The 72,089-nt window shown below is 47.3% G+C and overlaps 1 protein-coding gene and 1 long non-coding RNA gene across 5 annotated transcripts in view; both read left to right on the forward strand.

The window, feature by feature from the left end:
- LOC127333945 (uncharacterized) overlaps positions 1 to 1,250 on the forward strand; it is a 10,086-nt gene extending 8,836 nt beyond the window's left edge. For 2 of the 4 annotated variants that reach the window (XR_007871685.2, XR_011752089.1), the window contains one exon: positions 441 to 1,250. This is a non-coding gene — a long non-coding RNA (uncharacterized lncRNA). The remainder of the gene's footprint in view (positions 1 to 440) is intronic. The other 2 variants (XR_007871687.2, XR_007871686.2) reach the window with 2 other exon arrangements.
- Positions 1,251 to 36,784: 35,534 nt separating this feature from the next.
- On the forward strand, positions 36,785 to 47,458 carry LOC139835661 (uncharacterized). Its single transcript, XM_071825519.1, has 4 exons — positions 36,785 to 37,069; positions 37,137 to 39,507; positions 45,728 to 46,404; positions 46,502 to 47,458. The coding sequence occupies exons 1-4, from the start codon at positions 36,785 to 36,787 to the stop codon at positions 47,456 to 47,458; spliced, it is 4,290 nt and encodes a 1,429-aa protein (XP_071681620.1).
- Positions 47,459 to 72,089: the final 24,631 nt, after the last annotated feature.

A 72,089-nucleotide genomic window follows, 5' to 3' on the forward strand; every position in this document is an offset into this window, starting at 1 on the left:
TAAATAGATTATGTATGCAACATATTCCTCTTTTGCAAGATTTAAGATTTTCAAGGAATCCCTTGACACTGTTTTCTCTAGGCATGAATGCTATTTAATAACTATGCTCATATCTTGACCTACTCACACGGCTGAGGTAGGTAAATCCTTATAAAGATTTGGTTATGGGTGCATATAATCCCTTGGATGTCCTCAGAATGCCTTTTTTAATCTCATTTTCGAACACCCCTGAATATGGCTCACATCTTACAGATTTGGGTAAACTATCTCTAGATAGCAAGTGTAAATGTTCATTAGTTGATGTGGCTGCGCATACTGATGTAATCTTGAACGAGGTGTACTCTTCTTAGATGCGGGTGTAGTAAGTTTTTATGCATTTAACACAATAATTTCTACTGGTTCGGACAGAATAAAAATAGATTATTTGATACTAATTGCAGGACCAAGATGATGCTTACACCACTAACTTCAGATATCTGCAGTGGACAGTTGCGAATGTTTCAAGCCACCTACAAGAGCTGATGCACTTTCAGAGATGACATATTTAGTCTAGATAATACTGCACCTATGTTATTTGTTCTTCTTATTGGCAGTTCGGTTCATGCTATGACATAAGATCCTCTTCTTGCTTGAAAATTAATGGTATGTTAGTTATATCTCAGTATTATCCACCGATGAAGTCATGTTGTTGATTTTCGGATGGTATTCGAGCCTTACTTTCTTTGGGTTATGGAGCCATTGCCATCACACGGGTCCTCAATGCGACTGATCGGGCAAGAACCGAGAAGCTTACCACTGCGAAGAGTGCTGACTTCACGGATGGTGAAAATGAGTTGTCCTCCAAGTCATTCTCCCTTGGTCAAGGGAAAGGAGATCATTGTTCTTTCTTCCGACGATGAATACTACTACTGGGAAAGCTGGGGCTGATGACTAGAAGGGCACAAGAAAAATGATTGTATGTATATATTATGTACTCAGTTAACTGGTGTCTTTCCTTACACCTGCACTTTCATGATCTATTTAGTGCATTCAAAATCGAACAACTCGGTTGTATAACAGTGCCTTACATTTAAGTTATTGCGATGGCAGTCAGGGCTGCGGGCTAACCTGCCACATTTGATAGTTGCCTCCAAAGCATACATATAATGGGTAGCCTCTACAAAGGCGTTTTGTAAAATACATTCAGTCTGATGTGTTGTGTAATCAGTCTATACTTTTGACCGCCATTGTTCAGGAATAATGATGGAACGCATTGGTGATTGCATCACTAGGTATTGAGTCTTGCATCACTAGGTATTATGTATTGCTGATGACGAGGTTGGCTTAGTGACTTATGTGGCCTGCTTTTGCTCGATTGGCTGAATCCTTAAAAATGCAAGACTGCAGGAGCATCCCTTGTTTTGTATGGGATAAGCAACATCAACCGCTTAATCTACCACTGAACTATAGGTTTTAACTTATGTATGTGTGTACCAGATATATTTGGTTGTTTCATTTAGCATTTGGTTGTTTCATTTGAGTTTTATCTACTACATCATTGTTACCATCGTAATTTATCATGGAATTATCGGTTATTCTTCAACTCCTGACTATCTTCAGGGCGTGGCGTGCCGCCGCGCCTTCCTTTGCTAGTCTATACCTAATAATAAAGGAGCTAACGTTTCCGTGGTTTGGTCCGTTGGTTTCTGCCAAAAAGTTTCGTCAACGCTTTTTTTTAGACCGTTTTGCCCTCCCACCAAATCGCATGTAACGCATAACTGCCACCATACCGGTCCGTCCTTCTGTCCGCTTTCCCCTCCCAAATCCCAATCGAGACCTCCCTTGCAGCCGACGCCCCCGGTTCCTCAATCGGTCAATCCCCACCCAATAGCTCATGCCATGAGTTCTCCTTCGCGCCCGACCTGATAGCTCATGCCACCAAAAGCCAGCCTCCAACAGAAGAACGGAGGAGAAGGGCAGAAGAAGTAGGATGCGGCGAGGGATCTGTCCGGCGGCGGCAGGTTACCAGGTCATTGGCGGGAGACCCGGGCAGAGCGCCGCGGTCCACAGAGGCAGCGAGCGGCCGGCCGGACCAACATTTTTCAACCGCCCGTGTGGAGGCGGTTCCCCCTGCCGGTGCGCACGCTCGCCGGCGCCGTCCTGATTCGATCTTATGGCAGCCGGCGGCGAGTGCTCCACTCCTTTGCCTCGCTCGGACAGCGCCGGCCCGGGAGAATCTGAGATGGTTCGTATGATTTGGAACAGCGCCGGCATGAGGTGAAGATCTGCGCCGCCCGGGAAAATAAAAAAGGCTGCCGGCCGGGCTGATGTGCACTAAATTAACCACGGGACGACACAGCTGCATTGCCCACTGCTGACAGCCGCCATCTTGCAGGGGCGTGCGATGGTCGTCCTCATCTCATAGCCATCAGGGTCGTTTTGCTGCTGGAGCCTCACGAGTGACGAGGTACACGATTACTATGAGCATTGCTTACTTTCTCTTGATTACGGTTAGAGCTACCAACTCCCCCGAGTAGTTGCAACCTGATTGTTGGCTTCGTAGAAACGATCAGCAAGCTAGGCTGTTTAGGTACAAGGCAGTTTGGACGAAACCAGATCACAAATCACCTCTGCGGACGGCACCTAAGAACCAGTGGCGGAGATGGGACTATCAGCAAGTGATGTAAAAAATTAGGATTTATAAGGTCAACTAAGATGTATTTATAACTGGAGTTTCAATGCTTATCAATTTTTTGTGTGTTGTCGTTTGACCACATAGTCTACACGCAGCTTCGCCATTGAGAGTGTATGAGTATATTTTGCCCCGGTGCAGCGCACGGGTTTTGTCCTAGTATTTACTAATTGAAGGCACCATAGGAGACACCTCGTTAATCCACATCATTAGAATAATTAGAACAATTAGATCTAAAACTAATGGCTAGGATTACTGAAGAAAGTTGTTATTTATAATGTCGCACTTGGGGTTACGTAGACACGTTTAGGCAAGAGAAACCAATGGTTTTTTTTTACACGCAAGTGAAACCAATATTGATGGTGCGGCTTGAAGCGGTTTGTGTCAGGCTGAAAAACATGACGTCTCCAGATTCCACTTAAATCCACGACAGGGTTTAGAAGATATATCCGTATCTATACCTAATAATAATAAAAGCAAAAGGGTTTCTCCCTCGGTCGTTCGTCAAACTTAAAACTACCCTCAAAGTTCATACAAATTACCCACCACTGCCACCGGTAAGTGGAAAAAGCGCCCGGCCGTGTTGATCTAGCTTGTCTTTGCCTCGCCTTGATGGCGTCAAGATTTCTTCGGATACCCCGTACTCAATTCCGCGGCGGTTCAGCGACACGGAGCAGCAGTTCCTAAGGAGAGGCTACGCGCGGCGAGCCCCACCGTCGTCGTCCGCATGATGGCCATGCAAATACAAGAAGCAGAGGAGAAGTGATTTGAGGCCCAGCCGTGATCCGACTGTGGCACGCATAAACCGCTGGCTCGATGGAGACCAAACGTCGTGTCGCGCTCCGACGCTGGTTAATTCGACGGATACGCCGCGAAGTCGAAATCGAAACGACCGCCGAAATTGTGGAGACCGACTGACGAGGATGAGAAGTTCCCCGACCTAGCGGCCAAGCCACGCCCGCTCATAGCCACTGACTCTGCTTGCTTTGATGGGGGAAGCTGGAGCAGCCGGACAGCAAGGAATAGGGGGCCGAGCTGACCCGCCGACACGCCGGGACGCTGCTACCACCTACCGCTGCCGGCCGGGCGTCTCAGATGAAGAGGATCCTAGCTTACTCGGTGAACACCCAGCAAATTCCAAGAGGTACATGAGCATGGCGGCGAGCAGCTGGCGGCTGTGTCCGGCTGCGCCATGTCTGGCGGGTCGTCCTTGACAGAAGGGAAGGCTGGCGACCTGTCGATGGGGGCGGAAGCGGGGGTATGCGGCGGGAGCGGAGGCTGTCGCAGGTGCTGCCGGTTCACGGTGTGTGGCCACAGGTGACCGGCTGTTGCTTTCTGGGCTCTGGGTGCAGCGGGAGAAGAGTGCAGGGATGACGCCACGACAGCTGGGAGAGTAGAGAGAGGAGGCGATGGGAGAGACAGCGGGGTGGAGCTGGCGCCGATGGTGGCGGTTCACGGCGTGGGGGCAGACGCGGCCGGGTAGCAAAGAAAAGTGCAGATGTGGTTTACGTGTTATTTCGGTTTGATTTTGGTTTGGCTTGTGCGTGCTCTCCTGAATCCTGATCGAGTACAACATCATTCAGACATGCCCGGATGTACCACTTCATCTCGTTCTCGAAGGTGCTGACAGTTACCCGCTGGGTGAACCACTGCTGCTACTTCTGGTTTTGCCGGCAGACACCAGCGGGAAGCCACTCAGAACGTGCTCGAGGTTTATCTGCGCACCTGGCACCGGGTTGCCGGCCCGTGTCCCTGACGCCTAGCCGCATGTTTCTTCCTTCGAGAACAGCTATATTTTGGGCAACTCTCTTCACATGTGAGTCGCTGGTCATCTTGAAACTCCATTTACCGAGAGCAGATCGATCTAATGAGGTTAGCCTGGTGACGTTCACATGTGGCACTGGTCATATTGACACTCTCTATTCTGGCAGCGTGTCCGGGTGTAGTCGTTGTATCGGAGCTTTTTCACTGAAATAGTAATCATGCTTATCGAAGCCACGACCCGCAGATTCAGTTGCATTGGCATGTCTTCCTTAATCGCATTTTATCTCTTCAAATTGCATTCGTATGTCTTTCTTAATCGCTATTTATATAAACCGTAGACAGCTGGAATCTAGCATGTCATATCTGGCACACAAATAAATGTTCTCTTCCATGTGCTTTTCTTTCTTCAAAATTAAAATTAGATTTTCTATGTCAATATTCTTTAGCAATTTCACAAAATTAAATTAATTTAGTTTAGTGTCTTTCAATGTAACTAAACAAGTGAATTTGATTTCATACATTTGGATACACATGATATATACAACGAAAATTACAAGCTAAGTGTCGAGATTCTTCTTTTATTAATTTTGTGAGGATTGTTGTACACATGATGTATACATTTAAGAGAATACAAATTTGAACGAATGTCAACATACTTCAAAAACAATGATACAACCAAAATATGGGTATATTTTGAACATAAATATGTATTTGATTTGTTTTAAACCCGGTGCAACGCACGGGCAGTTTTTCTAGTGACAACATAAATTAAAACCGTCGAACACAAGTCCATGTAATCGGCTAAGATATTGCATGGCCGGACATAAGAGCCCAAGTAGTTTACTACTCCTAACAAGCAATCTCTTCCTCACAAAAAAATTTAATCTTTGAAGGAAGAGTCCATGTCACGTACAACTCATCCGTATACATTTACTTAGGAGAAACATGTCTTCGTCATAACAAGAAGATGCAACGTGATTGTATATTGTTGCCGGCGAACGATGATCACACGACGACGGTGTTATGGCAGCGATGGATCGAGGCTTTTGTTTTCTTAGAATTTGCGGACGTCGTCGCCGATACAGCCGGTTGTGCGAGGCAGCAGCTGATCCGATTGAGGATGGACTTGCTTAGAATTATTGATGACACGGATCATACGGTGGGCCATGGTAGGTGAATCGTTCTCGGCAGCCTCTTTTTCTTCGCCACCGGTCCTCCAGCGCATCGTAGCGCATCGTCGATCATGTCGACCACAGCTTGTGCTCATGCTCCGTCTCACCGTGTGTTCTCTTTCTACGCTATCATAAGTTCCAGTGTTTCATCCACATTGCAATAAATCAAGACATAGGTATGAAAAATCCTCCCCGAGTCTCCCTATTCCCCTTAATCTTCAATCTAGCTACGAGTCTCCTCAGCTTCCAATCCGGATCATGGTGACATCCAGCATTATTTCCGTCCTGAAGGTGAAACTAATCTCGGGATCAGATATGCAGAAGGAGAGAAGGTGTACTAATGGGCATTGGCAGTTGAAAGTAGATCAGGTAGCCACGGGAGTTTCGTCCGGCCGCTTGGATGTCCTTGCCACCCTCTCCTACCAAACATTACCAGACGAGAGGTCCATGCAACATGCAGAAAGGATATGGTGGTGAAGAACACAAAGGAGGGAGAAAGATTTACATGGCCAGTACGGTCTCCCCAACCAGTCTACTGCCATTCCTATTTTATTCTTTTTTTTTGGGGGTAATTCCTATTTTATTCATCCAGTCACTACGCACATTAATTTTCTGAGTTCCAATCATTATGCAATCACGCTGCTTCACCTTATCATGGGTGTTTGAAAAACTATAACTTGCAGTAGTCCTCAATTCTAATCGAGGGGGTTTCCTCTAAATATTTATTAAGTTTATTGTTCATTTTCACCCGGTAAGAAATTCATGTTATTCCGATGCTGATGTATTTACTTTCGGTAACTGTGTGTGCTGCTTCTACTTCCATACACGCATCTATGCTAATGCGACTCTGAGTCGCATGTTCCTAACAGGAACCAACTTTTAGCATTGACAAAGGAAAGACAATCTTCTGAATCACACCATTCAGGTAGCCAATATAATTGTCTTAATCATCCTTCCTTACCGCTGACCGATTCATCAATAGTGGACCTTTCCAGTAATCTCCTGCTGGAGCCCTTCTATATATTTACGTTAGGTGTGATCCTATAATATATTTACTTGCATATTATTTCTGTTCTAGAAATTATTCATGTGTTGACGTCAGATATAGTTATGAAATCATCTTTTAGAACCGGCTAATTAGCTAGCCGAAGCATGTATGGATTCACTGTAGTACTTATTTCGTAATTTTGCTGCAATCACCAGCAAAAGATATTGTCTATTGTAAATCTGGTAATTAATCTTGGTTTGACAAACCTGTATGGAAGTGTGAACATGATTTCTTTGGGAATTAAGAAAACATTCCAGCCATTCTCTCCTAACCTGAAAGTAATTGTAGGTGTTGTATCGCTTTATTACAATAGTAAAGTCATTTCATATATGTTCAGTATAGTAAACTAGAACAACGATGCATATCATATTGTAATATGAAACCAGTAATTCAATATTTGTTGCTTGGTACACAAGGTTCTCAGAAGTGACGAATTTTAGTTGCATAGGGTTTGCACGTTTAATTACATATATCTATGCATTGCTCGATAAGCATGTAGTTGATATTTGCTTCCGGTCAATGTTAGGCGAGCACTTCGTCCGTGCATTGTGAAAATTCTGGTGCAGACAAAAGAACTATCCGTTTTTATGGTACAAAAGAAGAATACTTTTTTATGGTAGAGAAGCAGCATCCTATATATCATGCATGCTTTTGCACGGGAGATAAAGAAATTGATCATTTGTACATAATTTACATTTTAAGCATCCATCAGGCTTCACCTCTACTCTGTACCTCCATATTATATTTGGCTAGAAATATACACATTGCAATAGTTGAGATTTTTTAGTGCAGAAAGAATTGGAATTTACAACAGTATTTGGTAGGTATGTTCCCTGATTTTTTATATCACTTTATTTGTGCATAAATATTTAGTTTCAAGTTTGACCGGTCCATATATTCAAACATTGTACTCTTCTGTACAAACAAAAACATATGTAGTACTTGACAAGTAATAAGATGATAATCGGCCCAGCATTGTATATATGGTTTCTTCCAACGTTTATTTATCCAAGACCCCAAAACATTTAACTTTTTAATGTATAGCTTATTACTCATAGCTTATTGGCCTTTTGACACTCTTCTGGATCAACATGGTAAGATCTACAAAGGATTTACTTAATGCATACATGTGTTGTTTTACTTCCCTTCTATAGGTAATATTCACGAGGCCTCAATATTCATATATTCACGTATTCTTTCATGCTCTGTATATTTGAAAATTATATCATATGTTTGAGTGACCTACGGTTGAGAATTGAAACTAAAGCACTAGAGAAGGCTTTGGAAACCTAGAAGAAGGGATCGTAAATATGTTCACCATGATAACTTAATTATAATTTAGTTCATTCGTGTTATTTTTCACGACACTATTTGTATACAACATTAAGTGAAAATCTATAATATGAGTGCACTATTAAATGTATGTATGTGTGAATCTCCTTTATAGATATACAATTTTTTAAGGTGCTTTAACCATTATTTCGGTCTCTTTATCATAGTTTCTCCACCCTTCTTGATGTGTATCTTTTTTCTTCCATTGCCAAGTTTCTTTTTCTGACGAATTAAGCTTCATACCACCCCCACCCCACGGTAAAGTTAATTAAGTTGCTTCGGTGATCACCGTTGTTTGTGCTTCGAATGTTGCAGGCTCACCTTATATGAATTTTGGGATGGATAATCCAAGAATGTTTTCTAAATCAGACCTATTCTGGTGGAATAGCATTTATGAAATTTTGATGTTGTTAGTTTGTTAAACCACACATAAAGTGGCTCCAATAAATAATAAGAAAATATAAACAATTTATAGCGCTGACTATTATTTTCTAAATACATGCACTAACACTGGAGAACACAATCAGGTTATATTGCTTCACTAAATGCCAATATTTGATGTGTCTGGAGGTTATAATTAGCATAAATGTTTCTTTAATATCTAGCCCGTGCGGCCGCGCGGGTTGATGACTAGTACTACCTCCGTTTCAAGGGATAAGGCGCCCTCATTTTACGAGCTTTTTGTTTGACCAAAAATTACTTCAAATAGATAAAGATTGTTTGTATGAAATTAGTATCATTCAAAAGTGTTTTTCAATACGAATCCAACGATACTATATACATATAATATAATCAAGATTTTGTTGCTCAATTTTTATGGTCAAAGTTCGTCTTGGAATACGCGTGTGACTTATTCCTTGAAACGGAGGTAGTACTCTCATAATCAAGATCAGACAGGCATGACGTAAGGGTTTTACCTCATCGAGGGCCCAGAACCTGGGTAAATTGCTTTCCCCGCTTGTCTGTGAACCGATGTGTCGTGTCATCCTACAGGATTCCATCAACCCTAAGCCCCAATCGGAGGGCATTGCCGAGGAGTACCCTCGACAATTGGCGCCGTCTGTGGGAACCCTGTCGCCACAAGATCGGTCATCGGCAGCTTCATCGACGCCATCATCGCCAAGTCTGGGAAGCCCGATTCGATTCGGCTCCTATGAATTCACCCCGCACAGCGACTCTTCTCGCTCGACCTTTTCTGATCTACAATGAAACATGGAGATGACCTTCGGCAGCGTCCACTACAATGTCAACTCGGAAGGAGTCCTTCGACTGCTAGAACCACTCGCCTCCAGATCGACAGGTCCAGGCACGTCGTCATCAGTCGACCTTTTGGCTGGTCTGACGGACTCAACGAACTCGCCCGCGCCATCGACTCCTCGTTCGACATCTTCGATGTCGGTTGGATCCGATAATCCCGCATCTTCGGAGATGACCTCGTACTACTGCTTGAACTGTGATACCAGGCACGGGCTAGGATCAAGCGACACACTGTTCATCTGCAACGCCCAGTATTCATCGGGAGAGGATAGTGTCGACAACATCGTCCAAGGTGCCACCCGGAAAATGGCACACCACCAGGTTTATGCTGCCAATAACACAGGAAACACAAGGAACAGGGGAGATGGAGATCACACCCCCCCCGCTCCAGCAGATGAGCAAGTTTCGGAAACAGCGCCAGTAGCAACAACAACGATTACACCATCGCAGAGGAAGAGTGGGCAGCAGCCAAGGCAGCCGTGCTTAACAACACACCGCTCCCCGCAGGAACCTCGGTTGGAACCCTCGCTTATCGCTCTATATTGGATAAAAACCGGGAGCGCCTATCGAAAGAGCAAGCCACCCTCGAGAGACGCCTATCCGCTGCAGACCAATCTAGTGAACGACGGAGGGGCTCGCAAGGAAGCGCCTCTCGAAGCACTCAAGGAGAAGGCAAGCACCGATCAAGGTTATCCAGACTTTCGGAAGATGATGCCAGAGAAATAACGTCGAATCTGACCAAGTCCTTCATGACCACGGACACCGCGGGCATGCCATGGCCAAAATCCGTCGCGGGAGCAACTGCCAATCTCGCAGCATACCTCATCAATCAGCGCCCTGAAGGTTCTATGGCCCAAGCCCATCGGGGTGCCCTAGAAAGTCTCGCAATATTAGGAGACAACCTGGTCCCGTGGAGGAAAAACCACGTTACAGGCCAGCGGCTCAAAGCATCGTGCGAGAGATGCTCGAGATGAGATCACCCAGAGTAGAATCGACAAAGCAAGACGGCAACGCGCCGCTAGGGAGGAATATGACAGTGATTCTTCGGATGAAAGCTAGGAGAACGACGACGAGTTAAGGGGGGCCGATTTCTTAAGCTACAAAATCCGTGAAGCGATGCCACCCAAAAATTTCAAGCCCACCCCTACTGACGCCGGCAAATACGATGGACAGCAGGAGCCGAGGTCCTGGATAGACGACTACTTGCAGACTGTGATTCTGCACAAGGGAAACCAGATAGCAGCAATGCAATGCTTGCAGCTTTACCTGAAGGATTCAGCACGAGCTTGGCTAAGAGGCCTGCCGAAGGGTTCCATCAAATCATGGGACGACCTAGTAGACGCTTTCGTTGCCAATTTCCAAGCAACATACAAAAGGCCCGTCGGGATTGAGGAATTACGGCATTGCCAGCAAAAGCAGAAGGAATCGATGCGTGCATACATCGGGAGATTCACTAAGCTCTTAAACGCTGCCGAAGATGTCTCTGTCGACAGAGCAATCGACGCTTTCAGCGATGGCATCCGACGTGAAACCTACATAGAGGAACTCGGGCGCAAAAAGCCAAAAACTATAACCAAGTTAATGTAAATCGCCAACAACTGGGCTGATGGCGAGGACAACGTCCGAAGGCCGCGACAACGCAGTGACGACGAAGACGACGACCAGCCGAAGCACGACTCGGGTGGACGATGGGATCGCCATAAGAAAAGAAAAAACCGCAGTTACGACTATAGTAACCTGGTAGCCGCATGATACTCTGATCGGCGGGACGATCGGTACGACGATAGACGAGACGATCGGCAGGACGGCAATCGGAACAACTCTGGAAGCCGCGGCAACTACAAACCACGACCACAAAGGACTCCCGAGCTACCCTTCGCCGAACAGATAAACGCTCCTTGCTACTTGCACTCGTACGTCGATTCTAAGGACAACAAAACGAAGTCAATCCACCTGCTCAGAGATTGTAGGCAGTTCATTGACATGCAGAAACTCATCCAGCAGCAGCAGCATCCGCCACTACCACTACCACCACCACCCCCACCGCAACACCAGGTCTAGCAGGCTCAGCCTCACCAACCCAATGAGGCGTTTCCACCACCACGTGGGCAGATGAGCATGATCCACAGGACATGTGTTTCAAGAAGAGAAATGAGGAAGCTCACCCGAGAAATCAATCTGGCAGAAAGTATCATGGCGAACATTCCTGAGTATGTCGAGTGGTCGTCTCAGAACATTACGTTCAGCCGAGCAGATCACCCGATGACCATACCAAAACCAGGACACGCTGCCTTAGTAGTCGAGGCGCGAATCGGGGGGTTCAAGATGAGCAAAGTCTTCATGGATGGTGGAAGTGGACTAAACCTGATATTCATCGACACAATCAAAAGTATGGGGATCACCATGAGAATGCTAGAAGATACTGACACCTGTTTTTATGGGATTCTCCCCACTTCACCGGCGTACTCTCTTGGCAAAGTTTACCTGAACGTCGTCTTTGGCAAACCCGACAACTTCAGGAAGGAAAAGATCGAGTTTGAAGTCGTGAACTGGGAATCACAGTACCACGCTATACTCGGAAGACCAGCTTATGCCAAGTTCATGGCTGTACCGCACTACGCATACCTCAAGCTGAAAATGCCTTGGAGCAACAGGACAAACATCAGAGTCTATGGAAGTTTCTCACGCTCAGACAATTGTGATCGCGACTTTCAGAGGATTGCTGCAAAGTTTGGGTTAAAATAGGAAATCACCGATCTCCCTTCCAAGTCATCACCACGCGATAATAAGGAAGAAAAACACGTCAGGGAAATGAAGAAGAAGCCAGCCGACCTTGCCCCAGAAGTTTCGGCAGTAAAAGCTTCGGCAGTTGATGGCACATTAGTCATAGGAGAAAGCAAGACACTGGCAATCGCCGTCGATACCCCTAGTGAAATCAACGACGCTTCGATAACCACTAACGTGGTGGACAAGCCGGAAGATAAGAAGAACCCTTTCCTTGCTTAAGTGAATGAATAGTGTTTAGTTTTTCCTTTCTTTTCAACAGGGCCCTCCTTTTTTCGCCCCTTATTCCCGTGCTTACTTTATTAATGAGAACTTAAGTTTTGATTCCTTGAAAAGCATTGCAGTAATTCGGAGCACCCAAACCGCATCATCATAAACCTTCTTACGCCCCTCGGCGAACGATGGTACAACGAAGTACGCGGTAAAAGATCGTGCTCCGAAAAAGCCTCTGAAATTACGAGTGCTAAAGGATGCAAAACAAACAAGGATGCTGACACTTCCCTCTGCTACAGATGCCTCTACGAGCGCCGTAAATAGCAAGAGTCTGGAAATAAATATAAAACAACCCACGTTCGATATTTTACTTACGAAAATATCAAAGAACAACGGGCTCATCGGTAGAGTTAGTGCTTCCGATACATTCGGGAGCTGCTGTTAGAACATACATGGGTTGAAAGCAAAGTTGCACATACAACGGGTTTAGCAAGACATGCAACATGAGCTGATCACTCAAACAATTTGCTGACCAACAAATACACATACGCTTAAATGGGCAATTAAGATTTGCTCCTTCAAAATTTGCCAACGGCATTGACACGGTAAAAGTGCATATGTATGTACCTACCGAAAAATAAGTTTCAACTACGCAATCCAAACGCTTGGATGAAGTAGCCAAATTACCTATTTACAATAAGAACTTGACCCTGAATTACTCTTGCGGAGTTTCTTTTTCTTCAGGTACCTTCGAATCCTTTTCAAGCCTGTCGACAATAATATTGGCAGGCAACATTACCTTCGGGTACAGCGTCTCCAAGTTACCAACCGCATTGGCAATAGTCAGCGGATTTGCCGAAGGATAATGCGCAAGGACGCGGGCAAGTGTAAATCTAGCCCCTGCAAAAACCTGAGCTCGCACCAAGTCTCGAATTTTCTTGGTATTCCTAAATTCAGACATCAGAGTCAATAGTCTAGGAGGGACCACGTTCAAGGGGAACATCGTCCTCCAAATTACTCTCAGGCCTTTGTAGCACTTGGCGAAGAAGTGGTGGACTTGCTGGACCCGATCTTGGAACTGTGCGACAGTCGAAGCTTTCGAGTGCTCCCTCCAGAAAATCTCATCGGCTGATGACAGCTGGGTCAATGCGTTCACGCGCTCGTGAATCAGCTTGTTCTCTTCAGCACGGTTCAGAGCTATGACTAGCAAAGGAATCAACGGAAGATCAGACAATGCATTTTTGACAAAGAGTAATGAGCACAAGGACCAGGGAACTTACAGTTCAAACTTTCAGTGGCCTTATGCAGTTCAGTAAGAGGATAGCGCTCTACGTCGGCTGCAATCTCGCCCTTTTTCTTGATAATGGCAGCCAAGGCGTAGGTAATGCGCAAATCCTTTTCCATCTACGCGATCCGATCCTTCATACACTGGATTCGATCACCTTCAGAAAGAGCACCCAAAGAATCATCGACAAACGCAGGCACTGGGAAAACCTGCAAAAACAACGTCAAAGGTATGACGGATCGCATCGCTTCAGCATCGGAAGTTACTCCCATCGGGAGAGTGCAAGTAAAAATGTCATAACAAGAGTGTACTAGCAACATTGCTAGCACTGAATTTATTACAACCACAAGTTTTGCGACAGAACATTGTTTCACATCAATTCAAAAAGAAGTTTGTTACAAGAATCAAGGGGCTTGGGTCTGGGTCGATAAACTTGGGCCAGCCGATGTTTTCTTTGATGAAACTAGCTCAAGAAGCTGGCGTGCACACTTAAGAGCTGACGTTTTGAAGATGCCTAAATCGACGAACTGCACATCTTGCTCTTTCGGAAGCTCCCTAGACATTTCTTCGATATCGGCCTTGAAGCCATGACCCATCATAAGTTGGAAGGCTAGGAGGGCACCATAGGTACGCGAAGTACGTTTGAATACCTCGATAACCTCCTTGGTGTTGACTGCGAAAGCATCGATCAGCTGCCCCAGAGTCCTGTCTTGACTAATCTTGGGGAAGATCATCGAGTACATCCGCACCATGGCACCTTTGCCCTTTTCAAGGAGCTTCCGTGTAAGTTGGTGTGCAGCAAGAGTCATTGACACACCGTTTGCCGGAGAGTTGTTTGGAAATTTATCCAAGGCATCGGCAGGGATGTCAGCGGCCTCTGCAAGAGGATGAAATGGGAAAGATTACTAACAAAGGATCAAATTCGCAAAGTAATAATCAATAGGGAAGCATAAACGGATTTACCAAGCAAAGCCAGGGAAGACTGGCGAAGAAGATCAACTTTTTCAGCCGCCCAAGCTTCAGCAACCAGCCTAGACGCTTCCTCCTCCTTCAGCTTTTCCTTTAGCCTACCGAGTTCCTCCTTCAGGGAGTCGACTTCTTGGCGAGCTTCGGCGGCTATCTTGATTGCACCTTCTAATTTTGAGGACGAAGATTTAACTTCCTTCTGCAGCCGAACCTTGTCTGCCTCCAGGGAAGTAAATTGGGAGGCGAAGGCCTCCAAAGAAGATATAACGGCTCGCAGATCCTTAAGGAAAGAGGAAAATAGATGTTTGACGAAGAATCATTAATCAAGGCACATTCAGGAAAGTTTGCATTACGATCGAGAAAGACTTACAGGTTTTCCTGAAGGAGGGGTCGTGGCGGCAGCAGTCGAAGGAATATCCTTCCCCCTAGAAAGGGAGGAAGCAGTCGATACTTGGGCCGCGGGGGCTGCAGTAGGAGCCGAAGCTTCGGAAGCTGCGACATCCGGCAGAACGGCGCCAGATTTGGCCTTCTTAGACGGAGGCTCGATGAAACCTTCGTCACTACGAAAGGGAATGGCTGGCAAGAGTTATGAAAGAAATACAAATGATGGAAGCAAAATACGAATTCTAGGAAAAAGGCACTTACAGGTCAAAGAGATCGTCTTCATCGGCAAAACCGCCGGTTGATCTCTTCGCAGGCGAAGCTCTGGCCTCCTCCACAGCTGCATTAACAAAGGCATCATGATCAGCGTCGTCATCGCGCACTGATCCCGTTGTGTCGCAAGTATCATTGGCTGGGGGAGGAAGATCGGTGAAGATAGCTTCAGAATCTATCAGATCATTGTGTTCATTCTTTGAGCTCATGTACTCGGCAGTATGAAAATCAACAGGGGCTGAGGAACCTCTTCCCTCGGAAGTGTCATTTGGTAGATCATGCAAGTTTTCAGAAACTATGGGGATCTGCTAAAAAAAACAAATAAGAACAATAATAGTCGTGTCGATCAAGTGGAATAGGGTAATAAGAGTATGAGAAGGAAAATTTACCTCTGTCAACGAATGATCGGCATCAAGAGGTGGATAAGAAGATATCAACGGGATCGAGTCCTCCTGGCTAAGGAGAGTGAGGCGTCAAACTTTGTCAAGTAGCTCCTTTTCTGATAGTTCAGCAATATTTATCCTGGTCTCATCCTTCGGACCCGAATACAACCACATCGGACGAACCCTGGCCATGACTGGCTGGACTCGACGTTTCAAGAACACCGCAGCCACCTCTGTGCCGATCATGGTTTGGCCATCGGTTTCTTTGATCCGGAGAAATTTGACAAATAACTCATCGGCTGCTGTCCTTTCGTCGGGAGAGAGGATGTTCTTCCAAGAATGCTTAGGTTTGGCTTCGAGGACGTCGGCAAAGCGAGGAAGCTGGGACTCGGTTGTTGAGGAATCCTTAACATAAAACCATATCAGTCTCCATCCTTGCACGGATTCTCTCATTGGGAAACTGAAATAATTGACCTCTGAACGGACAACGAACCCCACTCCCCCAATGACAAAGGGTCCATTGCTACAGCTGTATCTCTTTACGAAGAAGATTTTCTTTCACAACCCAAAGTGAGGCTCGATGCCCAAGAACGCCTCGCAAAGGGTGATGAACACAGAAACGTGAAGGATTGAGTTGGGGGTAAGTTGCCACAGTTGGATTTCGTAAGTCCTCAGAAGGCGATGAAGGAACTCGTGAGCAGGAAGCGAGAGACCCCGATACAATAACGACAAGAACATCACGGTAAAACCAGCAGGAGGATTGGGCCGAGAGATCGCACATGGGAGAATCACATTCCCCTCATCGGAGGAGATTAGACCAAGGCTTCGGGCCCTCTTTTCATCACGATTCGTGATGGAGGACGCTAGCCAATCTCCGGGTTTGGTCACGGCTACCGAGCTTGGCGGTGCTGGCGGCGCCGGAGTTGGGGGAGGAGCATCTGGAGCGCTCCTCTTCGGAAGATTCGAGGAGGCCTTGGCGGCGGCGCCACCACTCGCGGAACTGGCGGCGGTAGCGAGGTTCTTCTTCTTCACCATCGCGAAAATCTGGAGAAGATCTAAAAACGGTGGTGGCGGCGCAGCGGTTATGAAAGAGGAAGGTGGAAGAAGAACAGGAGGACGCTACGATGATATGAGAGAATGCTAAGGATTTTGTTCTGAGAGATTTTAAGTAGGGGAGAACTTGAGGATTGCGTGGGCACGTGTCGTTGCTTCCAGTTCATTAAGAGGACCCTCTCTCCATCGTTGATCACGGAAATCGATGAGGTGCCTTGGTAACCGTACGAGAAAGGCGGATATTACTTAAAAACAGAGCCAATCAGAGGTAGGATGGGCCCAACGGGTCGCGTCTTGTTAGTCAAAATCAAATTGTCAATAACGTCATCAGTGACGTCGTGAGGAACGCTCGAAGCATTCGAAGAAATATAAAAGGTATCGCATGGTGTACTTGAGTCTACGCACGGATTGCGAGCATCCGCACCTAGACTCGGGGGCTACTCCCATCGGGAGCGCTGGACGCGCACCCGATAAAATGAGAACTCGAAGATAATCCTGTGAAGAAACATTTGAAGAGAAGGACGGAATGCTTAGTTCGAGTCTCCCGTGTTCAAGACTCGGGGGCTACTCCAATCAGGAGCGCTGGACGCGCACTCAATAGAACTTTTTTGCACTCCGGCATCATGCCCGGGGACTTGATTCTGCGTAGGGTGACGTTGTTTTGCCATCGGCAGTTAACCAACAAAAGTTGGGCGCGTTACTCATTATCCCTTACGCGTTGAAAACTTATTGAAGAATACAAGCCTTGGTACAAATGTATCGGATGACCCATGAAGATTTGCAGAAAACTTCGGCAGAGTAAAAACGTTCGAGTGGTACAACTTGAGTCTACACACGGATTGCGAGCATCCGTACCTAGACTCGGGGGCTACTCCCATCGTGAGCGCTGGACGCGCACCCTATAGAAGAAGATGATGCTGATACAAGATGGACAAGAACAATCAAGGAAAAGAACATTAGGTGAAGGCATGCTTTAGTCTCTACCCGAACTATCTTCGGCTAGACACTCGGGGGCTACTGACGTGGGCATTACCCTTCGTGTAACCGACATTGCCCTATACAGTACAATCTAACTGGAGGCCCATGAAGGTACTCGATGGCAAGGCGGGCCACTTGGACGATGCAGTGGAAGATTCCTTGACGAACAAGACAAAGGAGAAGCCGAACAAGGAAAGTTTAGAGCTAGGACTACTGTAAACCTAGTCGTACCCAGTTGGATCTCTTGAGACCTGGCCTCCTATATAAAGGCCAGGAGAGGGGCTACCGAGGGACACAATCAATCTTAGAAACTTTAGCCACCAGAAGTCTAGAGCTAGGTCGCCGCAACACTTAGCTTCTCGACGAGATCTCAGCCGAAACCTTCGGCACCCCATTGTAACCCAATATTCTCATAATCAAGATCAGACAAGCAGGACGTAAGGGTTTTACCTCATCGAGGGCCCCGAACCTGGGTAAATTGCTTTCCCCGCTTGTCTGTGAACCGATGTCTCGTGTCAGCCTACATGATTCCATCAACCCTAAGCCCCAATCGGAGGGCATTGCTGAGGAGTACCCTCGACACAGGGACACAACCATGAGTACTTTAAAGTACTCGCAAACTAACACTAGTGTAAGTACTAACAATTTTAGTAAGAGGATCCTAAGCTCTAGGTTCATTTTCATAAAGCCAGTTTTATTTCATAAGCATTTAGTAATCAAAGACTCTTTATGTGCCTAACTTAACTCAAGTGGGAAGATTAGTGTCATTCCCACAACTCTTTTGTGATCAAGTCAAATTCACCTTTCAATTCACCATTCATTTTTAGAAAACATCTGACAACGGAACGGTATGGCCATCCAACCGTCCATAACCGTGGACACGGCTATTCGAATAGGTTTACACTCTGCAGAGGTTGCACACTTGTGCCACAACATTTGATTACATCCGTCAGGGATAGCCCTGAATAATCATACTCAGTATGTGGATCATCAACCATTAACCTTTCACTTACATACCCTAGTATAGGCACCTCCACCATGAGCTTGGCCTCCCAGTGATAGCAATCTGCCATCCTGGGAACTGCACAGGGCTTGGGTAAGACATTCAACTCCTTTCACGTCATTTCACTTTCAACGGAGGCAGCCTCGGCATAACCTCTATGATGCTTGTTCAGAGGGAACCCATACTAAGACACATAAATTTCCAGCTAAGGCCTTACCCATAATCAGGTATTGTGGGGGTACTCTAAAATTGGAAAGGTATCGCATCCAAACCCAATCATCAGTTTTTATCAAAATCACCATGTCATTCAAGTCACCTTCACCTTCAAAATCTTTCAATAGAATGACTCATCATTCCAAGGTTTTCAAAGTCAAAAGATTCACATGTTCCCATCTAGAGTAGTCAACTTTATTTTTAGCACTAGCAACTAGTCATGAGGGGTGCTAACTAACTTGTAGCTCTCTAGGCTAACTTTGATGTTCTTGTACTACTCCTTATCTAGACTCAAGTTAACTATAAAAGTAAACCTTGATAACCAAAGTCAAAGCTTTGTAAGATAAAAATTGGGACTTGGAAAGTAAAACACAAAGTAGTATAGTATTGGTGCCTTTCTCAAGTAGAGCTTGCATTAGGGTAGCTTGCAAGAGTATAGCTTGCCTTGATTGGTACAGTGGTCAAAGTTTTCTTCTTCTTCCTCGTAGAAGACCTCCTCCTCCTGGTAGTCTTCGGTACTAGCGTCTATAAACGAATACGAGGTATACAATCACCAAACAATGCTTAAGTACTAGACTTAACACTCAAAGGGATCACACATGCTAATCTATCATTACAACATTATTAACAAGGTGGTTGGCTTTGTTTTCTTTTAAGAAAAATCAATTCCTCTCATAGAAATATTTATTAGGGTTTCTATTTATTTCCTTTGAGAAATAATTTCCTCTCATTGAATCTTATTAAGATTTAATCTCCTCAAATAATAAGTATGAGATCATGTTGGCCCAAGTCAATACTTCATATTTACCATTTGGGAAAATGCTTTAAATGAGATTCTACATCTCATGCAATTTAAACACTACTAAAGAAATAAATTAATATCACTAAGTAATCAAATATGAGGTTCTATAGACTAAGGTCATTACCTCATATTGAACTACTTGGGACATTCATTTAAATGAGAGGACACCTCTCATACTATTTGATAAATAATTTGGGGTAATTTAAATGGACTAGAAATGGCCACATAGCCATTATTTTGCTCTAGCCCATGATCATAGTAAACAACCATGCTATATTTTTACATATTCATGTAGAGTATGTGAAATGTGAATTATGAGAGTTGGAATCAACTCAAAATAAGTTATGGTTGATTTTTAATAATTGTTTGAAATTTGAAAAGGTGCTGACTTGTTATTTTTACTACATGAGTTTTACAACAAATCCAGCATTGAGACCAGTGTAATTGGTTAGACATTTTCATAAGCTTTCCAACAATATCAAATTCATAAAATTTGGCTCAGTATATCTTTCTAATTTTAAATTTGAACTTGGCATCAGTATTGAATTCAATTTAAAAGAATTAAAACGAATTTGAATACGTGGGCTTGCGCGGGAAACGAAACTGGGCCAGGGGAGAAAAGTAAAAACGGGCCGGCCCAACTGCGCGTCTCGCATGCGTGGGCTGCCTGACAGTGGGTCCCACTGTCAGCGGCTATTTAACCAGCGAAACGGTATGCGTGACCGGGGCGTTGGATTAGAATCAGATCCAACGGTCGACGAATATTGTCGTCGACGACGAGCAAGGGAGCTAGTGGCGGCGAGCACTAGGGGTCAGCGGCTCACCGGAGGTCCGGCGATCGTCGGCGAGGATGCACAGTGAGGTTGTCGACAACGGCGGTTCTCCTGGTACAAGCGGCGGCTCCTAGTGTCGTCTTCGTCTGCGGCGGCTCCGCAGCACTCCGGCGACGAATTGGCGGGCTACGGTGTAAATTGGGACACGGGAGAGCTCGAGGAGAGGTTATGAGATGAGAGAATGAGATTGACGTGGAGAATTGGAGAGGGGGTGGCCTGCTTTTATAGCGAGCGATCGAGTCCGAGGTGCACGGGCAGGTCGCTCATGGCGTCGAGGCTACAGTGGCGGAGCGGCGTGGGCAATGATGCAGTGGCGTTGGCGACGTCATGGTGAGCACGGAGGGCTTGACGGCACTAAAAACAGTGGTCCGTGGCGAGCAGGAGCGCGACGCGAGCTCGCAGTATCGTGGCGGAAAGTCATCGACTGTGATGACGGCGGCCGTCCTCTCTGGCGGAAGCGAGCGTGTCTGGGAGGTAGAGGGTGACGTAGTGATGCATGGTGCAGAAGGAGAGGTCAAGGGGAGGTCAGCAGTGAAGAGGCGAGTGCGTGCTCTGGCACGCTCCGGGCGTGCACACGTCGGCGTCTGGCATGCTCTGGACGTCACGGGCACGTCCTGGGCTGGCTGTTCCTGGCTTCCCCTTGGTCGAGGGAGGTGTCTATCGTGCTCAGGAAAGTGAGAGGAGGGTCAAGGACATGGTGACATAGGTTAGATGGGAGTGGATAGGGAGATGGCATGTGGTGTGCCATGACCACCACGACATGGCATGGTTTGGTCAATTTCATCAAGTTACAGGGGGGTACCAAGGCCTGGCATTGTCCAAGGAGTTAACCAGGAAGATAATGATGACCTAGGTTTGATGGTTGAGGCTAAAACCTGTTGGTTAATAGCATGTCTAGGGTTGGCAGATTGGTGCCTGCCAAGTGTTTAATGAAATGGCCGCATGAACTTCAAATTTGAATTTTGCCAAACTCTTTGGTGGATGTGATTCAAATAATGTTTGGCACATTTTGATGGTCTTGGTTTGCAAAGTGGAGTTGATTTGGAAAAATCCAAATGTGACATGATCTTGAATCTGTTCCATTGTTGCATCTTTGCTTGATTATAACTAGTAAATGAGAAATAATTTGCAAGGTTGATCTTTACCAAAAGTGTTCACCTTGATGAGGTCTTGGGTGAGGTGAAATGAGTTGAGCAAGTTTGGTTTAGAAATCTCTTAATACAGGGGCTCAAAGTGGGTACCCTGATATAAAAGTCAGATTTGACCATTATCTTATGTGAGTGTGTTTTGCTATTTATTTTCATTTACTTTGCATTTCCTTGATTCAAAAGTTGTTATTTTTGGTTTAGTAAGGTTTCCAAACCATTTGCACAAGTTAAAATGGCATAGGTTAAAGTTTTGCAAAAATAGCCATAGGCTCATATGTTATGTCATTTTTATTTTCTTTTCCAAATTCTTTGTTTCTCTTTGATCAAAGTATCATGGTTTAGGGTTTTAGCAACCTTGGTAAACACTCAAGCAAACATCATGGCAAGATCACAACATATATGCATTAACTCTATGTACACAAAGCAATTAAATTTTAAGTTTTTGTTGGCTCTAAAATTTGAAGAAGGGAAATTTTCTCTTTATTGATTTGAAATTTTTGGGATATTACAACCAGATCCGGATGAAGAAGTTCGACCAAAAGGCGACCTCGTTCGTCACACCCTTTGGCACTTACTGGTATGTCACCATGCCTTTTTGTTTGAAAAATGCAGGTGCCACTTACCAACGTACGATGCAGCGGTACCTGAAGGACCAAATTGGCCGGAATGTGCACGCTTACGTCGACGACATCGCGGTCATGACCCGCAAAGGATCCGACTTGATCAGCTACCTATAGGAAACTTTCTAGAATCTCCGACGGTACAAGATGATGTTGAATCTGCTGAAGTGCGTCTTTGGCGTACCAGCCGGAAAACTCCTTGCCTTCATTGTGTCTCACAGAGGCATTGAAGTGAACCCAGAAAAAATCAAAGCTATCCTGAACATCAAAAGTCCAACTTGTCTCAAAGACGTGCAACGATTAACTGGTTGCGTCGCTGCAATCAGTAGATTTGTTAGCCGTCTTGGCGAGAAGGTGCTACCTTTATACAAGATGCTGAAGAAAACAAATAAATGTGTCTGGGATGACGCACCAGATGCAACACTTCAGGGGTTGAAGGACATACTCTCTTCCCCGCCTATCTTGGCAGCTCCAGCTGAGTCAGAGCCTATGCTCCTCTACCTGGCAGCCTCCAACAAGGTCATCGGTCTCGTTACTGGAGCGAAAGTAAGAAGGATATGAATACGGAGTACAAAGACCGGTTTACTACATAAGCGAGGTCCTGACGGAATCCAAGAAAATATACCCTCACTTTCAGAAGTTAGTCTACGGAGTATTCCTAGGCAGCCAGAAGCTCAGACACTACTTCCAGGAGCATCCTATGAAAGTTGTGAGCAAAGCTCCATTGTCAACCATCATCAACAAATCCGGCGCAACAGGGCGTGTAGCAAAGTGGGGCATAGAACTTTCCGCCTTCGACATCAACTGCAAAGCCAGAACCTCGATCAAGTCCCAAATTTTGGTGGATTTCTTCGTTGATTGGACTGAAGCGCCGGAGGGCACACCGGTGCCAGAACCTGAACCTTGGGTCAGGCACTTTCACGGATCCAAGCAGCATCAAGGCTCGGGGGCTGGAGTTACCCTGAAGTCACCAACCGGAGAAGAACTGCAGTATGTTCTGTAGATTCACTTCGATGCTACAAACAACATGGCGGAATATGAGGCTCTACTACACGGATTGCGCATCGCTAAGGAAATCGGGATCAAGCACATCATATGTTGTGGAGATTCCAACCTGGTGGCACAACAAGTAGCCAGAACCTGGAACGCTAGAAACTCTGTTATGGCGTCCTATAGAGACGAAGTTGATGATATCGCCAAGTGCTTCCTCGGATATGAAGTCAAGTACGTCAGGAGAGATGATAACACAGCGGAAGATATGCTGTCCAAGCTCGGATCCGGCCAGAAGCCCATTCCGCCTGGAATTTTCCTTGAGCACCTACGGACACCCTCTGTGAAGGGCGCTAACCCGAAAAACCCAGATATGGCGGTGTCTCCGGCTAAGGAGGTGATGGTTATGACTCCGGCTTGGACCCGACCATTCTTGGATTACCTCATCGACTAAAAGTTACCGGAGGACGAAGTCCTCACACGAAAGGTCATCAGAAGAGCAAGATCCTACACAATAGTTGATGGACAACTCTATAAACAAAGTGCAAACGGGGTATTTTTGAAATGTGTCTCAAATCAAGACGGCATCAAAATCCTCAGAGAGATCCACGCATGGGATTGCGGGCATCACGCCGCTCCCAGGTCCCCCGTTGCAAAAGCTTTCCAGCATGGTTTTTACTGGCTGATAGCTAAAGAAGACGTTGAGAAAATAGTGAAAACCTGCCGAGGTTGCCAGTACTACACTACTCAACCAAATGCTCCGGCTTAGGAGCTGAAGACCATCCCTGTCACTTGGCCGTTTGCGGTCTGGGGCTTGACATAGTCGGAAAATTAAAGAAATCATCTTCTAAAGGGTTTTGAGTACCTCTTGGTCGCTATTGGCAAGTTCAGTAAGTGGATCGAGGCAAAGCCAGTGAGAAAAGCCGATGGTGCTACGGCACTAAAATTTGTTTGCAGCCTCGTAACGAGATTCGGCATCCCACACAGCATAATCACAGATAATGGCACGAACTTCGCATAGGGAGATCTAAAGGATTATTGCAATGATGTAGGGATCCGACTTGAACTTGCTTCTGTGGCTCATCCACAATCCAATGGATAGGTCGAGCCAGCCAATGGACTCATACTAGCCGGAGTTAAACCTCGCCTCAAAGAAACGATCAGCCGGAGCTTGGGCTCAGGAGTTAGACTTTGTTCTATTGAGTTTACGAACTACCCCTATCAGGTTAACTGGATTTACACCTTTCTTCCTAGTATACGGATCCGAAGTCGTGCTACCCTCCGACATCATCCATGATTCTACAATGAAGAAACTGCTGACGAGGCTCGACAGCTATCTGTGGACCTGATCGAAGAAGCTCGGAATCTAGCTGACCAACGTTCCGCCATTTACCAGTAGAAACTCCGACGTTATCATAGCTGTCGAGTTCAGAATCGCTCGTTTAAGGAAGGTGACTTGGTCCTCCACCTTCGGCAGGTGAAGGAACATAAGCTACAATCTCCCTGGGAAGGACCTTTTGTCATCAGCAAAGTGCTACACAACGGATCTTACTACCTTGTTGATTTCCGCGAGCTAAAGGATAGACCCGACAATTGGTACCGGAAACGCAAGGGGGAGGATCCGGGTGACATATACGATGAAACAGACCGTCCCTGGAATATAGCACAGCTACGTCCTTTCCACACTTAGCAATTTTCACATTACATACTTTGTAATAGTTATGATACATGATCAATGAAATAAAGCATATGGTTCACTGTTTGAGTCTTTTACCTCCTTTAGTTGTTCATTTTTTGATCGTCTATGTTTTCCAAGTAAAACCGCAGAGCTGGATGTTTCTGCCTAGGAGTGTATGAAAGTTGTGATTTTCAAAATCGTCATTTAGGATGTAAGCTTAAGTTTTCTGGTGGATGAGTTTTTTTGTTGCGAACTTATGGATTCCTAGTAGCGACTTCCGGCACCTTGCTGGGGGCTCGTTTCCACGGTTATTGATGGATTGCCATTGGGCTTCGTCGCCGTCGGCAAGTCTTTTCCGGCTAAAGGTCTTCCGGCTCGTGGAAAGTCAAATAAGCAAGCCGGAAAACTCAGAAACTAGCACTTGCTTTCAAATAACAAAATATGCATATAATATTAAACGGATAGCAGGATAAGTTTCGTTCCGCCCATGCAGTCGTTTCGTCCTATCTACTTATAAATATTTCAGTTGTATTACAAACCCTCAATGGGGGCAAAATGATGCATCGTTTTTCCGCAGGAACAAAGTGTTTTACTTCTCCTTGGTCGGAGAAGAGCGAACTTCATCGTCAGCTTGTGCTTTGGTCTTCTCTGCTTCCTTAGCCGGAGAAGAAACCACATCATCATCACTATCTCCAGTTTCCTTCGCTGGAGAAGAAGCGCATTCGTCATTGCCCTTGGATTTGTTATTTTCAGCCTCTTTGGAGCTGGTCCAGGTAAATTGGCTTCCATTCCCGGATCCGGCTGGTCTAGCCTCCGCTTCGCGTTCCTTCTCCAGCTCCACCTCGAGAGGTTCATCAACAGGAAGCACAAATTTGTCATAGAACTCGTCGTGGCGAATACGCCGCACAATCCTAGTATCGTAACCACTGCAAGCATCCAAAAGGGCATCCGCAACCGCATCCGGAGGGATACCAGCAGTGGCCACATCGATGTCGAGGGTTGGAGCACGCGTTAGGCACATTGCCAGGGACATTTGAGCAGCGCATCGGGCTGATGAGGCTTGGAGATCGACAGGGCCTCCGCCAGCAGCTTTTCTAGCTCTGCAATCCTTTCCTTGGCATCATGAATTTTATCCGCCTGACTAAGGGTAACGCGTCGCTGCATAGCGATGTTCTTATGGAGCTCGTAGTGCAGCGCTTGTTGTTCCTATAACAGTGACATAGCAGTAATAAGTTCTGAATGCATATATATTTAAGTGTAGATCCTTTCGAAGCATCATTGCCGGAAATGTTTTTCGCCATAATGCTTGGGGGCTACCACGACACTTAAAAAAAAATCTCAGTTCAGTTTACTCAAAGTCTCAAGGTGCTAAATATTGCTAGTTTCCGCCTAGACACTTGGGGGCTACTGGGAATATCAGTTTACCTTGCGTTTGATGAGGAGTTGGTCGAAGAACTCGCTGATCTCTTTTTTGTGATTTTGAATCTCGGAAGATTCAATATCAGCTTTACCCCATGCATTTTTTAGCATGGAGTTCAGTAGGTCTTGTTCGAGCTCCCATTTCTCCATCTCCGTGAGCTTGTTAAAGAACTTGTGGGAGTACGCCTTCGGAGTGGAGAAGAGGTCAGAGGGATCACCAAAATTTGTCGGAAATCCAACGACATCCTTAGCCGTAGCTTCAGCCTTGCCAGTAGAATTGACTTCCGCCTCCTCTGGACCCTGGCCTTGGGGCTCTTCTGGAGCATTTTGCTTCATAGCGGAGCAACTTCCGCCTCCCTTCTCGCTTCTCACTGGGATAATCTCCACTTGAACGTTGGCAGCAGGATCGGGGGAGGGTTGAGCTTCAGGTGGAGGCGGTTGGGGAGCTGTGTTGGAGGTGCTTGGCGGAGCTGGGGTGGTAGGGCCAATGGCCGGAGACGTCTTCAAATAATTTGTGATAGGCTTCTGGGTGTTGACCCATGAGGTGGTGACCTTCTGTCTCCTACAACAAGTAAAGAGAAAATTTAAGTAATGAAACTTCACAATCAGGAGTATGTATTTCCGAATACTTACGTGGCTCTGAGGTGCAGCGGGCGTGATCCTTTCCCTACTGTGGCCAGCATCTTGATGCGACCACGCTCCGCCTTCTTGGAGTCGAGGCACGGAGGTGGCTTGGTCTTTGCCTTCTTGGCGGAGGCCTCCCCGCTAGCTCCGGCATTAGTGCCGGAAACCTTGGCGCGGAGACGTTTTGTCGCGCGAGGGGCTGCTTTTTTTGGAGTTTGCTCTTCCCCCACATCGTTGTCCTCCGGATCCTCCTCGACCCTTCTAGCAGGTAGACGTAAAATATTTCTGAAACCATCCTCCGCCAAAGAATTGAGCTGTAGAGGAAACATGGAAAAAGTTAGAACATTTCAAGTGTGAGAACGCACCGGAGGGCACTTGTTTTTGATGAAGATATCCTTGTTGATCTCCGGGACCTCCTGGCCCCGGCCAATCTTCACGAGTGTCAGGATCCTCTTGTTCAGAGAATCCGTTGGCAGATTGTCCCGGGTCACCCGCAGTTGGTCGTCTACCCCGGAGTATTCGCGGATCAGCCACTTATTGTACTTGAGTGGCTGGATCTGGCGGGTGAACTAGCTCAAGGTTAACTCCATTCCGGTTAAACCGTCATGGACTAGCCAAGAGATCCTCGGAATAGGCTTGTCCAGTTCCGGATACTAGGCAAGGGCGGGGATGAGACTCTAGCTGGCCAGCTCCTCCAGAGGGTTGTTGACAAATGCGGGGAGGCTGTCGTGGATGCCCGGAACGGTCATGTTCTTCACGCAGAACCATCCGACATTCCAGTACCAGACGAACACGTGGGAGGAAAGAGCCGGAAATATCCTTTGGGGGCGGAGTACGAACGTCATGCTTCCGCAATTTACCATGAACTTATCCTTGGTCTCTTTCTTGACTCGGTAGAAGATTTGCCAGAGGCGAATGTCTGGATGGATTCTGAGATGACCCTCACAGAGAGTCACGAAATTGGAGAGGAGGAGAAAGGAATTGGGGAATATGTTGTGAGGCTGAAGGCCATATGTGCTAAGTACTGATAAGAAGAACTCGGAGGGAGGAAGAGACAGGCGACGCTCCACCTAGGCTTTAGTGAAGACACGTTCATCGGGCTCCGAGTTTGGAGTGATGTAGTCCTTTTGGAAACTCCAGGTATCTGGAGCAATGAAGCCCTCCTTGGCAAAGGCTTTGAGCTCCGAGTCAGTGAATTCGCAAGGCCACCATTGACCCTTCTCACCTTCACGGTTCCGGGCTTTCAAACCCTTCTTCTATTCAACCTCCTGTACTTTGGCAGCCATCCTTGCGTGTCCTTCTATCTCCGCCTGGATCTCTTCTACTGTTGGGATCTGACCGAGAATATTGCTGGAAGAGGCGGAGAAAGGTTGAGCTAGTCTAATATCGGAAATGTTGGGCGGAAGGAATGATAATGGCTCAATGACCATTGGTTCTGTGGAGTTTGGTTGTGGGCTATTCGGAGAACTAACGGTGAACCTAGGTGAGCTAGTGGAGATGTTTTCGGCAGCATGCATATGGTAAAATGCTTATGTAGCCAGAACAAGCTAAGGTATCTTCTACAAGTCCGGTGGACTTACCGGCAATGGCGTGGTGGTTCCCCGTGACGCTAGAGAGGAAGAAGCTCCCGGACTTGATGCGCAGACCTCTGGCGAGACCATGAATCGGCGACGGAGATGATTTCTCGGTCAAATGCGAGCAGCTCGGGTCGAGGGAGACCTTGGAGTGGTGGCGTTCGAAGCTTTCCGGGGAGGAGTTCGCCGGAAGTGAGATCTGGCGGGCGGTGCTGGCGCGAGGAAGAAGACGAAGTGGTGAGGGCGGTGAAAAAGTGAAAGTGACCGTGCGCATGAGGTACTTATAGGCCTCGCGCGGAGATTCATGAGTTGGATCCAACGGTGGGAATGGAACGGTCACACCGTTGGATGATCGTCATGTGTCTTAGGTCAAAAGCGGTGAAATGGACGTAGTGGGGACCTAACTCCGCGCCTCCGAAATTTCCGGCTAAAGATTCGCAGATCCGAAAATTTAGCGCAGGAAAAGAGGAAGTTGCGTGCGATGTGGGCGTGAAATCTGTTAAGTTACCGTTATAGAAGAACATGTGATTTCCGGTTGGAATGAAGTCGGAAACAAAGAAGTTTTTAGAAGCTCTTCAAGATTCTCTTCGGATCCGGGCAGAGATAGACGGAGGAATGATGAATCTCGTAGAACTTCGGGGGCTACTATTGTGGGTATACTTTATGGGTATATCAACGACGTGGTCTAGATCCGGCAAGCCCGGGTGGCCCACAGATGGTGATGGTGGCATATGGCCCATCAGGCGACCCAGTTGATGTTGATAGAAGATAGATGAAGTCCAGCCCAGGAACAGGAGCCGGATCTCAACCGACCTATGAAGATAGTCGGATCCATGAAGGCCCATGAAGTATCCGAATCCAATACGACGCATAAGGAAAGGTTGATCCTTGACGTGCACGGCAATGTAATATTCCGTAGTTAGACATCTTGTATTCCGGCAAGGACTCTGCGTGTAAACCCTAGATCCGAGCGCCTTTATAATCTGGATCTCGGGAGCCCTAGAGGCACAACCACAACTCATTGTAACAATGCGAAAGCGCCCAGATAATTCCAGACAAGCAGCAGTAGGCCCTTTCATCGTGCAGGTGTTCCGAAGCTGGGTAAATCACGTACCATCGTCACTGAGGACTATCCGCCCGATGGCCCCTTCTTCTTCCCTCCATGAGGATCCCTCCTCTGGAGTACCGTCGAATAGGCGACGACAGCGTAGGCAAATCTCCTCACGTTGTTGGTGGAGTCGGTTTCATCGTTAGGAAAGAAGTTAAGTACTTCAACTTTCCGATGAGGGAATCTGTCCAGGGCTGGCGACAGAAATGGTTCTATCTCAGGGACCGCCCAGTGACAGGGCATCGCTCGAACCTTCCGCCATTCGAAGATGTTCTCGAGGCAGTGCCGAAGAAGTCTTGGCAAAACACTTTGACTGCCGAAGAGAGCAAGGTGGCTGACAAGCTATATGAGAAGATCTTGGAGCTGAAGAGTGCAGGAGGTCAGACAATGTGCGGAACCTAAGTTGCCGCCTTGTTTTGAAGTGTCGGGTGCAACCAGTGATGTCGAGAACTCATCAATTATGGATGTACACTAGCCCCAACGACAAGACGAGGATCAACTCGACTGACTTCACAGAGAGCGAGATTCGAGATGAAGTGAGATGCCTGACGCGCTTCGGCAAAGAAGATTCCGTAGCTATGACATCGGCTCAGCCCCCTTACGGTGTCCGTCATCTTCCTCTCGCGGTAATTTTTGTCACTTAATTATCTCGTGTTTGATTTCATACTTTGCACTCAAAAATAATAATTTCTCTTTATCTTAACAGGCTTCTACTCTCGCAAATACTATCCTCCAGCACCCGAGAGTGGAGCAGCTCCCGAAGATGATGACATGTCAGAAGAAACCAAGGATAATGCCGATGTGAGCGAAGACATCGATGCTTCGGGTGATGGAGATCATGAAGATGTCGCTTTTCTTGCTTCCAAGCGTCACAGGAGAGTCGATGATGACTTGATTGAAACAGTGGAGTCGAGCCCTAGCGAGCGCAATGACGATGATGCTAATGTAAGTCCTCCTGACGCACCTTCTCAGGAAGCCTCAGCTCCCCCAGCTCCAAAGAGATCATTGGGTTTTTTCACAGACAAAGATGATTTGATGTCAAATTCGTAAGTTCCTTTTTCCTTACATTTCTTCCTTAATACTTTCCGGTAATCTTCATCTTATCATGGTCCATGTTTTTCGAATAGTTTTGATGGAGATGGAGACCTTCCTCCGCTGAAGAAGACGAAGATTAGCTATGAAAAGCCGGGATCGACAAAGGAATCGACGACCCTATCTCCCGAAGATGAACCAATCGTTCCTCTTAATCCAAAGAAAGTCGTGGCAAAGGTCAAAGCTTCTTCGGTTGCTCCTTCGGCAAGAGCTTCCATTCCCCCATCATTGAATGATCATGTAAGTGTTTTTTTCCTTTTAATAATCCGCACCCAGCAGCTCCCGAGCCGATAGTTGGCTGGTCGAAGCCGAGCATTAGCTATGATAGTCTTGTGATACGTTTTGAAAAATTCCTTCGATTCCTCTGTTGCAGCCAATACACGTCATTTTCGATATTGTGGTAGATTTTGCTGACCAGTTCATTCGCATGGAGGCAGAGAATGCTCAACTCCGCGAAGCTGCCAAGTCTTCTACTGATCAACTGCAGGAAGCAAACAAGCTGGTAGCCGAAGCTCAAAAAGAGAATGCGATCTTGAAGGAGGAGCTGAATCTGTTGAAGAAGAAGATGAAGGAGGAAGAGCAGTCGAAGCTTAAAGCTCATGCCCAAGCCATACAAGAAGGAGGGTGCTCTTCGCAAATCCATCGAGAGCTTGCTAGGTAAACTCCATTCCCTCTTTTATTTCTTCTTCCCTTGCGATATTTTATCTTTGTAATGAATTGTTTCCCGTAATAGCTTTTAGGCATTGCCAACATGCCTGTCGACCGTACCAATAAGCTTAGAGTGGATTCCATGTCGGATGCTCTTTCTTTTGTCGTGGAGTCCAGCGAACAAATCTAGGAGCTTCTGAAGAAGACCAAGGGAGCTTTATCAAAGATATTCTTATTGATGTTCCCCAAGGTGGACCAGAACAAGACTCTTGGAGAGCTTGCAAATACTTTCTTTGTCGACTCCAGCAGCGCCATCGAGGTACTGAAGCGTCGCTCTTGCCTTTACGGAGCGGTTCTTGCTTTTCAACTTCTGATGGGGCATGGCTTTGAATCCGATTTGGAGCGCATGAACAAAGCGTTACCGGAGGACGCAGATGGCTCTCCTGTTGATCTTGGCCTCTTTAATGACTCGGCACGTGTATGCGCAAGCCAGCTCCTCAAATTAGTCGATGATGACAAGATTAAGACTGCATCTGAGACTGCCCCAAGCTCATCTGCACAAACTCAAGCGCTCTGATTATATCACTCTTTTAGTTGTAACTTGAACATATTTATCTCATCTACTTGTGTTGTAAAAAATCATGTTGGCTTTGTTGCCAGCGTTCAACTTTTATCATTGCTCTTCTTTGAATGATAAACTTTTTGATGTCTCTCGATGGGAGTTCCTTGAATTTGATAATATCCTTGTTGATTTTCTGAGGATGCATATTAAACCACTTGCTGCAGATGACTTCGACTTCTTCTCATGCCGAAGGTTCTTTGAATTCTTCAACTAATGATGAATCTGAACTCGTGCGTCGACTGCGCAATCAAATATCTCAATTGGAGAAAGACACTTGCTGTACATGACTTCGAGTTCTTCTCGTGCTGAAGGTTCTTTGAATTCTTCAACTGCTGATGAATCTGAACTTGTACGTCAACTGCGCAATCAAGTATCTCAATTGGAGAAAGACATGGTTGGACTCCATGCCATGGCAGCTATGGTGAAGAAGAAAAGTGAGCTCACCACATAGGTTGAACAACAGGCTCTGGATCGTCTGCGCGTGGCTACTAAGAGTTTAAGTTGTAAGCAATCAACGCTTCCTTGTCCCTCATACTTCCTTTAGTGTAAAAAACCTTCTCATGACTTGATTTTTCTCCATCTTCGACGATAGTTGCTTTCAACGAATTAGAAGAAAACAAGCGGGTCCACGATAAGATTGAAGCCATGACCGATATGTCGCACCCAAAGTGCTCATTATGGTCGAATAGACCGAAGGCCGTAATTGTGGAAAAGTTCGAATATCGGGTAGAGAAGGCACATTATTACTTCGACAAGTACCATGCTCATCTGACCATGGTGTGGAATACCATGTTCCCTCTTGATCTGGCTCCCAAAACTCTATCAGCTTTAATGACTCGATTCAAGAATCCTGTCAGAATTCAATCCTTGGTACGCAAGGAGCTTCTTGCTGGAGCCAAACTTGCGTTTGTCTCTGTGTTGGCTTGTCATCCAACCTTGGATTTAGAGTTTATTGCCAATGCCAATGTAAAACTCGATCAGTATTATCCCGTTGCCAGACATCCCGTTTATATTGTTATCGCTAGGATGGAACCAGGTACTAAGAGATATTTGAGGAATCAGACGGGTCAAGGGACCTCATCATCACAGAAACATTAGAATATCCTTGCACATAGTGTGCTTTGTAATTATTGTAATTAAATTACCTTTCTATTTTTGAAGAGAACCTTGTATTGCAATGAAGATGCTCTTTTTTAACACCTCATGCCGATGATATTCTTTTATAACATCGTGTAGAGTCGAATAATTTTGTTTATATTTGAAGGGACCGTAAGCCCAGCCGAAGATTTTGTTTATCGACGGAAACTGAGGGATCGAGTCAGTTTGCTCAATCGATGACCCTGTAGTAATCGCAAATATATCTGCTGGGCCGTGCGTAATTTTGTACTGGCGACAACCCCCCGAGTAAACGAGGGAATCATGTGCCTATTTGGCTTCATAACACGGTGCACCTACGTCAGCCTTTCTTATTTATATAGTTTCCACCAATTGCATCGCTCGCACGTTCCCTGGGGCTTTGTGGAAGTATACTTGCTTATTCTTGTATAAAGATTTTCGCCAATTATAACACTCGCATGTTCCCTAAGGCTCTTGACGAAAACCATAAAAACCTTGTAGCCCCCGAGTATTGCCGGGTAAGCTTGAAATTTGTCGCGATATTTTCATAAACTAGAGCTCCCGATGGGAGTAATAGTAGCCGATAACTTTGAAGTGCTCCCGAACATTTGCTCGGGTGAAATAACAATTATATAGACCGTGCTAGAAGTTTTATTCATAATATGCAACTGGTGTTGAGGGTACTCCTCGGCAATGCCCTCCGTATGTGGCTTAGGGTAGATGGAATCCTATAGGCTGACACGAGACATCGGTTATCAAACAAGGGGGGAGAGCGATTTACCCTGGTTCGGGGCCCTCAATGAGGTAAAACCCTTACATCCTGCCTGTCTGATCTTGATTATGAAAATATCAAATTACAATGTGGTGCCGAAGGTTTCGGCTGTGATCTCATCGAGAGACTAAGTTCTGTAATAACCTAGCTCTAGACTTGCGGTAGCTAGGTTTACTATGATTGCGTGTGTCCCTCGGCAGCCCCTCTCCTGGCCCTCATATTTGGAGCCAGGTCTCGAGAGATCTGTCCGGGTACAACTAGGTTACAGAGAGCCTTATATCTAAACTTTCCTTGTATTCTTCGTCTTCTTGCCTTGTACTTCAAGAATTCTTCTTAGGAACCGACGTAGCGGCCCACCTGGACATCGAGTGCCTTCATGGGCCCCTGGTTGGGCCGCAAGAGGTAGTGCAACATTAGTTACCTGAAGGGTAATGCCCACATCAGTAGCCCTTGAGTGGCTGGCCAAAGATACTTCGGGCAGGGACTAAAGCATGTCTTCTGTCGAATATTTGCCTGAACTGATATATCTTGACCTCCTCGTAACAGTAGCGTCTTCTTCTATCGGGTGTGCGGTCAGCGCTCCCGATGGGAGTAGCCCCCGAGTCTAGGTACTCTTCATCAAGAACGTTTGTTCGTAATGTAACACTTTCGATCTTCAAGGGTATGAACACCAAATCCCTCTGTTAGCCTACATCTGCATAGAATAGATCTTGGCTATGTTATTTTGTCGGTAGAAAAAAAAAGTTTTGGTACGGAACCCTACAGTGGTATCAAAGCAATCTATGTGTAAATGTATTGGTACGGCTAGAGCACACAAAGATATGCGGGCATTCATTTCCTAACTAGATGGACCTAGCGCGCGCTGCTGCGCCCGTTCGATGTATAGCAGCGATAATGTGGAGGCAATCGAAGCTTCTCCTCACATGAATATTTGTTTGGCTGTAACGGCACTACAACATTCCTCCTATTCTTTTACTCGATATTTTGAAGGACACTACAACAAAATCTAAGGTTATACGACCAATTTTCAATGGATCAATGCTGACCTTTTAACTGTTTAGCCATAACCAGCAGGTAGAGAAGAGACATTTGCCTGTGTTGTTCCATATCAACATACCCACAAAAGATTCTCAGTACAACTTCTTCTTAGGCAAAAGAAGAAACATACAAATTGTACCACTTTATGTGGAAACCACAACCAAATTCTTTTTGTTCTATAGTCTGGACAATAATCTTGCAGCGAAAAATCTCGTTGTGCAAATATAGTGCATAGTAGATCACAATCAGGGGAAACACATCCTACGAAACATTTAATGCCCATGGTTTGTGCGTTATGAGCTTATAAATAGTATAAGGCACAATAGCAGGCACTTCTGGTGCTCTCTTTCAGAGGGACAGTACACAAAATACACCACTCTGATGATTCTAAGATTTTTTTTCCATCAGCCGCAAAGCAACATTGCAATTGGGAATGAACTCCAATCTTATAAGAAAAATAAATAGCTATTTCAAGAAGACTATGTGGATTAACAAAAATTTATAGACCCATATCTAGCTGATAGAGCCCATATAGCTGCAACACAAGATATTAAAAAACAGAGATAAACCTAAATTACTCCCTTATTGAATAATTGGCAATGTATCGACTTAATGTCGTACCATTACAGAAGAGATAAAACTTAAAATCGGGTGAAAGTGCAACACAAAATGAGGGCTATTGTAGGTTCCATGCGGCTTTTCGTTTCAGATCCTGCATCGAGATGCTCTGCACTAGCTACCCACAAAGTAAGAATTGCAGTAATGCATATGATCAGGAAAAAAAATGCTGCTATAAGTGAAGGAGCGGAAAGCACGGTATTCTCCTCCCAAAAATAATGTATGGCCTTGGGTAAGTCTCCACACCAACTAAAAGAACACATCTCTAGGGAGAACTAAGACAAACAAAACTACAACTCTATCATATGAATCTACATGAGAAAAAAGGACTTTCGCCATTGCTTACCAAAACCAAAAATTCAATTAGCTGGCCCAAATCTTATGGCCTTCTCAAAAATGACGTTGCTGGAGACCAAAGGGAGGAAGTGTCAACTCCTCGCCGTATTCTGTAGTGGTACCAGTGTTACGTGAGGCCATCAACCACCAGGTCAATCTTTATCACCAGTATCTTGATGAGTTATAAGCACTGGGTAGAGAATCAGCTGACAGAAAAGCACAGAATTATTCATGCATTCCATACAACACCATCTTTACATCATCTACATGAAGAGTAGCTGGAGTTATCCTTATGTGCAACATGAGAAACAGAAAACAGTAGTTATAAGCCGAAATTATAACACGTTCATGGTATTGTCCAAAATGAGATGTTTAGCCAGAAGTGTTAGTTATTTAAGCCTTATAGTGACAGTTGATGGGTGAAAAATACTGTTGTAAGTGCTCAATATTTTAATATTTGTAAATTTTGGATCTAAATCCAGTGTCCTTATGTGTACATTGGACTGAACCAAGATGTTACTATTTGCAATACACGTCGAAGTCTTAGCAAGTACTGCACGTAGAGGTTGAAATAACGGCACACAATTTACATAGCTGTCAAAGACCTGGACCCAGAGGTGAGAAGCCCAAGGGAGGAACCAGGCCCAAGGAGGGCCCAGGAGGGAGAAGAAGGCACCAGCCTGGGTCACCACTGGCAGCTGGATTACGTGAGGACAAAGGCAGTATTTAGGGAGAGTGGGGTTTTCCTTTTTTCGTTGGCTTGTAATTGGATTATGAACGGCGTTGCCGTGTGTGACTGGCTCGGGGGTGGTTGGGTGGATCGAGCCACCAAAATATTCTCTCCTGTGATTTGAATTGGAATAGATCTAGCCGACTCTTACAATTGGTAATCAGAGCCTTCCGATCCGATCTGGAGTTCCCCACCCATCACCACGCCACCACATTTTCGTCGAGGAAGCGCGCGGAAGCCATGGAGAATCTGTCTCCGGAGTCTCGCGCTCTCTACGATCTTCTCCGGACGGATTCCAGGGAGGAGTACGAGGAGAAGTTCATGGCCTACAAGAAGGAGGTGCTGGACGCGGTCAAGGTCTTCGTCGACGACACCTCGGTCGAGCTCAAGGAGATCCACGCCTCCGTCGACGGCGTCAAGTCGAAGGTGAGCCGGGATCTGGAGGTAGTCAAGGCCTCCATCGCTGAGGATCTCGACTCCATGAAGTCCACCTTCGGCTCCCAGATCGCGGCCCTCGCTGATGCGGTGAGCCGGATTCCGCGGCCGGATCCTGGTGACAAGACGGGCCCCCCTTCTGCTTCACCAACTGCAGGCCAGGGTGGATGCGCCGTCGGCCCTGATGGGCACTGCCGCGACACGCGTTACCGGGGATCGACAAGTGCTCCGCACTGGTCTTCCCCGGTCGGAGGTATGCAAACCGACCGTATCTGCAATTCCAGTGATAGATGGAAGCCTACATGTGAATCTGACCAAGGAACTCATGGCCACCGCGTCGATCTACCGCAATTTGACGGAGCAAATCCGAAATTGTGGCAGAGGCGTTGTGTGGAATATTTCCAGCGGTGCCACACTTCAGACGCTCTGGGCTTCTTATGCGTCGGGACAATTCACTGGAGTAGCTGCTACATGGCTGGAATCATACCTGCAGCACCACCCCTCAGCAACATGGGAAGAGTTCTCGTCAGCAGTGCTCAACCGATTCAGTAGGAATCAGCATCAGATTCTGGTAAGAAGGCTGTTCCACATTTCTCAGGAAACAACAGTAGAAGATTATGTTACCCGTTTCTCAGATTTGATGGACCAAATTGCTGCATATGAGACACATCCTGATCCAATCCATTACACCACTCGTTTCCTGGATGGGCTGAACGCCGGAGTCCGTGTGCTAGTGGCCATACAGCAGCCGAAGGATCTCGACACAGCCTACACACTTGCTCTATTGTATGAGGAACTTGGGGGCAGCGGCAGTTCAGTTGGACATGCACCGATATCGACCGTTCCTCACAGGCGATCACAGCACCCACATCAGTCGCAGGCGCAAAACCAATTCTCTCCGGCGACACAACAGCTACCGCCTCCTCCAGCGAAGTGGGTTTCCAAGGCCGTCGAGGAGAAGCGTGCACAGGAACAAAAGTCTGGCAATGGCGACAGATGGACGAGTTTGAGAGCCTACAGGCGTTCGAGGGGTCTCTGTTTCACTTGCGGAGAGAAGTATGGAAAGGATCACCAATGCAAGACTACTGTTCAACTACATGTGGTGCAGGAATTGATTGATTGCATGTACCCTGGTGACTCTAGTGATAGCGAGCAAACAGAAGATGAGCACCCTGGAGAACCTCCTCCCCGACAGGCTCAACATCAATTGCTGCTACTATCTACAGCTGCTATGAATACTGAGCTCACTTCACCAAAGACCATGCAGTTACAAGTGGAAATTCAGGGGCATAAATTTTTGTTTCTGGTCGATTCAGGCAGTTCATCATGTTTCATTGATGCTCAGAAGGCAGAGTTATTGCAAGGGAAGACATTGCTTGCGGAACCAATTCCAGTGAAGGTTGCAGGAGGAGCTATTCTACACAGTACAAACTGTTTCGAGTCTCTGGATTGGACAGCAGAGGGGGCAACATTCACTGATACATTCAAGGTTCTTGAGCTTGCCAGTTATGATGGTATCATCGGTCTTGATTGGCTGGGCAAGTACAGTCCCATGCTAACTCACTGGAAACAGGGCTGGATTGCCATCCAGCATGAAGGAAGACAGGTGGTGCTTCATGGCGATGGACCTGATAATTGCACCCACGCACTAGTTGAGATTCATCTGTTGCACGAAGCTGTAAAGGAAAATCATACCGTTCCTGAGGAGGTACAAGAGATTCTGGACAAATTTCCTTCAGTCTTTGAAACTCCAACAGGATTGCCACCACGGAGGAGATATGATCACCGTATACCCTTGATTCCGGGAGCAAGGCCAGTGTCAGTTAGACCCTACCGTGTAGCTCCGGAACTAAAGGATGAAATTGAGAAACAAATCAGAGAACTCTTGGCTCAAGGCGTTATTACCCATAGCAATAGTGCCTTTGGTTCTCCTGTATTGTTGGTAAGGAAGGAAGATAATACCTGGAGGCTCGTGGTCGATTACAGGCAACTGAATGCTCTAACCATCAAGGGCAAGTATCCATTACCCGTCATCGACGAACTTCTTGATGAACTCGCGGGATCAAAGTGGTTCTCTAAGCTGGACTTGAAGGCTGGTTATCATCAAATTCGCCTAGCTCCAGGAGAAGAGCATAAGACAGCATTCCAAACACACAATGGGCAATACGAGTTCAAGGTGATGGCCTTTGGATTAACAGGAGCTCCCGCGACCTTCCAGCATGCGATGAATGCCACCCTGGCTCCAGTACTGAGGAAATTTGCTGTTGTTTTCTTCGATGACATACTAATTTACAGCGCGACCTATTCGGAACATTTGCAACATCTCTCGACTGTGTTGTCCATTCTCCAGAAGGATCAGTGGCAGGTGAAGCCCAGCAAGTGCGTGTTTGCTCAAGAGCAAGTGGCCTATCTGGGACATGTTATATCCGCAGCTGGCGTCGCAACTGATGGCTCCAAGATAGAGTCGATCAAGAACTGGGTTCAGCCAGCGAATCAGAAGGAACTTCGAGGGTTCCTAGGCTTGACCGGTTACTACAGGAAGTTCATCAAGAACTATGCTATCATCAGTCAACCGCTTACAGCCTTGCTCAAAAAAGGGGTTGTTTTCGTTTGGATGGAAGTCACAGACACTGCCTTCCTGTTATCACCGGAATTTGACCAAGTCAGAGGTGGGCCGCGATCAAGATGGGTTTTGAGATTATATACTGAAGAAGTACGTGAATCGGCCTTATATGCGAAGTTGGGCTAAATTGCCCATGTATCTGTAATATAGTAGATCGCATCTTAGATAGAGTTTCACCCGTGCACGGTTAGGTGCACGCCTAAATTAGAAAGTCCCCTGGACTATAAATATGTATCTAGGGTTTATGGAATAAACAACAACCAACGTTCAACCAACAAATCAATCTTGGCGCATCGCCAACTCCTTCGTCTCGAGGGTTTCTACCGGTAAGCAACATGCTGCCTAGATCGCATCTTGCGATCTAGGCAGCACAAGCTTTATGTTGTTCATGCGTTGCTCGTACTGAAGCCTTTTTGATGGCGAGCGACGTAGTTATCATAGATGTGTTAGGGTTAGCATAGTTCTTCGCGTAACATGCTATCGTAGTGCAACCCTTGCATGTCTAGCCGCCCTTACACCTATCTTAGGTGTAGGGGCGGCACCCCGCTTGATCATTATTTAGTAGATCTGATCCGTTACGGTTGCTCCTTGTTCATCAAGGATTAGTTTAATATCTGCAATAGTTAGGCCTTACAAAGGGCTGGAGGATCCAGCGGCACGTAGGGTGTCGTTTGCTAGTCCTAGACAGGATGTTCCGGGGATCAACCTCGTGTTGGTTTTTAGGCCTTGTCTAGGATCGGCTTACGATCACCGTGCGTGGCCGCGAGGCCCAATCCTGAGTAGGATGATCCGATTATGCGGTGAAAACCCTAAATCGTCGTAGATCTCATTAGCTTTATCTTGATCAAGCAGGACCACCATATATTCGTGCACCTCGTACGAATCATGGGTGGATCGGCTCCTTGAGCCGATTCACAGGATAACCTGAGAGCCGATCGAGGCTCGTATTTAATGTTTACGTGTATGCCATGCAGGAAACTAAGCGAGGCATCTCCATCACCTTCCTGACCAGGTATAGGTCAGGTGGCACGCCCTTGCAATCAGCATCGGACGTGTGACCAGAAGGCTTTGCGGGCCGTCGCTCGGAGGGACCTCGGCCAGCCGCAGCCCTAGGTTGTTCCCGGCTCTACTGTGTTGCCCGTCGCTGCCCGCCGGTGGGTTTCGGACGTCAACACATTCTGGTAAAAACTAAATCTGACGACGAGTTTCACTGGGGGGCAGAACAGCAACAGGCGTTTGATGAGATTAAGCGTTACCTGACGACGCCGCCTGTGCTAGTTCCGCCCCAGCAAGACAGGCCGTTCTACATCTACTTGTCAGTAGCTGACACATCCATCGCTTCGGTAGTGGTGCAACTCTACGAAGGCATGGAAAAGGTCGTTTTCTACCTTAGCAGAAGGATGCTGGACGCGGAGACAAGATATCCTGAGGTTGAAAAACTTTGCCTCTGCCTGTTCTTTACCTGCACCAAGCTTCATCACATCCTTTTGACGGCAGAGATCATCGTCATATGCAAGTCAGATGTTGTCAATCACATGTTGTCGGCCCCTGTTTTGAAAGGCCGACTTGGTAAGAGGATGTTTGCGTTGTCAGAGTTCGATCTCCAGATCACCGCGAAAGCAGTCAAGGGACAAGCGTTGGCCGATCTTATCGCTGAACGGATCAGTACCAATATAGCAGCACTATCTATACGTGCATGGGCTATGTTCTTCGATGGATCGGCTTGCGACGATGGTTGTGGCATCGGCATACTGCTCGTGTCGCCCCGGGGGGCAGAATACTCCTTCTCCATCAGATTATCTACCCCTTGCACCAATAACGTAGCAGAATATGAGGCAGTACGTAAGGGAATGGAGCTACTACTGGAAGCCGGGGCAGAAGCAGTAGAGCTTTTTGGAGACTCCAAGTTGGTGATTAACCAGCTCACGGATGAATATAAGTGCGAGAGTGAATCGCTTTTCCCATATTGGATGGAATGCCGTGAGTTGATGACACAGTTTCGGTACATCAACTTTAATTGGGTCCCAAGATCCCGAAACACCGAGGCCAACAATCTCGCACAAATGGCGTCAGGCTACATAGATACAGCTGACGGGTCAGAAGTTCAGATACAATTCCTGGAACAGGATGATTGGAGAGCCGAAATCTTCAATTACTTAAAAGATTCGGCTCGGGGGGCACCTAAACGGATAAGATACAAAGCCATGAAGTATGTCCTCATTGGAGACGACATGTTCTACAGGACGTTGGAAGGGTTGCTACTCAAGTGCCTGGGGCCAACTGAGTCTAATCGGCTCTTACATGAGGTGCATGAAGGCGCCTGTGGAACGCATCAGTCGGCTCATAAGATGAAGTGGCTGATCAGACGATCAGGGTTTTATTGGCCCACCATGCTTGAAGATTGCTTCAATTATTACAAGGGGTGCCAAGCGTGTCAGATGTTCGGGAAGATTCAGATGGTACCAGCATCAGCGATGAACCCCATCATCAAGCCTTGGCCATTTCGGGGGTGGGGCATGGATATGATCGGCAAAATCCATCCGGCGTCGAGCAAAAAACACGAATGGATTTTGGTTATCACAGATTACTTCACCAAGTGGGTGGAAGCCGTCCCTATGAAGAAGGTGAAATCAGAAGATGTGATCAAGTTTGTGAAAGAACACGTCATTCATAGGTTCGGAATTCCCCAAACTATCACGACCGATGGAGGGTCGGTCTTTGTTTCTAAGGAATTCAGGAAGTTCTGCGATGACATGGGGATTAAACTGATCCGATCATCTCTGTACTATGCTCAAGCTAATGGGCAAGCTGAAGCGTCCAATCAGAGCCTGATCAAGCTGATCAAGAGGAAAATTGACGAGAACCCTAGGGACTGGCATGAGAAGTTATCAGAAGCATTATGGGCCTACCGCATGTCGTGCCATGGAGCTATAAAGACTTCGCCGTACCAGCTTGTCTATGGACAGGAAGCCGTATTACCTTGGGAAATTACGGCTGGATCAAGACGTGTCACGTTTCAGAAAGATCTGACAGCTGAAGAATATGCAGCCTTGATGAGTGATACTATTGAGGACGCAACAGAACTTAGGCTTTGGTCGTTGGAGAAGATTAAGGAGAACAAAGCCAGGGTGGCTCGTGCCTACAATAAGAAAGTTAGACCAAAGGAGTTTCAAATTGGTGATCTAGTATGGGAAGCTGTGTTGCCGTTGGGAACCAGGGACAAGGCATATGGCAAATGGTCTCCTAATTGGCATGGTCCGTACAAAGTTGTCCAGGCCTTGAAGGGTAATGCATACATGCTGGAAGAATTGAGCGGCGAGAAGTTCCCAGTAGCTGTCAATGGTCAACACCTCAAGAAGTATTTCCCAAGCATGTGGGATGATGGGCAGTAAGATGTGGGGGCTGATGTAAAATCGGCCAGTAAAAAAAAAATCACAGCCGATGCGCAGACATCGACTTGAGAAAACATATGGAGATAACAGTATGCAAATGCAGCCGATGCACGGGCATCGACTTCAGAATCACAAAGCCGATACACTGATATCGACTCTAGAGGAATAAGCTCAGATTAGCAAGTTAACGGAATCGGTTCAGACCAGAAATCATGATAGGTGAGACGAATCTCCTAATGGTTGCTGAGGAGTTCAATCTGATGGTTTGGACGAGAATTAGGCCTACTGAGGCCTGTTGGACTGTGCGTTTAGGCAACAGTTTGGCCTCAGATCACCGTACGAGCCGATGTTTCGCTATCGGCTCTCTGTACGACAACTCCATTCAACAATCGGCAAGGTTGACAAGGAAGCAAAGTTAATTAAAGGATATTTTCTTCATTAATAAGGGGATTTCTTACAAAGAAAGAGCCGATTGCTCAGGGAAGGAAAGGGGCAAAAGCCGACTACTACTACTGGTCCCTAATCTAGGGGCCGTTGCTGCCCTCGTCGTCGCTGCCTCCGGCGCAGCTGCTGAGAGGCTCCTCATCAGAGCTTCCGTAGCCTTCTACGGGAGCCTCATCTTCCTCATCGTCGTCATCACAGTCGTCGTCCCACCAGGTGCGGAGGCGCTTCGCTGGTGGGTAACCTTCGAGGGAGTCGTCGTCGTCATCCTCCCCATCTGCCTCTTCCTCGGAGGAAGTGAAATCATCCCAGGAGAAGCGGTCGTCCTCGCTCTCCGCCTCCTCTTCCCCCTCGACGAGGAATTGGAGGTCGCCCTCTCCGTCGGTCAGGGATTTGTCATCCTCAGACCAGATGGAGGAATCGTGTTCCTCTTTGTCCCACGTCGTTGGGGCGAGAATGTCGTGCACCGCCAACGAGCCCCACTCCGGTGTCGGCTCGCGGGATGAGGAGGAGTCAGAGAAGACCGATGAGGAAGAAGAGGAAGACATGGCTATGGGAGATTGGGGGTTTTTTGGGAGCCGATGGCCAGAACAGAGCAAGGTGATGAAGTGGCAAACTGCTCAGAGCGGTTAAATAAAGGGGCTATAGTAGAAATTCAATGCCACAGCAGTTTCCGAGGAGGTGGTGCCCAAAGACAACGGTCAAATCACGTAGAAAAGTTGAGAAGACAGGGCATCATGATGAAGAATGCTGCGACGGTTCTGCTCTGCCATGACATGACCCGACGAAGAAAAAACAGAGTGATTTTGGAATTATCAATTCCAAAACCAGGGGGGCATGTGTTATCACCGGAATTTGACCAAGTCAGAGGTGGGCCGCGATCAAGATGGGTTTTGAGATTATATACTAAAGAAGTACGTGAATCGGCCTTATATGCGAAGTTGGGCTAAATTGCCCATGTATCTGTAATATATTAGATCGCATCTTAGATAGAGTTTCACCCGTGCACGGTTAGGTGCACGCCTAAATTAGAAAGTCCCCTGGACTATAAATATGTATCTAGGGTTTATGGAATAAACAACAACCAACGTTCAACCAACAAATCAATCTCGGCGCATCGCCAACTCCTTCGTCTCGAGGGTTTCTACCGGTAAGCAACATGCTGCCTAGATCGCATCTTGCGATCTAGGCAGCACAAGCTTTATGTTGTTCATGCGTTGCTCGTACTGAAGCCTTTTTGATGGCGAGCAACGTAGTTATCATAGATGTGTTAGGGTTAGCATAGTTCTTCGCGTAACATGCTATCGTAGTGCAACCCTTGCATGTCTAGCCGCCCTTACACCTATCTTAGGTGTAGGGGCGGCACCCCGCTTGATCATTATTTAGTAGATCTGATCCGTTACGGTTGCTCCTTGTTCATCAAGGATTAGTTTAATATCTGCAATAGTTAGGCCTTACAAAGGGCTGGAGGATCCAGCAGCACGTAGGGTGTCGTTTGCTAGTCCTAGACAGGATGTTCCGGGGATCAACCTCGTGTTGGTTTTTAGGCCTTGTCTAGGATCGGCTTACGATCACCGTGCGTGGCCACGAGGCCCAATCCTGAGTAGGATGATCCGATTATGCGGTGAAAACCCTAAATCGTCGTAGATCTCATTAGCTTTATCTTGATCAAGCAGGACCACCATATATTCGTGCACCTCGTACGAATCATGGGTGGATCGGCTCCTTGAGCCGATTCACAGGATAACCTGAGAGCCGATCGAGGCTCGTATTTAATGTTTACGTGTATGCCATGCAGGAAACTAAGCGAGGCATCTCCATCACCTTCCTGACCAGGTATAGGTCAGGTGGCACGCCCTTGCAATCAGCATCGGACGTGTGACCAGAAGGCTTTGCGGGCCGTCGCTCGGAGGGACCTCGGCCAGCCGCAGCCCTAGGTTGTTCCCGGCTCTACTGTGTTGCCCGTCGCTGCCCGCCGGTGGGTTTCAGACGTCAACACTTCCAAGTTTTGAAGGATGCACTCGTGTCAGCACCAGTTCTAGCTTTACCAGATTTTACTCAGCAATTCGTCATCGACACTGATGCGTGTGACGTGGGCATTGGAGCGGTACTGTCGCAAAAGGGGCATCCACTGGCTTATGTAAGCAGAGCTTTGGGACCGCGTAACAGGAGCCTCTCTGTTTACGAGAAGGAATACTTGGCCATCTTATTGGCCGTTCAGCAGTGGCGACCATATTTACAAATGGGGGAGTTCGTGATTCGCACTGACCACAAGTCTCACCCATCTCACAGATCAGAGGTTACACACGGACTGGCAGAAAAAGGCGCTCACCAAGCTGATGGGTTTGCAGTACACAGTACAGTATAAGAAGGGCATACACAATGGCGCTGCTGATGCTCTATCAAGGAAACCACCAGAAAGCTCACAACTCTTTGTGATTTCTACTCTGAAGCCAGCTTGGCTCTCTTCCGTTGCAGACAACTATGCTACTGACGACCACGCGCAACACTTACTCCAGAAATTGGCATTAGATCCCAAGTCTGTTGACACCTACACGATTGACCAGGGCATCTTGCGCCACAAGGGTCGAATTTATGTGGGGGCTGATGCTGCTCTACAACAGCGACTCATCTCTGCCTTCCATGACAGCCCACAAGGAGGGCATTCAGGATTTCCTGTGACTTACCGCCGGATATCTTCGCTGTTCAGTTGGCCTGGCATGAAGACGAAGATTCGTGAGTATGTGAGGGCCTGTCATATCTGCCAACAAGCTAAACCGGAGCGTCTGCCACCGGCTGGATTGCTACAACCTTTGCCAGTTCCCTCGGAGCCATGGGAAGTTGCCACCATGGATTTCATCGACGGGTTGCCTCCTTCACGCACTTACAACTGTTTGCTGGTTGTCGTTGACAAATTCTCCAAATATGCCCATTTTATTCCTCTTAAACATCCTTACACTGCCAGCAAGGTTGCGGATTTGTTTGTCGACAACATATACCGACTCCACAGCATGCCATTCTCTCGTGTCTGACAGAGATCCTGTATTCACCAGCCACTTCTGGCAGGCAGTTTTCCGTGCAACTGGAACACAGCTGAAGATGAGTACAACGAACCATCCAGAGACGGACGGTCAGACAGAACGAGTAAATCAGTCCATTGAGTGCTATTTGCGATGCTTCATTAGTGCTCATCCTCACCAGTGGGCCAAGTGGATCAGTCTGTGTGAATTCTGGTATAACACCAACTGGCATTCTTCACTGGGTAAGTCTCCCTTCGAGGTTCTCTATGGCAGGCAGCCAAGGTACTTTGGCATTACGGCTACGGATCACATTGCTCCTCATGACGTCCAAGAGTGGCTCAAGGAACGATCCCTGATCCTTGCATCTGTCCGCCAACACCTCTTGCAAATGCAGCAGCGCATGAAACATCAAGCTGACAAGAATCGACGGGAGCGCAGTTTCTCAGTGGGTGACCAGGTTTTTCTTCGACTCCAGCCGTACATTCAGTCATCGGTAGTTCGGCGGGCAAATCATAAGTTGTCCTTCAAGTTCTTCGGCCCCTATGAAGTGTTGGAGCGTATTGGGCAGGTGGCTTACAAGTTACAGCTACCAGAGTCCAGCCGTGTTCACCCCGTATTCCATGTGTCTCAGCTCAAACCGTGTGTTGGCCCAGGTACACAAGTAACACAGACTTTACCTGCAGCTGACGCTTTGTTCCAGGTTCCAATTCAAGTCCTGCATCAACGGGTGCGCCAGCGTGGTCATCGCACCGTGACTCAAGTGTTGGTCCAGTGGAGTGGAACTGATGAAGCGCAAGCCACCTGGGAGGATCTGGAGCGGCTGAAGCAAGCCTTTCCTTATGCTCCTGCTTGGGGGCAAGCAGGATTTCAAGAGGAGGGGATTGTCAACGACCTGGACCCGGAGGTGAGAAGCCCAAGGGAGGAACCAGGCCCAAGGAGAAGCAGGCCCAGGAGGGAGAAGAAGGCACCAGCCTGGCTCACCACTGGCAGCTGGATTACGTGAGGACAAAGGCAGTATTTAGGGAGAGTGGGGTTTTCCTTTTTTCGTTGGCTTGTAATTGGATTATGAACGGCGTTGCCGTGTGTGACTGGCTCGGGGGTGGTTGGGTGGATCGAGCCACCAAAATATTCTCTCCTGTGATTTGAATTGGAATAGATCTAGCCGACTCTTACAATAGCATGGGCAGAACAAACCATGCAGAAATTTGTAGTAAAAAATCTATGATAACCCTCAGCGTTCCCATGCACCTTTTAATGGTTGAGACTGTAAATTAGTAAATGAAAGATCATTAGGTGCATGAATTGTAAGGATAGCGTTTTCTCAAATATGTATTGCAATATTTAGATATCTGAGTATAACAAAGTCTGGAGATCTTAGCATAACACAAGGTAAAGATGGCATCAAGCATTCAAAATTTCAAGTTATTGAACTTGCATCGAACACATCCAAGATGTCAAACAATCACGTTGGATCACTCTCAAACACTACCCCTGACAGTAAATTATGGCTAATATTCAAGTATCGCAGTGTGCTAGCCACATATGAGTTAGATATTGATGCAAGCGACCCGAGAACTGATTGCGGTTGAAATCAACATGGATTGGGTTCAGCAACTGTGCAAATATGTCATCCAGTTTTCCGGCGAAGTTCGTTTCCATGGAGATCCAAATATTTGAAGCTAGTTTTTCAAGATTCTGAAAGGCAACGATAATGCATCACCAAAACAATTAGAAGAGAGGTTGAGATGTCCCAGGTTACTCAATCTAGCCCATTCAGCCGGAATCGAGCCGACGAAGCTGTAGTTGGACAGATTTAGATGTTACAACGATGTCATAGATTTCAGCACTGCATTTACAATTCCATTTGGTCTAATCTAAATTATGATGTCTTGAGCAAAACAAACTGCATTTACTATTCAACCTTCACTGATTTCAGCTGAACTAAAACACCATTGCTGCAGGTTTTACAATAACACAAGAAAAATCAAGTTGTTGTATGCCATTACTAAACCGAACGGGATATTGAAAGGATAGAGAGAGGACATCTGCACCTAGAGAGCCCAATCCCCTAGGCACTTGAACACGGAAACACTAATACTTTGACGAATCTGCAGATTGATTGCTCCTATTAGCTAAGATCTTAGTGTGCTCACCCCTAGTGCCGGAGCAGTCAGGGTCAGGAAATCAACCTAAAGCTGGCAGAATCACAAACCAAATCTTCGGCAAGGTCGAGCTGCTCACCTCGGAATGGCAGCCTGGCGTCTTGCCGGAAGGATCGGGCGTCCGCGAGCTGAAGGAAGGCGACCGTGGCGCTCGTCGAAGGAAGGCGACGACAGTGCTTATCGGAGCAAAGGCGCGGCGGCGCCGAACGTCGGAGGAAGGATGCGGCGGCAGCGCTCATCGGAGAAAGGAGCCATCATCGGCGACCCGAAAGGCGTCAAACTCACTGGGATGGGGTGGGGATGGAGGAGGCCGATGGAGGTGCAGCGAGCGATTGTCAGCAGAGGCACGAACCTCTCTGAACCAACCGCCGTTGCATGTCATGACTACAACGCGCGCCCAACTCCCAAACCGACCCTGCGCTCCTCTCCTCGCTTACACGTCACTGAAACTCGAGGAAACATACAGCAGCGAGAAAAAACACGATTTGCAGAACATCATCATCCCTTCACATCTGTGGGGCCCACGAAAGGGACGTGCAAAGCTACTAGGGAAGCCCCCAACCCTCGGTGCTTAGTGCTCTTTAGGGATTGTCACCCTACTCACGTGTACTTGTTCGTATCGCGACACTGTTTGATGAAGCAACCCCCAACCGACCTTACGTCTACACTTAAGCGAAACTGGTTCCGTGCTTGACATATGGCTTGTACCATATAAACGGCTAGTAGGGTGTCCTCTCTCGCTTACTTTAGTGATACGACATTAGCAAGGGCCCTGGAAAAGGGCGACAACTAGTTAATCGATGTTGTGGTTCTGAAGTTCGTAGGTAAGGAATGATTTTTTCGCGACAACCCTAACAGCCACGTAAAACATACAAAAGATAAAGTAGAGGCGTCTAACTTTGTTTTGCAGAGGGCACATTATATGATATGGTCATCGTAAGTTTTATGAATTGTTCGAAGCTACCGACATGGAGGCGCCATGGACCTTGGTGTCGGACCGGAGCGCTCTATGAAGATCAAGGCGCCACGATCATATCAGGTCACATATTTAATTTCATATGATGTTATTACCTTATATTATATTTCTTGTATTAGATATACGACGCTAGCATTATAAGTGTTGGGGGGGATGACCCCGGTATGCCAAAGGCATGCCAAACCGGATGGTTTGAGCCATCAAAGTACCGGTTTAAAGGTTGTTCCGGATAACGAAGGTTGATTCAGAGAATCATACCGGTATCCCAGGAAGGGGGATACCGGAACTGGCTAAGAGCGTACCGGAATAGTGGAACAGGCTACACGGTAGCACGTCGGCAAGACCGGTCAAAGATGCTCTCCAGAGCTAGAAGACAAAGATGAGCGAAGCACTTCAGTTTTAATCGAAGCCATGATGCCAAAGGCGAAGGATGACGTAAAAGATGTCGGAGGATGTCACAGCTCCTGATTAAAGGCATACCGGCATCACCGGTAGCTAAAGTAGCTTTGTAAAGTAGTTTGTCTAGTCAAAGATCCCATTGGGGTTTCTAAGGGTTCTTCACCTGTAAGCCACACCCCCCCCCCCTATATAAGGAGAGGGGGCACAACCCTTCGCGGGCACGACCTGATAGCTATCTTGTACACAGAAACTTGTAAGCACGGGTGATGAAGAAATAGAGAGATCTTGTGTTGTCTTTGTTCTTGAGTTCATCATCTTCTACCTTTGGCCAAGGCCAAGTTCTTGAGGAATCCATCCGGAAACCTCTCCATCTATACTAAAAACCCTTCCCCGAATCTTCTAGCGTCCATTCGGCCCCAAGATAAGGCATCCCATGGCATCTGTCTGTTCACCGCGATGACAGTTGGCGCCCACCGTGGGGCCAGCAGCGGCACTTGCTTGAGTTCATATTCGGGCGGGCCTCCTCACCGTCGGCGGCGAGCGTGTCGTCACCGCGCTCGTCAACCGCATCCGCGACATCCGCTTCATCAACGACAACACGGGGTGCTTCTCCAACGGAGGTAAGTTCCCCAAGAACGGCCGCGTCATCGAGTTCGGGAGCATCCTCGTCTACTACGGCACCGTCCCTGAGCGCCAGTGCCCCGCGCCGGTGCTGGTGGCTCCGGATCCGCCAAGATCTGCGCTTCGCTGCGACCGCGCCGCCGGCAGCGTCGAAGTGCTGGTCGTTGGCGCGGGCGACGCCGGCAAGGGAGCTGCGGCGGAAGGCGCGGGACAAACGAAGTCCACGCGCACGGCCAAGCCGCCAACCGAGCGCAACCAGGAAGCTGCAGGTGCTTCCGCAGCGCCACCAGAAACTCCTCTCCAAGCGGCCATGAGCGTGCTGGCTACGCCCATCGCGCAGAACATCGACCCGGCAGTGGCTAAGGCGGAGCTGGAGGCGCAACGCCAGAAGCTGCTCGCGAACGACGCCGACATCGTCCGGGCGCAGCGCGAGCTGAACCTAACCGTACGTGAGTATAACGCTGCCCATGGCTTTGCTTCTGTTAGCGCTCAGGCTGCAAGGATACCGGAAAACCGGCTTAGAGCTCGCAACTTAGATCAGGATCTGCGTAAGGAGATTCTTGCCGGAAAAAGTACATCTGCGTCGTTGAGCATGATAGAGAAACCTAAGTATAGCAGTCCGGATAAAACTATAAGAGCTGCTAAGGCTGCAGTAGAGCTAAGTGAATCGCTTTCCGGGGATGCTTTAGCAAAATAGCTAGAGCGTGTTAGGGAATTGCTTGATATGATTGAGCAGCAAAATGCCGAGCAGCTTGCGAAGTTGAACAACGCTGCGGCATCAAAATCTGTTTCATTCAACAAAGAATGCCGGAAGCAAGTCCCATGGGCAAAGAGGTGAATGCGCAGCAGATGACTGTGTATGATCCGGTGCTAGCCGGAAAACAACAAGCCGGGCGGCACGAGGCCGGTAGAAAAAGCCAAGAGGCTGATCGTGGCTATGCCAGATACGGCTATGCCAGAGATGAGTATGCCAGTAGAGGTGCAAACGAGCAAAATTATCGTGCACCAAGAGCTACTTGTGCAGAGGAGGAAATGCCTCCGCCAAGGTACCGGCAGGCAAGGGCCGCGGTACCGAAAGATATGATGAAGCTAATTCAGCAACCGAAAGAGTCGGAGCCTACCGGAACCCTTTGGGGGAAAGGTTAGGAGAAAGATGCCTACCAGACCGGGATGCGAGGCACAGGCTGGATAGGATGTACTTATCTGAGATGGTCGAAGCAGAAGGCCCACCGGGTCCCAAATGTTTTGGCCCGCAGATCATGAAAGAGGAACCACCGGTTCGCAACTTCACGTTGCCCCGCGAAACAAAAACGTATGATGGTAGCACTAAACCGGAAGACTGGCTCGCGGACTACGTGATCGCAGTTTACGTTGCCGGTGGCGGAGGAACTGTCGCTGGTCGAGGAAACCGGCGTTGGGCCGTGAGAATCGTACCATCTTTCCTGGTAGGACCAGTGCGCATCTGGCTGAACAACTTACCGGAGCGAATGCTCTACCGGTACAGCCTCAGCCAAACCAGCAGCAGCACCAGCAAGTCCATCAGGTGGGTGATGGCAATGGCCAACCGCCACCACCGGCACCTTTGGGCCGGAATGTTTACTAGGATCCGAACATGTGATGTGTTGTGTTCGTAACCGAGCCAACCGACAAGCAAAACTTGCATCGCCGCTCCATGGAAGTGAACACAGTGATGCCGACAATGCCAAGGTACATGCTGTGGTCAGATCAGGAAATCACCTGGTCGTTCAAAGATCATTCGAAAATCATGCCTAATCTGGGTGGCTATGCTCTTGTTGTGGACCCTATCATGCATGGGCCAACAGCTCGAGTGCGGTTAAGCAAGGTGCTGATTGACAATGGAAGCAGCATAAACATTATGTACCGGCACACCATGCGTACGCTGGGAATCACTGAATACATGCTGCAACCAACCCACACTACGTTCCACGGAATCGTTCCGGGTTTGTCCTGCTCACCCATGGGAAAAGTCCGGGTGGATGTGTCGTTTGGTGGACGCGACAATTGCCGGGTGGAAAATGTCCTGTTCGAGGTGGTGGACCTAGACAGTCCCTATCATGCGCTGCTGGGAAGACCGGCGTTGGCATCGTGTATGGCCTTAACTCATACGGAATATCTCAAGATGAAGATGCCAGCACCATCTGGACCCTTGACTGTGGTGGGAAACTACAAGGTCTCACTGGAAACTGCTTCCGCCGGATCGAATCTGGCCGAATCGCTGGTGATCGCAGAGGAGAAAAGGAGAATGCAAACCGCAGTTGCGTTGGCTCAGTCCTCACAGTTGAGTTTAGCTGCAATGAGTGGGAACCTGGGCACACCGGCGTTCAAGCCAACCAAGGAAACAAAAGACATCGTGCTGGACCCGGCTCACCCTAAGCGCACCGTTCGTATCGGTGCCGGTCTCAGTGAGGCATAGGAAAGCGCGCTCATCAACTTCCTCCGTGAGAATCGGAATATCTTTTCCAGGTCTACTGATGACTTGGTAGGTGTTCCAAGGGAGTTGGCTGAGCACTCTCCGAACGTCCGAAAGGATGCGAAACCGGTAAGGCAGCCGTTGCGCCGGTTCGCTGAAGACAGGAGGAAAATCATTGGAGAAGAGGTGACAAAGTTGTTAGTTGCCGGTTTCATTGTGGAGGTACTGCATACTGAGTGGCTAGCCAATCCGGTGCTGGTCGAGAAGAAAAAAGAGGAGAACCTTGAAGCAAAAGCTCCAAAGGTGTGGCGCATGTGCATCGACTACACCAACCTAAACAAAGTTTGCCCGAAAGATCCTTTCCCTTTACCCCGGATCGATCAAGTGATTGATTCCACAGCTGGATGTGAACTGTTGTCGTTCCTGGATGCCTATTCCGGTTTCCACCAGATTCCCTTGAAAAAGGAAGATCAAATAAAAACTGCGTTTATCACCCCGCACGGGGCTTATTGCTATGTCACTATGCCTTTCGGTTTGCGCAACGCTGGTGCAACGTACCATCGCTGCATGCAAAAGTGTTTGTTTGATCAAATCGGAAAGAATATGCAAGTCTATGTGGACGATATTGTGAGAAAAACGAAGGTCAAGGAGACCTTGATCGATGATTTGAGGCAAACGTTTGATAACCTAAGAAGGTTCCGGATGAAACTCAATCCGGCCAAATGCACCTTCGGTGTCCCAGCCGGCAAATTGCTTGGCTTTCTCGTGTCAAGCCGGGGCATAGAGGTTAATCCGATAAAGATCCGGGCCATTGAAAGAATGAAAATACCGCAAGAACTCAAAGATGTGCAAAAGTTTACCGGAAGCTTGGCATCGCTAAGCCGGTTCATAAGCAGGTTGGGGGAAAAGGCCCTACCGCTCTATGCCTTGATGAAAAAATCCGATACCTTCGTCCGGACCCCTCAGGCAGACGCAGCGTTCAAAGAGCTAAAAACAATGCTAGCCACTGCGCCGATATTGGCTTCGCCTCTAGAAAGAGAGCCCATGCTGTTGTATATAGCAGCAACAAACCGGGTTGTGAGTGTGGTAGTTGTGGTTGAAAGAGAAGAGGAAGGAAAAACCGTGCAGAGACCGGTATACTACCTGAGCGAGGTGCTCTCCCTCTCCAAACAAAACTACCCTCACTTCCAGAAAATGACCTATGGCGTGTTCATGGCCGCCACAAAGCTCAAGCACTACTTTGAGGAACATCCAATGAAGGTGGTGAGCGAGGCACCCATTTCCGATATCATGGGCAACAAGGATGCTAGCGGTAGGATTGCAAAGTGGGCAATTCATGTATCACCATATGTACCGGTGTACGAGAGAAGAGACGCCATAAAATCACAAGCTTTAGCTGATTTCTTGGTTGATTGGGCCGAAATGCAATACAAACCGCCGGAACACAAGATAGAGTACTGGAAGATGCACTTTGATGGATCCAAGCTCAAGGAGGGTCTGGGTGCCGGTGTGGTGCTTACTTCACCGAAGGGAGATCATCTACGGTATGTTTTACAAGTGCACTTCAGAGCATCAAACAATGTTGCTGAGTACGAGGCTCTGATCCAGGGGCTCAAGGTCGCAAAAGAAATCGGTGCGCACCGGATCATTTGCTATGGTGATTCAGATCTTGTGGTGCAGTAGTGTTCCGGAGATTGGGACGCGAAAGATGCCAACATGGCCTCATATTGGTTTCATGTGCAAAAGATTGCCAGTTTTTTCGAAGGCTGTGAGTTTCACCATGTGCCGCGCGTAGAAAATGAAGCCGCAGATACTCTCTCTAAGCTAGGTTCCTCCCGACAGGAAATTCCTCCTTAAGTGGCTCTGGCTCACCTAATGTACCGACCCGGAAAAACCCCATATATTAGTTTTTCTTCGCCGCTCGTTTTTCCGTGTCGTTCCAAGTCATCATGGCATCATGCATATTTTCAACCCTAAAATTATTTTACTAAAACACTATTTTGTGTTCTAAAATCTCCATCCTCTTTATTTCAAATTAAAACTCCTCCTTTTTCTCTACTTATTTTCTCTGCTGAAACTATTTTAAAATGGTTTTAATACAACCAGGAAATAAAAGTAGAAATTTGTTTTAATAAATAAAATAAAATAAAAGGGGAGACAAGCCCTCCCAACCGGCCAGGCCTGGGAATGGCCCAAGTCCCCAGCCCGCCGGTGGCCCAGCAAGCCCACCCAGGCTCCCCCTGGAAAACCCTAGCCCCAACCGAACCTCCTCCTGGCTATTTTGCAGCCGCCACCCTCCACTTCTTTTCCAAACGCGATCAAGTCCCTCCCACCTGTCCCACTCTCTCTCGCCTCTCCCGAGCCCGACCCCGTCGCCACGCCCTCGCTGCTCTGCTCGTCTCGAGACGAGCGCAGCCACGCACGCCGTCCGCTCGCCCGAGCTCCCTTCTGCTCGAGAGCCTCCCGAGTCCACTGCCGGCAGCCGCCGAGCTCGCTGCTCCACCTTGCTCTCCCTCTTCTCCAACCTCTCTGCCCCGCGCTGTCCTCGTCCGACGCCGCCAGGAACCCCCTCGAGCGCCTCCCATCCCCGAGCTCGACGCTGCCCCGCGTCGCCTTTCCTCCCGTGCCAGCACCGCGTCCCTGCCTCCTCCTTCGCGCTGTCCTGCATCCGCCCGAGCCGCCGTCGCCGTCCTTCTTCCGCGACCGCCTCGTCCTCGCGCGCGTCCATTTTCCCCGAGTTCGACGCCGCTCGTTCCGCTGTCTGCGCCGCGCACAAGGCTGTCTCCAGGGCGTCTCCGTTCCTCTCTGTCTCGCGCGCACAGGCCCTGCGCCGCCCTGCTCTGCGCGACCTGGCACCGTTCCCCTCTCCATCTCGCGCCGCCAGGAGTCACGGCGCCCAAGGCCGCCGTTCCTGTGCTCTGCTTCCACGCGCGGCCTCGCCCTGGTGTGCACGGGCCCTGCATCATCCTTGCCCATGCGCCTTCCGTGTAACCAGCTCGCTGGTGCTCCTGTTTCGCCTCGCACAACGCCGCTGGCACGTGAGTGGGTGCTGTTGAACCGCCCTGCCTGGCCCGTTCTGCTGCGCATCAGGGTCGTCTAGCTGCTCACTGGTTGCAGGTGCTCCTTTGCCATATTCGTTTCATATCTTCGTGCATCTGCTGCTATCTTGGTTCTCTCTGGCGACCTACATGTTATGGTTCGCGACAACCAATTTGATGTCTCGCCAAGACCACCGGCATCCTTCCAAGTTCGCCACCAACACCGAAGCCGGAACCTCAAGTTCTTCTTCCTGGTTCCGAAGGCGAAGTACCGGCCATTGAACCAAGTTCTTCTTCACGGATTCGAAGGCTGAGACCCCGGCTTCATCTTCTTCCTCTTCAATCCGGCGACCACCCTTGTTCCGATACCGTGAGATCCCGACCCTAAGCCAACCCTATCATATTTTATAAATGTGCCATATATAACTTGTTGCATTCATCATATCAACATGTGCGCATCGCATTGCATATGTGGTTGTTCGGGTAATAGAGATACACCTAATAACTAAATATGGAATTGTGCGGGAATTATATATTGTGTCCCGGTTCCATTTAATTTTGTGTAGCTCACCTATGCCTTGTTTTGCCATGCTAATCAACATTTAATTTGCGGGGTAGATAAACAACTCGAACCTAATAATTGTGTGTCGGAATTCCGATTCCGCTTAATATGGATAAGTTGCATCGCCGCTTCATGTTTGCCATGCCATGCATATCATATCAACATCATGCCGATTCTTTTGCCGTCTTTGTAAATTGTGCATCCGTTGTTTGTCTAGTGCTTCGCTTCTTCACGGATAGGGCGTTGAGTTGATGTGAGATACGACAAGATCTCCGGATGTCCCTCAGCAAGTTTTAACAGGCAAGCATTTCCCTTATACTTCTGCCCCTGCAGAAGTCGCTCACCTATTTTATTTTGCCTTCTCCCTCATGCTATCCTTAAGTTGCGTTCTTGTCACGTGTCCCTTCCACTTGTTACCTCAAGCAGCCCATATTGCCACCACCACCTCCTACGGATATTGTTTGGTTATCGAGTCTGCCCTTGCGAGTCGTAGTGCTTGCTAGTGCTGTTTTATCTTGTTACCGTTGTTATTTATCTTTTTGGTTATATGTTGGGAAGAATCATGGTTACTTTAGTTGTTGATAATTGTTTAGCGGAGGCATCGGTGGGTCAGCTGCTCGTTTTATGATGGCTCACTTGTGTTTCCTAAATATCTTAGGACCCCGAGTTCTTGTTATCTGTTCCGAGACTGAGCGCTCTAACCACACGTGGGTATGCTTACCGGGTCTCCCCTCGACCACTGCCGGAATCTACATCCTTGTCTAGTGGCCACAATTAGTTTGAATGTTTTGTTTCTCCCGGGCGTGCAAGCATGTTTCTTTGTGGTCAGATGATATGATGTTACTTTTGGGGAAGCTGTGTGCCTTGTAACCCCGTTGTCTCTTGCACGTCCGTAGGTTGCGGAGCCGCTGCGAAGTGGTCATCCCGCTGGGCACTGATCACCTAGTACGCTGATGCAATAGCTCAGTCCGCTTCGGAGCACGGCCGGACTCTGATACGGGTTTAACTTAGTTAGGTGGCTTCCTGGACTTTGTTGTAGTGAAGGAGAGTGCGTGTCGTGATATCCACCTGTCGTAAGTGGGTTGATCGTGCGTATGGGCACTTTTGGGCACCCCTGCAGGGTTACAATCTTATCGATAAGCCGCGTCCGCGGTTATGGACGACTTGGAGCTGTATGACTCGACCATGGACAACTTACACCTGTTGTTTCAATACTAATTACTTGCATAGTAAGATAGAACAACTCAAATAATAACTGGTTAAAACTTGACAACCGTGTGAGTGCCTTTGTAAGTACCTCCTGGCGAGGGGGGAACACATCGGTTGGGTTATGTCTGCAGAGTATAGAACTGTTAGTTTATGCGCTCTCTCATCTTCTCTGATTAGACGAATGTTGTAGAGTGTCTCTATAGGATTTTTAGTGCTTGCGCGCTGCCGCTTGATACGTCCCCGACGTATCGATAATTTCTTATGTTCCATGCCACATTATTGATGTTATCTACATGTTTTATGCACACTTTATGTCATATTCGTGCATTTTCTGGAACTAACCTATTAACAAGATGCCGAAGTGCCAGTTCCTGTTTTCTGCTGTTTTTGGTTTCAGAAATCCTAGTAACGAAATATTCTCGGAATCGGACGAAATCAACGCCAAAGATCTTAGAATCCCCGGAAGCATCCAGAACACACGAGAGGGACCAGAGGGGGGCCACAGGCCCACCAAACTACAGGCTGGCGCGGCCAGAGGGGGGCCGCGCCGCCCTATAGTGTGGCCCCCCTGTCAGCCCTCCTGCGCCGCCTCTTCGCCTATATAAAGCCCCTGACCTAAAAACCTCGATACGCTTGACGAAAACCACAGAAACCTTCCAGAGCCGCCGCCATCGCGAGGCCAAGATCTGGGGGACAGGAGTCTCTGTTCCGGCACCCTGCCGGAGCGGGGAAGTGCCCCCGGAAGGCTTCTCCATCGACACCGCTGCCATCTCCACCGCCATCTTCATCACCGCTGCTGCTCCCATGAGGAGGGAGTAGTTCTCCATCGAGGCTCGGGGCTGTACCGGTAGCTATGTGGTTAATCTCTCTCCTATGTACTTCAATACAATGATCTCATGAGCTGCTTTACATGATTGAGATCCATATGATGAGCTTTGTATCGCTACTAGTTGTGTGCTACTCATGTGATGTTATTAAAGTAATCTATTCCTCCTGCATGGTGTAAAGGTGACTAGTGTGTGCACCATGTGGTTCTTGTCGTAGGCTATGATCATGATCTCTTGTAGATTGTGGAGTTAATTATCATTATGATAGTATTGATGTGATCTATTCCTCCTTCTTAGTGTAATGTGGACAGTGTGTGCACTATGTTAGTTCTTGGTTTATTTTGCAATGATCTATTATGCTCTAAGGTTATTTAAATATGAACATTATTGTGGAGCTTGTTAACTCCGGCATTGAGGGTTCGTGTAATCCTACGCAATGTGTTCATCATCCAACAAAAGAGTGTATGTAGCACATATGAGAAAGAGTTATTTATTATGCGATCAATGTTGAGAGTGTCCACTAGTGAAAGTATGATCCCTAGGCCTTGTTCCTAAATACTGCTATCGCTGTTTGTTTCTTGTTTCTTTGCGTTACTACTGCTGCAATACTACCACCATCAACTACACGCCAGCAAGCTATTTTCTGGCACCGTTGCTACTGCTCATACTTATTCATACCACCTGTATTTCACTATCTCTTCGCCGAACTAGTGCACCTATTAGGTGTGTTGGGGACACAAGAGACTTCTTGCTTTGTGGTTGCAGGGTTGCATGAGAGGGATATCTTTGACCTCTTCCTCCCTGAGTTCGATAAACCTTGGGTGATCCACTTAAGGGAAAACTTGCTGCTGTTCTACAAACCTCTGCTCTTGGAGGCCCAACACTGTCTACAGGAAAGGAGGGGGAACGTAGACATCAAGCACTTTTCTGGCGCCGCTGCCGGGGAGGAAAGGTAAAAGGCACTCATACTCCGGTTCCAGGTAAAGTACTTTTCTGGCGCCATTGTGTTTGTGCTCGAAGCTATTTCCTTTAGATCCTGCAATTGCATCTTTTTGTTTCTTGTTTACACTAGTTTGGCATAATGGATAACAATGAGCTTTTTATTCTATTTCCTGATTTAAGACATGGATGGTTTGATCCGAAAATTAAAAAACCCATGGAACATATTAGCATGAACACATTGAATACTATTGTTGCTAATGATATGGAAAATTCTAAGCTTGGGGAAGCTGGTTTTGATGAGCATGATCTTTTTAGTCCCCCGGGCAATGAGGAGGAAATTTACTTTGATGATACTTTGCCTCCTATTTATGATGATTATAATGATAATAGTCTTTTGTTGCCACCTGTTATGGAGGATAAATTTGATTATGATTACAATATGCCTCCTATATTTAATGATAGCTACTTTGTTGAATTTGCTCCCGCTACAACTAATAAAACTGATTATGCTTATGTGGAGAGTAATTATTTTATGCATGAGACTCATGATAAGAATGCTTTATGTGATAGTTATATTGTTGAGTTTGCTCATGATACTACTGAAAGTTATTATGAGAGAGGAAAATATGGTTGTAGAAATTTTCATGTTACTAAAATGCCTCTCTATGTGCTGAAATTTTTGAAGCTACACTTGTTTTATCTTTCTATGCTTGTTGCATTATGCTTCTTGAACTTGTTTATTTACAAGATTCCTTTTCATAGGAAGCATGTTAGACTTAAATGTGTTTTGTATTTGCCTCTTGATGCTCTCTTTTGCTTCAAATACTATTTCTTGCGAGTGCATCATTAAAACTGCTGAGCCCATCTTAATGGCTATAAAGAAAGAACTTCTTGGGAGATAACCCATGTGTTATTTTGCTACAGTACTTTGTTTTATATTTGTGTCTTGGAAGTTGTTTACTACTGTAGCAACCTCTCCTTATCTTAGTTTTGTGTTTTGTTGTGCCAAGTTAAGCCGTTGATAGAAAAGTAAGTACTAGATTTGGATTACTGCGCAGTTCCAGATTTCTTTGCTGTCACGAATCTGGGTCCACCTCCCTTTAGGTAGCTCAGAAAATTAAGCCAATTTACGTGCATGATCCTCAGATATGTACGCAACTTTCATTCAATTTGAGCATTTTCATTTGAGCAAGTCTGGTGCCATTTTCAAATTCGTCAATACGAACTGTTCTGTTTTGACAGATTCTGCCTTTTATTTCGCATTGCCTCTTTTGCTATGTTGGATGAATTTCTTTGATCCATTAATGTCCAGTAGCTTTATGCAATGTCCAGAAGTGTTAAGAATGATTGTGTCACCTCTGAACATGTGAATTTTTATTATGCACTAACCCTCTAATGAGTTGTTTCGAGTTTGGTGTGGAGGAAGTTTTCAAGGGTCAAGAGAGGAGGATGATATACTATGATCAAGAAGAGTGAAGAGTCTAAGCTTGGGAATGCCCCGGTGGTTCATCCCTGCATATTTCAAGAAGACTCAAGCATCTAAGCTTGGGGATGCCCAAGGCATCCCCTTCTTCATCGACAACATTATCAGGTTCCTCCCCTGAAACTATATTTTTATTCCATCACATCTTATGTACTTTACTTGGAGCGTCTGTGTGCTTTTGTTTTTGTTTGTGTTTGAATAAATTGGATTACATCATGCTTGTGTGGGAGAGAGACATGCTCCGCTGGTTCGTATGAACACATGTGTTCTTAGCTCATAATATTCATGGCGAAGTTTCCTCTTCGTTAAATTGTTATATGGTTGGAATTGGAAAATGATACATGTAGTAATTGCTATTAATGTCTTGGGTAATGTGATACTTGGCAATTGTTGTGCTCATGTTTAAGCTCTTGCATCATATACTTTGCACCCATTAATGAAGAAATAGAGCATGCTATAATTTGGTTTGCATATTTGGTTTCTCTAAGGTCTAGATAATTTCTAGTATTGAGTTTGAACAACAAGGAAGACGGTGTAGAGTCTTATAATGTTTTCAATATGTCTTTTATGTGAGTTTTGCTGCACCGGTTCATCCTTGTGTTTGTTTCAAATAACCTTGCTAGCCTAAACCTTGTATCGAGAGGGAATACTTCTCATGCATCCAAAATACTTGAGCCAACCACTATGCCATTTGTGTCCACCATACCTACCTACTACATGGTATTTTCCGCCATTCCAAAGTAAATTGCTTGAGTGCTACCTTTAAAATTCCATCATTCGCCTTACAATATATAGCTCATGGGACAAATAGCTTAAAAACTATTGTGGTATTGAATATGTACTTATGCACTTTATCTCTTATTAAGTTGCTTGTTGTGCGATAACCATGTTCACTGGGGACGCCATCAACTACTCTTTGTTGAATTTCATGTGAGTTGCTATGCATGTTCGTCTTGTCTGAAGTAAGAGCGATCTACCACCTTATGGTTAAGCATGCATATTGTTAGAGAAGAACATTGGGCCGCTAACTAAAGCCATGATCCATGGTGGAAGTTTCAGTTTTGGACATATATCCTCAATCTCAAATGAGAAAATTATTAATTGTTGTTACATGCTTATGCATAAAAGAGGAGTCCATTATCTGTTGTCTATGTTGTCCCGGTATGGATGTCTAAGTTGAGAATAATCAATAGCGAGAAATCCAATGCGAGCTTTCTCCTTAGACCTTTGTACAAAGCGGCATAGAGGTACCCCTTTGTAACACTTGGTTAAAACATGTGCATTGTGATGATCCGGTAGTCCAAGCTAATTAGGACAAGGTGCGGGCACTATTAGTATACTATGCATGAGGCTTGCAACTTGTAAGATATAATTTACATGATACATATGCTTTATTACTACCATTGACAAAATTGTTTCATGTTTTCAAAATCAAAGCTCTAGCACAAATATAGCAATCGATGCTTTTCCTCTATGGAGGACAATTCTTTTACTTTATTGTTGAGTCAGTTCACCTATTTCTCTCCACCTCAAGAAGCAAACACTTGTGTGAACTGTGCATTGATTCCTACATACTTGCATATTGCACTTATTATATTACTCTATGTTGACAATATCCATGAGATATACATGTTATAAGTTGAAAGCAACCGCTGAAACTTAATCTTCTTTTGTGTTGCTTCAATGCCTTTACTTTGAATTATTGCTTTATGAGTTAACTCTTATGCAAGACTTATTGATGCTTGTCTTGAAGTGCTATTCATGAAAAGTCTTTGCTATATGATTCACTTGTTTACTCATGTCATTACCATTGTTTTGATCGCTGCATTCACTACATATGCTTTACAAATAGTATGATCAATGTTATGATGGCATGTCACTCCAGAAATTATCTTTGTTATCGTTTTACCTGCCGACGAGCAGAACTAAGCTTGGGGATGCTGATACGTCCCCGACGTATCGATAATTTCTTATGTTCCATGCCACATTATTGATGTTATCTACATGTTTTATGCACACTTTATGTCATATTCATGCATTTTCTGGAACTAACCTATTAACAAGATGCCGAAGTGCCAGTTCCTGTTTTCTGCTGTTTTTGGTTTCAGAAATCCTAGTAACGAAATATTCTCGGAATCGGACGAAATCAACGCCAAAGATCTTAGAATCCCCGGAAGCATCCAGAACACACGAGAGGGACCAGAGGGGGGCCACAGGCCCACCAAACTATAGGCTGGCGCGGCCAGAGGGGGGGCCGCGCCGCCCTATAGTGTGGCCCCCCCTGTCAGCCCTCCTGCGCCGCCTCTTCGCCTATATAAAGCCCCTGACCTAAAAACCTCGATACGCTTGACGAAAACCACAGAAACCTTCCAGAGCCGCCGCCATCGCGAGGCCAAGATCTGGGGGACAGGAGTCTCTGTTCCGGCACCCTGCCGGAGCGGGGAAGTGCCCCCGGAAGGCTTCTCCATCGACACCGCTGCCATCTCCACCGCCATCTTCATCACCGCTGCTGCTCCCATGAGGAGGGAGTAGTTCTCCATCGAGGCTCGGGGCTGTACCGGTAGCTATGTGGTTAATCTCTCTCCTATGTACTTCAATACAATGATCTCATGAGCTGCTTTACATGATTGAGATCCATATGATGAGCTTTGTATCGCTACTAGTTGTGTGCTACTCATGTGATGTTATTAAAGTAATCTATTCCTCCTGCATGGTGTAAAGGTGACTAGTGTGTGCACCATGTGGTTCTTGTCGTAGGCTATGATCATGATCTCTTGTAGATTGTGGAGTTAATTATCATTATGATAGTATTGATGTGATCTATTCCTCCTTCTTAGTGTAATGTGGACAGTGTGTGCACTATGTTAGTTCTTGGTTTATTTTGCAATGATCTATTATGCTCTAAGGTTATTTAAATATGAACATTATTGTGGAGCTTGTTAACTCCGGCATTGAGGGTTCGTGTAATCCTACGCAATGTGTTCATCATCCAACAAAAGAGTGTATGTAGCACATATGAGAAAGAGTTATTTATTATGCGATCAATGTTGAGAGTGTCCACTAGTGAAAGTATGATCCCTAGGCCTTGTTCCTAAATACTGCTATCGCTGTTTGTTTACTGTTTTACTGCGTTACTACTGCTGCAATACTACCACCATCAACTACACGCCAGCAAGCTATTTTCTGGCACCGTTGCTACTGCTCATACTTATTCATACCACCTGTATTTCACTATCTCTTCGCCGAACTAGAGCACCTATTAGGTGTGTTGGGGACACAAGAGACTGCTTGCTTTGTGGTTGCAGGGTTGCATGAGAGGGATATCTTTGACCTCTTCCTCCCTGAGTTCGATAAACCTTGGGTGATCCACTTAAGGGAAAACTTGCTGCTGTTCTACAAACCTCTGCTCTTGGAGGCCCAACACTATCTACAGGAAAGGAGGGGGAACGTAGACATCACCGCTTAACTCCACCATATTGCCTATGGCGTTCCTCTTGCGTCCTCTAAGTCCCCTGCGTGCCTCAAGTACAAAGGACGACTGGTTGACGAATGCTTATACGTCTTGAAGTCTTGTTAAGTACGAACCCGTACTTATTGCTGCTTCTACGGGATATAACCGGGCAGGTATGAAGATATGTTCGATGAAGACGACGTTAGCAAGGTTACCCTTCCGGCTTGGCCTGGGCAGGGTATATGGACGCCACTTGTTATCTTCAGGACTCTTAGTCCAATTTGTATCTTGTCCGTACTCGGACGTATTCGATCTTCTGTATGATTTGGATCTTTGTATTGTATATTTGTATCTTGACTCGTTGGAGTCGTTGTTGTAATATATATGTTTCTTGTGGGCTCTATTGTAATTCTGTTGTAATGTTACCGCTCGTGTTAATTCCTCTGGCATCACGTGTGTGATTTGTCGCGCATGTCGTGTCGGAGGGCGTCTCTGGATCGATATCGTGCGGATTTTGGCGGGTTCGCTGGAATCCTAATGGTACCGGTTCCGGGGCGTCACAAGTTGGTATCAGAGCCTCAGGTTGACGGTACCCCACTAGGCCAGCCTGTACGATAACCTTGCCAACGGTCGTTGAGTTAGAGTGTCAAAACCTATTTCCTAAAATTCGTTGGATAGATCTGATTAGTTCTGATTTTCTCCTTATCTCTATTCTTTCTCATCTTACCTATGCGAGTTTTGAGTCTTCTCTCTTATCTGTGTTCTCCGTGTCTTAGGTTCCGACGTGGGTTGGACGATCTATGCCTTCACCTATTAGGTCCGATCTTCGTAGGAGCCCGACGGAAGCGCATCATCAACAACGGAACAACGACTTCTTGTTAGTGGTGTCGACCGTTCTACTGGAGCAAGACTTCTTGTCAGTGGTGTCGAGAAGATCGACATGTCGCCAGAAGACCCGACAGTTCCACCTCTCTCCCCCGTACCATGGCGTGGAACCTCGGGGCGAGGTTCCTTGTTAGTGGTGTCGTTTGTAACGACCCGGAAAAACCCCATATATTAGTTTTTCTTCGCCGCTCGTTTTTCCGTGTCGTTCCAAGTCATCATGGCATCATGCATATTTTCAACCCTAAAATTATTTTACTAAAACACTATTTTGTGTTCTAAAATCTCCATCCTCTTTATTTCAAATTAAAACTCCTCCTTTTTCTCTACTTATTTTCTCTGCTGAAACTATTTTAAAATGGTTTTAATACAACCAGGAAATAAAAGTAGAAATTTGTTTTAATAAATAAAATAAAATAAAAGGGGAGACAAGCCCTCCCAACCGGCCAGGCCTGGGAATGGCCCAAGTCCCCAGCCCGCCGGTGGCCCAGCAAGCCCACCCAGGCTCCCCCTGGAAAACCCTAGCCCCAACCGAACCTCCTCCTGGCTATTTTGCAGCCGCCACCCTCCACTTCTTTTCCAAACGCGATCAAGTCCCTCCCACCTTTCCCACTCTCTCTCGTCTCTCCCGAGCCCGACCCCGTCGCCACGCCCTCGCTGCTCTGCTCGTCTCACGACGAGCGCAACCACGCATGCCGTCCGCTCGCCCGAGCTCCCTTCTGCTCGAGAGCCTCCCGAGTCCACCGCCGGCAGCCGCCGAGCTCGCTGCTCCACCTTGCTCTCCCTCTTCTCCAACCTCTCTGCCCCGCGCTGTCCTCGTCCGACGCCGCCAGGAACCCCCTCGAGCGCCTTCCATCCCCGAGCTCGACGCTGCCCCGCGTCGCCTTTCCTCCCGTGCCAGCACCGCGTCCCTGCCTCCTCCTTCGCGCTATCCTGCATCCGCCCGAGCCGCCGTCGCCGTCCTTCTTCCGCGACCGCCTTGTCCTCGCGCGCGTCCGTTTTCCCCGAGTTCGACGCCGCTCGTTCCGCTGTCTGCGCCGCGCACAAGGCTGTCTCCAGGGCGTCTCCGTTCCTCTCCGTCTCGCGCGCACAGGCCCTGCGCCGCCCTGCTCTGCGCGACCTGGCACCGTTCCCCTCTCCATCTCGCGCCGCCAGGAGTCACGGCACCCAAGGCCGCCGTTCCTGTGCTCTGCTTCCACGCGCGGCCTCGCCCTGGACGTATACCTGCCCTGGCGTGCACGGGCCCTGCATCATCCTTGCCCATGCGCCTTCCGTGTAACCAGCTCGCTGGTGCTCCTGTTTCGCCTCGCACAACGCCGCTGGCACGTGAGTGGGTGCTGTTGAACCGCCCTGCCTGGCCCGTTCTGCTGCGCATCAGGGTCGTCTAGCTGCTCACTGGTTGCAGCTGCTCCTTTGCCATATTCGTTTCATATCTTCGTGCATCTGCTGCTATCTTGGTTCTCTCTGGCGACCTACATGTTATGGTTCGCGACAACCAATTTGATGTCTCGCCAAGACCACCGGCATCCTTCCAAGTTCGCCACCAACACCGAAGCCGGAACCTCAAGTTCTTCTTCCTGGTTCCGAAGGCGAAGTACCGGCCATTGAACCAAGTTCTTCTTCACGGATTCAAAGGCCGAGACCCCGGCTTCATCTTCTTCCTCTTCAATCCGGCGACTACCCTTGTTCCGATACCGTGAGATCCCGACCCTAAGCCAACCCTATCATATTTTATAAATGTGCCATATATAACTTGTTGCATTCATCATATCAACATGTGCGCATCGCATTGCATATGTGGTTGTTCGGGTAATAGAGATACACCTAATAACTAAATATGGAATTGTGCGGGAATTATATATTGTGTCCCGGTTCCATTTAATTTTGCGTAGCTCACCTATGCCTTGTTTTGCCATGCTAATCAACATTTAATTTGCGGGGTAGATAAACAACTCGAACCTAATAATTGTGTGTCGGAATTCCGATTCCGCTTAATATGGATAAGTTGCATCGCCGCTTCATGTTTTCCATGCCATGCATATCATATCAACATCATGCCGATTCTTTTGCCGTCTTTGTAAATTGTGCATCCGTTGTTTGTCTAGTGCTTCGCTTCTTCACGGATAGGGCGTTGAGTTGATGTGAGATACGACAAGATCTCCGGATGTCCCTCGGCAAGTTTTAACAGGCAAGCATTTCCCTTATACTTCTGCCCCTGCAGAAGTCGCTCACCTATTTTATTTTGCCTTCTCCCTCATGCTATCCTTAAGTTGCATTCTTGTCACGTGTCCCTTCCACTTGTTACCTCAAGCAGCCCATATTGCCACCACCACCTCCTACGGATATTGTTTGGTTATCGAGTCTGCCCTTGCGAGTCGTAGTGCTTGCTAGTGTTGTTTATATCTTGTTACCGTTGTTATTTATCTTTTTGGTTATATGTTGGGAAGAATCATGGTTACTTTAGTTGTTGATAATTGTTTAGCGGAGGCATCGGTGGGTCAGCTGCTCGTTTTATGACGGCTCACTTGTGTTTCCTAAATATCTTAGGACCCCGAGTTCTTGTTATCTGTTCCGAGACTGAGCGCTCTAACCACACGTGGGTATGCTTACCGGGTCTCCCCTCGACCACTGCCGGAATCTACATCCTTGTCCAGTGGCCACAATTAGTTTGAATGTTTTGTTTCTCCCGGGCGTGCAAGCATGTTTCTTTGTGGTCAGATGATATGATGTTACTTTTGGGGAAGCCGTGTGCCTTGTAACCCCGTTGTCTCTTGCACGTCCGTAGGTTGCGGAGCCGCTGCGAAGTGGTCATCCCGCTGGGCACTGATCACCTAGTACGCTGATGCAATAGCTCAGTCCGCTTCAGAGCACGGCCAGACTCTGATACGGGTTTAACTTAGTTAGGTGGCTTCCTGGACTTTGTTGTAGTGAAGGAGAGTGCGTGTCATGATATCCACCTGTCGTAAGTGGGTTGATCGTGCGTGTGGGCACTTTTGGGCACCCCTGCAGGGTTACAATCTTATCGATAAGCCGCGTCCGCGGTTATGGATGACTTGGAGCTGTATGACTCGACCATAGACAACTTACACCTGTTGTTTCAATACTAATTACTTGCATAGTAAGATAGAACAACTCAAATAATAACTGGTTAAAACTTGACAACCGTGTGAGTGCCTTTGTAAGTACCTCCTGGCGAGGGGGGAACACATCGGTTGGGTTATGTCTGCAGAGTATAGAACTGTTAGTTTATGCGCTCTCTCATCTTCTCTGATTAGACGAATGTTGTAGAGTGTCTCTATAGGTTTTTTAGTGCTTGCGCGCTGCCGCTTAACTCCACCATATTGCCTATGGCGTTCCTCTTGCGTCCTCTAAGTCCCATGCGTGCCTCAAGTACAAAGGACGACTGGTTGACGAATGCTTATACATCTTGAAGTCTTGTTAAGTACGAACCCGTACTTATTGCTGCTTCTACGGGATATAACCGGGCAGGTATGAAGATATGTTCGATGAAGACGACGTTAGCAAGGTTACCCTTCCGGCTTGGCCTGGGCAGGGTATATGGACGCCACTTGTTATCTTCAGGACTCTTAGTCCAATTTGTATCTTGTCCGTACTCGGACGTATTCGATCTTCTGTATGATTTGGATCCTTGTATTGTATATTTGTATCTTGACTCGTTGGAGTCGTTGTTGTAATATATATGTTTCTTGTGGGCTCTATTGTAATTCTGTTGTAATGTTACCGCTCGTGTTAATTCCTCTGGCATCACGTGTGTGATTTGTCGCGCATGTCGTGTCGGAGGGCGTCTCTGGATCGATATCGTGCGGATTTTGGCGGGTTCGCTGGAATCCTCATGGTACCGGTTCCGGGGCGTCACACCTAAGGACTCCATCGATCAAACCAAGTCCGGAATCAGAGTCAATTTTTGTACCGGAGTCACACATTGTGCCCATGGACATTGACGAAGGAAACCCGGGGACTGTTCCGGTAAACCCGGGGACTACAGTGTCCAAGCCGGAAGAAGCCATGCTGGTGGACAGTATGGAGATAGACGTACCGGTATTCGTAGTCCGGGAAGCACCAACTTGGGTTGAACCTATTAAGGAATTCCTGATCAACGACACCTTGCCGGTTGACGAAAACGAGTCGAGGAGGATCCAAAGAAGGTCCAAGGCCTACACTATCATCAATGGTGAGGTATACAAAAGAAGTGTTACCGGTGTCCTCCAGAGATGTGTGGAACCGGAACAGGGAAAAGAAATGTTGGTAGAAATTCACCAAGGAGAGTGTGGACACCATGCCTCATCAAGGGCCCTAGTGGCAAAAGTGTTCCGGCATGGGTTCTATTGGCCCACAGCTCTGGAAAATGCTGAGGACTTGGTACGAAAATGCAATGGGTGCCAGCGGTACACCAAACAAAATCATACCCTAGCATCCGGTCTCAAAGCTATACCATTGACTTGGCCATTTGTTGTTTGGTGCCTTGATATGGTTGGTCCATTCAAAACCGCGAGGGGCAACATGACCCATGTACTAGTGATGGTGGATAAGTTCACCAAGTGGTTGGAAGTGAAGCCTATCGCAAGGTGTGATGGGCATACGGCGGTGAAATTCTTAAAATATGTGATCTTGCGGTTTGGTTACCCGCATAGCATAATCACGGACAATGGCACAAACTTTGCTCAAGGTGAGTTCAAAAGGTTTTGTGAGGATAACAATATCCGGTTGGATTTGTGATCCGTAGCACACCCACAAGGCAATGGTCAGGTTGAAAGAACAAACACTCTGGTGCTTTCCGGTATCAAGCCAAGGCTGATCGAACCGCTTGAAAAGTCACCAGGATGTTGGCTGGATGAGCTACCATCCGTACTGTGGAGCATCCGAACAACACCGAACCGGTCTACCGGATACACTCCGTTCTTCATGGTTTATGGGGCAGAAGCCGTAATCCCAACCGATATCATTCATGATTTACCAAGGGTTCAACTCTATACCGAAGAAGAGGTAAAAGAGGCCCGAGAAAATGATGTGGACTTGCTAGAAGAAGCAAGAGAGCTGGCTTTGGCAAGAACAGCCGTATACCAGCAGAACCTCAGACGCTATCATAGCCAGAAGGTTAACCCGAGGGTTTTCCGGGAAGGAGATCTGGTGTTACGCCTAGTGCAGCGCACTGAGAGACGCCACAAGCTCTCACCTCCGTGGGAAGGGCCTTTCATTGTGAGCAAGGCTCTGCACAATGATGCCTACTACCTAATCGATGCACAGGAATCAAAGAAAGGAAAGGCGGACAGGTCCGGAGAGGAAACCAAGCGCCCATGGAACATAGCATTACTGCGTCCTTTCTATTCCTGAAGTTGTGCTGTAAGGAGTTCTTTTTTGTACCTTAAATACTATGAATAAAGATGCCGGCACCTCGAATGAATCTCGGGGACTGTCTTTACCGAAAATTGCATGTAATGTGTTTATTTTTTCAGTTTACCGGTTGCTTGGTGAACAATTTTTCTTTCCGGTTTAGTAACGTGCTAAACCTACCGGAGTCTTCGACTATGCTGTTGTCCGCAGACCGGCTTCATGGCAAGAAAGATAAACCGGTAGGAATTAAGCACGCAAAACACGAAGAGGAGGAATGGGAACAATCAATCCGGAATTTTCTTAACTAACCCCGGTTATACCTGTTTTTTGTGAAAAATTTCGAATTTTTTCTAAGTTCAAGAAAATGCTTGCTTGGAAAAAGAGCTTTGTAACTCATACGCCAAAAAACCCAGAGAGGTAGGCAGAGGCAAAGCAAAAGAACCAAGTGTGCATCGGATTGGATGCCGAAACAATTCCGGAATCTTCACAGTGCAAGATCAAAGCAAACGATGTGCAAAATGCTAAGTTAGCACATAAAAATTAACTTAATTAGTTACCGGTAAGAAGATACCGGCATAATTGTTGTAGCACAACCAAAAGAATGATAAGTTTTATCTTACATCTCAAACCCCGGCATTCCGGGGTAGAATTTAACAAGCTTAGAGTTTTGGGGCAACAGATATAAGGATCACAGGATAAAAAAGATTCAGACAATGGGAGGCTGCGCGCCGGCCTCAGGAGCTTCCGGAGGAGCATCACCTTCTTCCGGATCAGCCGCATCCTCTTCGGCATCCTCATCCTCCTCGTCCTCGACGACTCCTTCGTCGTCGGAAATTGCATCCTTGACATCGGGGGGAGGAGGGATGAAGGTGCGCACATGGGCGAACTCGGCGATGCGGTAGGCACGGTCCTAGCGCTTGGCGACGCGAACCGGATCCTTGTCGGCAGGCGAGTCGCCACGGAGGGCGTGGAAGGCGTCCAGGTCCAGATCATCGTACCAGGAGCATGCGATGCGCAGCGCCGCATCCGCTCCGGCACGAGCCGCTGAACATCTCCACTCGCGGATCCTCCGGCCCGCGTCCTTCAGGCGGTCAGCAACGAGCAAGATATTGTCAGGCACCGCCACGGAGGACTTGGATGGCAGCATCCGGAAGGTCGGCAAGATGCCGGTCCACAGAGCGCATGTGCTGGATCCGGGCGGAGAGCGCGACCAGATAGTCGTAGCCGTCCCAGGGCGCATCCGGACTTGGCAAAGTTTGCTGGGCCCTGTGCTCCGTGACCTTGGCAACCGCATGCGTC

This window comes from Lolium perenne, chromosome 2, assembly GCF_019359855.2.
Source record: "Lolium perenne isolate Kyuss_39 chromosome 2, Kyuss_2.0, whole genome shotgun sequence".
In the NCBI taxonomy this organism is placed as follows: domain Eukaryota; kingdom Viridiplantae; phylum Streptophyta; class Magnoliopsida; order Poales; family Poaceae; genus Lolium; species Lolium perenne.

What these genes read in the sequence shown, in the direction of transcription:
- LOC139835661 (XM_071825519.1), top strand. Translation starts at nt 36,785, where the DNA reads ATGGAGAATCTGTCTCCGGAGTCTCGCGCTCTCTACGATCTTCTCCGG. An exon ending in TCGCGGCCCTCGCTGATGCG is followed by an intron (nt 37,070 to 37,136) that starts GTGAGCCGGATT and finishes CACCAACTGCAG; the next exon opens with GCCAGGGTGGATGCGCCGTC. An exon ending in ATCCTTACACTGCCAGCAAG is followed by an intron (nt 46,405 to 46,501) that starts GTTGCGGATTTG and finishes CACTTCTGGCAG; the next exon opens with GCAGTTTTCCGTGCAACTGG.